The sequence below is a fragment of the Phoenix dactylifera genome, chromosome 13 (genome assembly GCF_051530095.1).
Source record: "Phoenix dactylifera cultivar Ajwa chromosome 13, Ajwa_hap1_PhDact_Kaust_v1.1, whole genome shotgun sequence".
Lineage (NCBI taxonomy): Eukaryota > Viridiplantae > Streptophyta > Magnoliopsida > Arecales > Arecaceae > Phoenix > Phoenix dactylifera.
The window spans coordinates 10,622,987-10,695,075 of NC_143202.1; the positions used below are offsets into that span (position 1 = coordinate 10,622,987).

At 43.6% G+C, this 72,089-nt stretch overlaps 2 protein-coding genes and 1 non-coding gene across 3 annotated transcripts; all 3 read left to right on the forward strand.

The window, feature by feature from the left end:
- The first annotated feature begins 13,602 nt into the window (after positions 1 to 13,602).
- Positions 13,603 to 13,675, forward strand: TRNAK-UUU (transfer RNA lysine (anticodon UUU)). Its single transcript has one exon. It is a non-coding gene; the product is annotated as a tRNA-Lys (tRNA).
- A 92-nt stretch (positions 13,676 to 13,767) lies between these two features.
- Positions 13,768 to 45,100, forward strand: LOC103698055 (protein PEP-RELATED DEVELOPMENT ARRESTED 1 homolog, chloroplastic-like). The gene is made up of 9 exons (XM_088709698.2): positions 13,768 to 14,121; positions 14,214 to 14,369; positions 34,139 to 34,207; positions 34,322 to 34,492; positions 36,813 to 36,956; positions 43,583 to 43,744; positions 44,093 to 44,158; positions 44,350 to 44,409; positions 44,508 to 45,100. The coding sequence occupies exons 1-9, from the start codon at positions 13,798 to 13,800 to the stop codon at positions 44,550 to 44,552; spliced, it is 1,197 nt and encodes a 398-aa protein (XP_088565824.1). The 5' UTR covers positions 13,768 to 13,797; the 3' UTR covers positions 44,553 to 45,100.
- Positions 45,101 to 58,080: 12,980 nt separating this feature from the next.
- Positions 58,081 to 64,529, forward strand: LOC149751439 (uncharacterized). The gene is made up of 2 exons (XM_089926985.1): positions 58,081 to 61,580; positions 64,086 to 64,529. Exons 1-2 carry the CDS (start codon positions 58,354 to 58,356, stop codon positions 64,225 to 64,227), a joined length of 3,369 nt encoding a protein of 1,122 aa, XP_089783111.1. The 5' UTR covers positions 58,081 to 58,353; the 3' UTR covers positions 64,228 to 64,529.
- The last annotated feature ends 7,560 nt before the right edge of the window (positions 64,530 to 72,089 follow it).

Consider the following 72,089-nt stretch of genomic DNA (forward strand, 5'->3'; position numbering starts at 1 on the left):
TGTTTTACGAGCTCACAACGAACTCGGTCGGTTTTTCCAGGCTCACCGACTAGAACCACCCCGATTGTTTTTCCGGGATCACAATCAAACACATACACACGTTGGTTTTAATAACTAGGCTCACCAACTAACCTCTATACCCTTGATTCAATCCTCCGATTGAATCAAGCAAATACAAGTTGTAAATAGAATAGACAAACAGAAAAACAAGCTTCTCAAAAGCAGATGAAAGACAATATAATCTAAAAGGAGTTTAGAAACCCTCAAACGCTTTTAAGTTGGAGAAGAGGAATGGCTTCTTAAACTTCGGTCTCCTCTTGAATGTGTAGTCGACTTGAATGCAGGAGGAGCTTCTTTAATTGCTGGGAAGATGTAGGTAGATGCAGTAAATGCAGATCTTCCCTTTTTCTCGTTGAAGAACAAGTTGCAGAGTTGAATGCTTGAATGCTTGGAGTGGAATGGTTGTTCTCTGCCTTGCTACAGTCCTCTGTGGCTATTTAAACCAACCCCCACGGAAACTAGCCGTTAGAGAGCTTTTTCTGCCCGTTCTGCACACTCTGTACAGTCTGACAATGTGTCCGTTGGTGGGTTGCAGTCGACTCGTCTATAGCGGGAGTCGACTCATACTTTTCCGGAGTCGACTCTGCAACTGTTCCAGATTTGAATTAAAGTTGCCTTCGCGACTGGGAGTCGACTCGTCTTGACCCAGAGTCGACTCGCCAACTTCTGGAGCTGACTTGGCTTTCTCGGAGTCGGCTCATCCCATGAAGTCCGTGGACGTATTTTTGAATTTGGTCCACTCGAGTCGACTCGACTGTCCTGGGAGTCGACTCGGCGCTCAGAGCCCGAACTCCCTATCTTCTGTCTTTTGGCTCGTCCAGTCTTGGAGTCGACTCGAGCTTCCTCGGAGTCGACTCGGCTCTCAGTTTTCGAAACTTGGTCTCTGCCCTTTTGATGTGAAGCTGCCTTGGAGTCGACTCTAGCTGTCTGGGAGTCGACTCGAATCTCAGAGGCAGTAACTTGGTCTTCTGTCTTCTTTGTGGTCGCGGAGTCTCGGAGTCGACTCGCGTAATGCGGGAGTCGACTCGAATCTCAGAGTCCAGAATCTACCCTCTGACTTTTTCTTTGTGTACTACTGAGAGTCGACTCTTGCTGTCTTTGGAGTCGACCTGCCAACCATCGGAGTCGACTCGCGTTCCACTGGAGTCGACTCGAATCTCAGACCCGAAAACTGCTCTCTGACTTTTTCTTTGTATTCCTCTTGGAGTCGACTCTTACTACCCTGGAGTCGACTCGGTGAACATCGGAGTCGACTCGCACACTTCGGGAGTCGACTCGTTGACAGGTTCTGAGTTGAAGCTTTCTGTTCGTCTGTCTGTTCTCAGTCGGAGTCGACTCGTACTGATCCGGAGTCGACTCGAGCTCGTGCCAGTGAACTTGATACGCTTGGAGTCGACTCGTGATACTCTGGAGTCGACTCGAGTCTCAGACTTTGGTTCAAGCTGACTTCTTAACTTATCCAAAAATTATGAACCAAGTCTTGAGACACTTAGACAAGATTTTCACTGAAACACTTAATTGAATTCATTAGTAGACAAGAAATATACTCAAATGCTTTGAGCTCATCAAAATCAAATAGGGTTTTAATCAATCACTCCACAATCTCCCCCTTTTTGATGATGACAAAACATTGAGTATATGTAAGGTGAATTGCACAATAAACAATCAAATAAAATCTATAAATGAATTCGAATGTCTGGTAATTCAATTTATCCAAGCTTGAAAGGAGTGAAACAATAAATTTCGGAGTTAAAGCTCCCCCTTTCATTTGGAATTATATAAGCCTTCATATCATGCATTCAATTGTTTGACTTATATATAATTAATGATTTAGCTTTCTTAAAATTTCAGATTCTCCCCCTCAACATATGCATTCTACTTTGTTTTGATTCTTTGAATTTCTTTTTAATGCTTTGAAGTTTTTGAACTGAAATTTTGGTTTTTAGAGGAAAAATCTGTCAATTTGTTCTTGAGTAGGATTCAGCTAATCTCCGAATATCCCTTGAATAGATTCTGGAGATTACTCCATTAGGAGCCCCAAAAGAGAGATAATGAGCCTCAAGGTACCAAATCCACTTAGAACAAATTTTTGTGTGTTTTAAAAGTTTTTTTTTATTGATTTTCATTGATTCCTTTTACATATTTTATACATATTTCTCCCCCTTTTTGTCATCGTATCAAAAAGGAGGTAAACAGAACACACAATCAAACATAGATCAAAAGGCACATTATTGAAGAAAAATGCGGCTACTCATTGTATTAATTTGTATGTAAGTACATTTCAGAATACAATAAGTAACGTAAAGCAATACATGTCAAAGCAAAATACAAAAAGTAGCTACGGTCTCCTCGAGGATGTAGGTCCTCCTCTCGAGGATGTATCTCCTCCTCTCGAGGATGTGACTCCTCCTCTCGAGGATGTGGCTCCTCCTCTCGAGGATGTATCTCTTCGAGGCATGCGCTCCACGAGTGATTGGACCGCATTGGTCACGTTCTCTAGCTGGCGAATGATGGCCTGGATGGCCCTGCTCTGTGTCGTATCCAGCTCGAGTACTGACTTCTGCAGTCCGTCCAGCTTGTCGATGAGCACATTCGACAAGCGCTCGGCCCCTGCGGTGGTGGTGGACATGTCACGGCCGATGTCATCCCGCATCCGTCGAGTGGTGCTCGTGACCTCACTCATGCTGTGGAACTGGGCCTGTATCAAGGTCCTCATGTTGTATATCTCTTGCCGCACCTCAGCCGTCATGTCTGTCACGGCTGTCAGGGAAGGGACCAATGCGGAAGATGTGGGCGCAGGAGAGGGAGTAGGCACCGAACCTCGGAGCTCCCGAAGCAACTCATCCCTCAGATCTCGGACTATCTCCTGCCGCAGCTCCCGGAGCTGCTCAGAATCAATGCGGACCTCCATGGATGGTGGAGCCGAGGAGGAAGGTCCAGCGGAGGTGGTAGGAGCAGGAGTGGATGGAAGATCTGGTAAGTCTGGAAAGTCAGAGTCTGGCTCAGGACTGGGGGAAGGTCTGGTGGTCTGTGTGGTGAGGGAAGACTTCCTAACCCAGATCCCCTCTCTCTTCCGAAATCCCATCCTGTGTAGGGTCCCTGCACGCGTGCGATCAGTCCATCGCAATGCGCGAAAGGGTTCCCCCTCAGGAATGGGAATCTCGTACTCCCTAAACAGAAGAGTGAATATCATGCCGTATGGGAGGGTGAGCCTAGGTCTATCTAGGGGCTCACACAGATACCTATAGATGAGTTTGGGGAAGTTGATTGGAGTGTCCTGAAGAATATAAAACATCAGAGCTAGGTCTCTCTCATTTACAAAATCAAATCTCCCTGTCTTAGGGAAGATGGACCTAGACAATATACTCAAGAGGATCCGCACCTCAATCGGTAGTGAGCTAGCGGATACCTCGTCTAGAGGTGACTGGGGTGGATGCCCTAGAACGGCCGTAAGGGCCTCAACCCTGTCCTCAGGGTGTGTGGGAGCCACCCCTACTTGTGGAAGGTGGAGGATGTGGGCAATGAGATCCTCCGTAACGAACAGAGGGACACCGGCTACTGTGCCCTCGATACCCCCATCTTCCCGATGGACGGTACCGTAAAACTCTCTAACAAGGCCAGGGTAAGTGGGGAGGTCTAATGTAAGGAAAAACTCTAAGCCCTGGACCCTAAGCCTATCACCTATGGTGAACCCTTCCCGGGAGAGATAGTCGAAGTCGACATATCTCCCGGTGGTGACGGCCTTCCCGGCCAATGGCCTCACGGGAACCGCCCTAGGCGGGGAATGAGCCGGAGGTGGTGGCCTCGCGGGATCGTGCCGCGCCTTGGAGCGCCGCTCGGGACCGGCCTCGGGTCGGGACCTCTTCCGGACTACGGTCTTACGCGGCATAATGATCTAGACGGGATAAAAAAAAAAACTAAAGGACGGAGAAAGGTCGACGGAGAAGGCTTGGGACCGACCGGGGACGACCTAGGAAGGGATGAAAACCCAAAGACCGGTGAAGAATCGATTGGAAAAAGCCTTGGGAAGGATTGGGGACGACCTAGGAGTCGGCTCTAGGGCTTGTGAACAGTGGCGGCTTGAGAAAGAAGTGTTTTCGAAACGACAAATCTAGGGTTAAAAAGTCGGATCCCGACTGCGAGTCGACTCCACTGAGTCGCGAGTCGACTCGACCTCGAGTCGACTCCAGAATATGCGCGAGTCGACTCTCCTTATGCGCCTGTAGACCTCGAGTCGACTTCCGACTATATGTGAGTCGACTCCCCCTTAGGAGCCGACTCTGAAACTTACTCGAGTCGTCTCTAACTTTGGCACGCACCTAAAAATCATGCTTCGTTTGTGCCAAACGAGGGAAAATCACTAAATTAAGATCTGATTTGATGATCATTGAAGAGAAACTCTATTTTAACCACAAACTAATCATCAAAATCAATGAATCTAGTGGAAACTACCACTAGGATGGATCAATCACTCCTAATCCCCTCCTAAGCACACTAAACCTCTCTTCACTTAGGGGTTTTGTAAAAATATCTGCTAATTGATCATCAGTACAAACAAATTGGAGTGTCACATCACCATTCAATACATGATCTCTTATGAAGTGATGTCGTATCTCAATATGTTTAGTTCTTGAATGCTGAATTGGATTTTTAGTTAGATTAATGGCACTTGTATTATCACAATTAATGGGAATTTTATCTTGTTTAATGCCATAATCTTCTAGTTGTTGTTTAATCCACAAGATTTGAGCACAACAACTCCCGGCTGCAACATATTCAGCTTCAGCAGTAGATAATGCAACCGAGTTTTGTTTCTTGCTAAACCATGAGATAAGGTTTTCTCCTAGAAATTGACACGACCCACTGGTACTTTTTCTATCAAGCTTACATCCAGCGAAGTCTGAATCTGTGTATCCTATTAAGTTTAGGCTAGATTCTTTAGAGTACCATAGCCCTATATTCTTAGTTCCTATTAAATATTTAAAAATTCTCTTAACTGCAACTAGATGTGATTCTTTAGGATTAGCCTGATATCTAGCACACATGCAAACACTAAACATAATATCAGGTCTACTTGCAGTAAGATACAATAAGGATCCTATCATACCTCGATACAGTTTCTGATCTACAGATTTACCTGATTCATCTTGGTCTAATTTGCATGATGAACTCATGGGGGTGCTGATTGATTTGTTTCCCTCCATATCAAACTTCTTGAGCATCTCCTTGATATATTTGGCTTGATTGATGAAGATGCCTCCTTCAGATTGTTTGATTTGGAGTCCAAGAAAGTAAGTCAGCTCTCCCATCATGCTCATCTCAAATTCACTCTGCATCAAGTTAGCAAATTCTTCGCAGAGACGATTGTTAGTAGCACCGAAAATAATATCATCAACATAAATCTGTACTAACAGCATATCTTGGTTTTTCTTTTTCAGAAATAGAGTTGTATCTACATTACCCCTAGAGAACTCATGTTCTAATAGAAATTTGCTAAGTCTCTCATACCATGCTCTAGGTGCTTGTTTCAAACCATAAAGTGCTTTGTTCAATTTATAAACATGATTAGGGTATTGATGATTTTCAAAACCAGGAGGTTGTTCTACATATACCTCCTCATTAATATACCCATTTAAAAATGCACTTTTTACATCCATTTGAAATAGTTTGAAGTCCTTAGAGCATGCATATGCTAATAATAGTCTAATAGCCTCAAGTCTAGCTACAGGAGCAAAGATTTCATCAAAATCTATACCTTCTTCTTGATTATAACCCTTTGCTACTAGTCTAGCCTTATTCCTTATAACAGTTCCATTTTCATCAAGTTTATTTTTATAAATCCATTTAGTACCTATAATTGGATATTCAGAAGGTCTCTCAACTAGATTCCACACTTTGTTTCTAGTAAATTGGTTTAGTTCTTCTTGCATTGCATTTATCCAATTTACATCATTTTCGGCTTCTTCTATATGTTTGGGCTCAAAGTGTGAGACAAAAGCTAGATGGTTATTCAAATTCCTAAGGGATGCTCTAGTCCTAACCGGTTGAGATGGATCATCTAGAATTAGTTCCTTAGGATGCCCGTGAGCATACCTCCAAGCTTTAGTTAGCCCATGATCCACAATAGCCTCTTGGCTTGATGATGCTCCTTCACTCAACTTTTGATTATCATCTTGTAATGCCATCTCATCTATCTTTTCTTCAAGAATTTCAACATCATCATCAAAATTATCTTTCTTACTAGAGGAGATGTCACTAGAATCATCAAATACAACATGTATAGATTCTTCTATAACTAAGGTTCTTTTGTTAAACACTCTATAGGCTTTGCTAGTTGTAGAGTAGCCTAAGAAAATTCCCTCATCAGATTTAGAGTCAAATTTACCTAGATTATCTTTTCCATTATTATGAACAAAACACCTACATCCAAAAGCATGAAAGTAATTAACTTTTGGTTTTCTGTTTTTCCAAAGTTCATAAGGTGTTTTCTTTATGATGGGTCTCAATAGAACTCTATTTAATATATGACAAGAAGTATTAATGGCTTCTCCCCAAAAGTACTTAGGGAGGTTACTTTCACATAACATAGTTCTAGCCATTTCCTCTAGAGTTCTATTTTTCCTCTCCACAACTCCATTTTGTTGTGGTATCCTAGGTGCAGAAAAATTATGGGTTATCCCCTTTTTACTACAAAATTCCTCAAATGACTGATTTTCGAATTCGGTACCATAGTCACTTCTAATAGCTATTACTGAGGTATCTCTAGCATTGGTTACTTCTTTATGGAATTTCTTAAAAACAGAAAATGCTTGATCCTTATGTGCTAGGAACATGACCCATGTGTACCTAGAATAATCATCTACAATAACTAGACCATATTTATTTCCACCTAGGCTTGTTGTTCTAGTTGGTCCGAATAGGTCCATGTGTAATAATTCTAGAGGCCTAGAGGTAGAGACACATTTTATGGATTTAAATGAGTTCCTAGATTGTTTGCCAAATTGACATGCTTCACATATTTTGTTCTTTTCAAATTTTAATTTTGGCAAACCTATCACGTAATCTCTTTTAACTAGTTTAGTTATTGTGTCCATGCTTGCATGACCTAACTTACGGTGCCACAACCAACTAGCATCATTATCCTTAGTTTCATTAACAACTAGACATTAGTTATGTTTTGCAAGATCTTCAAGGTCTACAACATATACATTTCCTCGTCTAATTCCTTTAAAAACTAAACTATTATCATTAGGGTTTGTTATAATGCATAGTGATGGTTTAAACATAACATCATACCCTTTATCACATAATTGACTAATGCTTAATAAGTTATGCTTAAGACCATCAACATATCTAACATTATCAATATAAGTAGAAGGGGTGATTTGAACTTTACCAATACCAATGATGTGACCTTGGTTGTTGTCTTCAAAAGTCACAGCACCTCCCTTCTTAGCTTCAAGGGTGAAAAATTGATTCTTGTCACCCGTCATGTGTCTTGAGCAGCCACTGTCCAAGTACCAGCAGTTTTTGTTGACCTTGGCTGCAAGACACTCCTACACAAGTAGATCATATAATCTTAGGTACCCAAGTTTTCTTGGGTCCTTCATGGTTAGTCAAGTTGGTTCCTTTTGGAACCCATACCCTTTTAATTTTTTTTTTGTTTTACTTTTCCTATAGTCACATACATTTGCCTTATGTCCTATAGTCCCACAACAAAAGCAGGTTATTTTCTTAGTTTTAGTTTTCCCAGCTTTAACAAAGAAGTTACTAAGAAGTTTTTGTTTATTTCTTGGTTTATACCCTAAACCCGCTTTATTAAATACTGCTCGTTGACTATTGAGTATCATATTTAACTTTTCAGAGCTATATGTAAATTTTTCAACTAAGGGTTTGTATTTGTTAAGTTCTTTAGTTAGTGTTTGATTTTCTGCTTTTAGATCATTAAGTTCTTTTGTGAGATCCTTATTTAAGATTTGTTTATATTTTTTAAGTTCTGAAAATTCCTTAGTTAGTTTTTCATTATCTTTAGTTAAGGTATTAGTCTTTTGAGTTAAAAGTTGGTTGCTTGTCTTAAGTTCTATATTTTCTTTGGTGATTAAATCCTTATCCTTAACTAATTTATCGTATTTATGTAGGTATGATTGATAAGCTATTTTTAGTTCTTTATTCTTAAGATTTATTGCCTTATATTCTATCATTAATTCATTAAATGCATCATGAAGTTCATCAAAAGAAAAATCAAGATGCGTGTCGGAAGTTACCTCATTTTCATTGGCCATGAAGCAGAAATTGGCCTTCTCTTCTTGTTCATCATCCGATGAAGAGGATGATGAATCGGAGTCGGATAGTATTGTGACAAGAGCCTTCTTCTTCTTGTACTTGCTCCCCTTTTTCAGTAAAGGACACTCAGCTCTTATGTGACCCGGCTTCTTGCACTCGTAACACCCAATCTCCTCATTTTCCCTTTCCTTACCTTTGTCCTTGCGGTAGGAATTAGAGGGGCCTCTCCTTTGATGATAGGACTTCTTGTGGTTGATGAATTTTCTGAATTTGCGCACAAAAAGTGCCTCACCATCATCTTCCTCATGTTCTTCTTCTTCACTGCTGCTACTGCAAGATAAGTCCTTGTTAGATGAAGTAGATTTTAGAGCTATTACCTTTTTCTTATGGGAGGACTCTTCCTCGTTGTGTTGTTTCATGGTTAGCTCGTGCGTCATTAGGGATCCAAGAAGCTCCTCAAGTGGTAATTTGTTCAGGTCCTTGGCTTCTTGAATTGCGGTCACTTTAGCTTCCCATGACCTTGGTAGACACCGAAGGATTTTCCTGACAAGCTCACTGTTAGTATAGTTCTTGCCAAGGCTTTTTAGGCCATTGACAATGTCAGTAAACCTAGTAAACATGCATGTAATTGTTTCATTAGAATCCATTTTAAATAGTTCATATTTATGAACCAAAATATTTATTTTGGATTCTTTGACTTGATTCGTGCCCTCATGGGTCACTTCAAGTCTGTCCCAAATCTCTTTTGCAGAATTGCAAGTAGAGACCCTATTGAATTCATTTCTATCTAAGGCACAATAAAGCACATTCATAGCTTTAGAGTTTAGTTGTGCCTTTCTCATGTCATGTTCATCCCAATCCTTTTCTAGTTTGGGTACCGTGACACCCTCTACATATATGGATGGGATGTATGGCCCATTTACTACAATGGTCCACATCTCATAGTCTTGGGCTTGGATGAATATCCTCATCCTAGCCTTCCAATATGAGTAGTCGGATCCATTAAAGAATGGGGGTCTTTGGGTGGACTGACCCTCAATGTGGGAAGATCCAAATGGGGTTGTCATTTTGATCTTTTACTCTTGGGTGGAAGAGTTTAGGCTCTGATACCACTTGTTGCCCAGATAGACAACCCAAGAGGGGGGGTGAATTGGGTTTTAAAATAATTTAGATATTTAAAACGTTGTGGATGACTAATTAAAACTATTGCAAGTTGTTTAATTAAATGCTATGTGCTGTGAGTGATAAGAGAGGAAGAAGAAGAGAGACAATCAAACACAAACACCAAGTTTTATAGTGGTTCGGAGCTAACCCTTGCTCCTACGTCCACTCCCCAAGTCTCACTTGGGAATTCACTATAACCCCCTTGGATTACAGCCGGTTGTTTTCCAAGCTCACAACCAAACTTGTTGTTTTACGAGCTCACAACGAACTCGGTCGGTTTTCCCAGGCTCACCGACTAGAACCACCCCGATTGTTTTCCCGGGATCACAATCAAACCCTTACACACGTTGGTTTCAATAACTAGGCTCACCAACTAACCTCTATACCCTTGATTCAATCCCCCGATTGAATCAAGCAAATACAAGTTGTAAATAGAATAGACAAACAGAAAAACAAGCTTCTCAAAAGCAGATGAAAGACAATATAATCTAAAAGGAGTTTAGAAGCCCTCAAACGCTTTTAAGTTGGAGAAGAGGAATGGCTTCTTAAACTTCGGTCTCCTCTTGAATGTGTAGTCGACTTGAATGCAGGAGGAGCTTCTTTAATTGCTGGGAAGATGTAGGTGGATGCAGTAAATGCAGATCTTCCCTTTTTCTCGTTGAAGAACAAGTTGCAGAGTTGAATGCTTGAATGCTTGGAGTGGAATGGTTGTTCTCTGCCTTGCTACAGTCCTCTGTGGCTATTTAAACCAACCCCCATGGAAACTAGCCGTTAGAGAGCTTTTTCTGCCCGTTCTGCACACTCTGTACAGTCTGACAATGTGTCCGTTGGTGGGTTGGAGTCGACTCGCGCGATCAGGAGTCGACTCGTCTGTAGCGGGAGTCGACTCATACTTTTCCGGAGTCGACTCTGCAACTGTTCCAGATTTGAATTAAAGTTGCCTTCGCGACTGGGAGTCGACTCGTCTTGACCCAGAGTCGACTCGCCAACTTCTGGAGCTGACTTGGCTTTCTCGGAGTCGGCTCATCCCATGAAGTCCGTGGACGTATTTTTGAATTTGGTCCACTCGAGTCGACTCGACTGTCCTGGGAGTCGACTCGGCGCTCAGAGCCCGAACTCCCTATCTTCTGTCTTTTGGCTCGTCCAGTCTTGGAGTCGACTCGAGCTTCCTCGGAGTCGACTCGGCTCTCAGTTTCTGAAACTTGGTCTTCTGCCCTTTTGATGTGAAGCTGCCTTGGAGTCGACTCTAGCTGTCTGGGAGTCGACTCGAATCTCAGAGGCAGTAACTTGGTCTTCTGTCTTCTTTGTGGTCGCGGAGTCTCGGAGTCGACTCGCGTAATGCGGGAGTCGACTCGAATCTCAGAGTCCAGAATCTGCCCTCTGACTTTTTCTTTGTGTACTGCTGAGAGTCGACTCTTGCTGTCTTTGGAGTCGACCTGCCAACCATCGGAGTCGACTCGCGTTCCACTGGAGTCGACTCGAATCTCAGACCCGAAAATTGCTCTCTAACTTTTTCTTTGTATTCCTCTTGGAGTGACTCTTACTACCCTGGAGTCGACTCGGTGAACATCGGAGTCGACTCGCACACTTCGGGAGTCGACTCGTTGACAGGTTCTGAGTTGAAGCTTTCTGTTCGTCTGTCTGTTCTCAGTCGGAGTCGACTCGTACTGATTCGGAGTCGACTCGAGCTCGTGCCAGTGAACTTGATACGCTTGGAGTCGACTCGTGATACTCTGGAGTCGACTCGAGTCTCAGACTTTGGTTCAAGCTGACTTCTTAACTTATCCAAAAATTATGAACCAAGTCTTGAGACACTTAGACAAGATTTTCACTGAAACACTTAATTGAATTCATTAGTAAACAAGAAATATACTCAAATGCTTTGAGCTCATCAAAATCAAATAGGGTTTTAATCAATCACTCCACACTCATTAAAGTTAAGATTAGATCTTAAATATGGTTGCTGAAATTTCAGGATTGCTGAAATTTCAGAATTGTATGTTGGACATACAATCATTGTTTCATGCTTTAAATAAATATTTAAATCATGGTTCTTATTTTTATTGTAGAGATCTGATCTCTAGCATGCATGAAATTAAATAGTTTAATTTTTAAATGCTTCCGCCGTAATTTTTGAAAATAAATGCATGCAGCCCGCAAAGGTTTCTTTCACGATAAACCCTGTTTGTACTTGAAATCTTAATTTCCTTTCTAGATGGGGCCTACGAGTTAGCTACTACGCAAAGCTAGACTCCACAAAAATGAAGCTTCTATATAGTGGAAGTGCTATAGAGTTCCCACCCCAACTTCATCTGCCACATACTTTTCTCATCACCTCTCTCAAAAGGTATATATGTTTAGCATACATGAAATACAAGCATATGCATGATGCATCAAAAAGTATGCACATGAAGCCCCGAGATTTTCATCCAACAAACACTCTAACAAGATGCTTCCTCCCAAAACTCTCTCTTTTCCTCTCTCCATGTTTTCAAAGACAAGTAGATGAATCAACAAGAAAAATATATTTATTATTTGACATAAAAAAAGGGATAAAATATAATCCTAGGCATTTCATGATCTATTCAGATCATTATCATCCATCAAAAATATCCAATTATCGATTCAATTACTTGTTCTCACATGCCCAATTAAAATGAGATCATTTAAAATATAACATCCTTAAAATATTTTTTTATTACTTACATAGCTATTTAGAAAATAATATTTTTATTAATTTATTTGATATTTATTTTATTAACAAATATTTTTATTATTTTTAGTAAATATAATTTTACTAATTTTTGAATATATGATTAAACATTATTAATTTTTAAAATATTTTTAGTAAAAAATTATTATTATTTTTACTAAAATATTTTTTATTAAAAATATTATTAGCATTATTTTCAACTAAGGATAAAAAAACCATATTAATGTTCATCCTTTTTACGTGCATGAACTTGGTCACCATCCTTGGTATGTGATTATAATCCTGTTCATGCATGCATGCATGCCTTGCTAGCTAATCGAGATCTAATGGCAGTCAAATTTTATAGAAAAATAAAATAAATATAAAAGAATTAAAAAGTTTCTATGCAGCATCAAACTCCGTCACCACGGAGCCTTACATGAATCCTACCCACCATTTGCACGGGTCATTTGAAATACTGTTGAAATAAACAACTTGTAAATATATAAAAGTAAAAATAATATTAAAGTAAAAAGGATACGTTAAATGACCTAGCCATTGGGCACATTTTCAGATTATTACTTTAAAAACATTGAAAAGGACATGAACATAAATATAGAGTAACGGCACGGATATAAATGATTAAAAGTAATAAATGATGTTAAAGTAGCATAAAAAATCATGCATATAATCAAGTTTAGTCATGCATATACACACATGCCAATGTTAATAATGTTGAAGTAGCACAAAAAATCATGGATGCCTTGAAATTTGTTATTTATATTAGAGCAGTAACAATAATCTAATTAAAGTCAAACTTTTATATTTTAATCTAAAATATGAGCACAATGTACAAATTCACAGCATATGCATTTGGTATATAATGGCACAATTAGGGAAGGCACTTTCCAAGAAAATATTATATATAGAATATATGAAATATAACAATAATAATACTACACTTGATTTCGATTGATCGAGAATTTTTTTCCTTTTTGTTAGTTAAATTGGATGAAGTTTTAATGCAGTTTAAATTTACAAAAAGCTATTCGAAGAAAGGGGATAGAAGATAGAATAAATGATAAATTCTATAACAATGCATTTGGTATATGATGGCAAAATTAAGGAAGGCACTTTCCAAAAAAATATTATATATAGAATATATGAAATATAACAGTGATAATACTATACTTGATTTTGAATGTTCGAGAATTTTTTTTGTTTTTATTAGTTACATTGGATGAAGTTTTAATGAAGTTTATATTTATGAAAAAGCTATTGGAAGCAAGGGGATGGGGGATGGAATGAAATGATGGATTTTATAATGATGGTTTTTTACTTTAGGGAAGTAGGCTTCTAGCTTAGAAACGGTATAATAAAATATTATTCCCACGCCTTATTAAGCCGTCTTAGCTCAGCTGGTAGAGCGCATGGCTTTTAACCATGTGGTCGTGGGTTCGATTCCCACAGACGGCGTTAATTTTATCAACCAAGTGTCGTTTTAATTTTTATTTTTTCCTCCGTCAACTAATTAATAAAGTTCCAAGCACCATTATTTTTTTTAACCAAAATCATCGAACACCTTCAGAACATAAAAAATGGTGGCAGCTCTCTTCTTCTCTCCCTCCACTTTTCCTTCAACTTTATCATCCCTTCGCTCACCCAACTCCACCACCCTCTCCTCCACTCTCCTCCGACTCCACTGCCCGACCCCGCTCTCCTTCTGCCCAAAAACACACAACTCCACCAACACCTCCTTCCTCGGCTTCAGCCACCGGCCAGAGGCCGAAGCTCCATTCCGCACCTCAGATTTTCCTCCTTTATACCCAGAAAACGACGACAAATGGGACTCCTCCAAGTACGAAGCCCTCCTCAAAGGCGGCGAGCAGGTCACCTCTGTACTCCAGGACATGGTCAAACTGGTAACCAGGAGCTCACTTAGTTCATACTCTTCTTCTCTTTCGAATATATTTGTTTTTGTTTTCATTTCTTTCTTTGATTGTTGGTGGCGTAGTTGGAGGACATGGAGCTGGACGCGGAGTCGGAGAGGGTGGCGGTGGAGATAGCGGCGCAGGGGGTTATCGGGAAGAGGGTCGACGAGATGGAGTCTGGCTTCATGATGGCCATCGATTACATGATACAGATTGCCGACAAGGATAATGACGATAAGGTTCCTGATAGAATGCATAACTCAGTTCCACTTCATTATGTGTTAATCACTTGCCTGTGGAGCATTTTTTTATTTTTTTTAAAGTTATAGTTACATATTTCCCCTGCCTCACTGTTTATTTAACTCAGACGATTGCGTATGTAGAATAAAATTATCTTTGTTGCTGAGGAGTCTCTCATAAGCATATTTAAGTTATCTAAGCTCAACATTTTTCCTCCACTTATAGTTATGCAGTTTGAATATCAGGCATGATTCATAGAAACTTTAGAATTTATTGAGTGTTAGGTTTTGGACTGATTTAATGGTTGGTGGCTTAGAAGCTTGTCTAGCCAACAAAAGGGAAAAGAAAAAAAGAATCCAGTATGGGTGGCAAACGTAATATTTCATTAAACAAACACAATAGTTAGAAGCATTAGTATGCCAGGTAACGTGGTCGTTACTTAGTACTGTCTTACTAGTTGAGTTTTTCTTAAACCCTTGTACTACCACATAAATTGTAATTCTTCTTCTTCTTCTTCTTCTTCTTTGAAAAATCTAGTTATTATTACTAGATTCCATGTATCAAGAACCATTGTGTGGGGAAAATGTTCAGGAAAGAAGGGTTGGCAGAAAGATAGATGGACATACGACTAATTATATTGATGCAAGTACAAAGATGGAAAGAATGAGATCATTTAGAAATGTAAACTCTGTTACAGATTGTATGAATAACTTCTTTTAATGCTGGTTGTTGGATTTAGTTTCCTATATAAACTATGCAGAATAATTTGAAATTTAATAATGTACATGTCAATATATTATTTGCTAATATTTAGTCGTAGAGGTTTTTGTGTTTTAATATATATCAAGAATCTCTTGCAGTAACTTAGTTGTGGATGCTAAAATTTTCTGGTTAATATATAATTTGAAGTATATTTGTCTTGTATCTGAATATCTATAGAAGTTTTTTTTTTTTTTTATATATATTAAAAGTTAGCAACTAGGTAGTAATGCTAATTGCTGGATTTGAATACATGATTGGGTTTAGGTTTTCTTGAAATAAGGTGAGAGCACCCCATGGGTATTTGGGTTTTTCAATAGAACAGATATGACAAGATAAAGCATTAGCTATGTTATCTATATTCCATCGAGTGGAGTATAAGATGCTCTTGGTGAAACTTTTTGATTATAACCTCTCTACAATACTTTCCCTGTAACACTTTGTGAAAAGAAAATTCTCGTATATAATGTAGTTTGACAAAGAAAAGTTCAATTTCTATATTATCTTTAACTTAATATATATTGACATATTACCCTATACATTTTGTTAATAACTTAAGAAATTTATTTTCATAATTTCTTTTATGCATATGCAAGGCTGCAGTTTTTTTTCTTTCCAATGCAGCCATACCATTCTGTTTGTTTCTTTCATTCATTTAACCATAAAATATTTTATTATATAATATTCTCATCTACAACATTACAATATAAAAATTTGTTATCTTTAAAGTTCGTAAAGCTAATTACCATCAACACATGTTAAATAACTTACTATGTTTAAGATCTATCATACTGCTACATAAGGAAGATTAACAATGTGCCAAATTGGAAAAATCCAGTCTAGAAGCCACTCTTCGCATGTCTGGAGACCAATCTTACCATAATCAAATCAAACTTTAGCAATTAAGCCTTCTTCCAACTATTTGGGTTTGGCCTTATGTCATATGTCTAAGATGAAGTCTAAACAAATTAATAGCCATGGAACCAAACAAGAGCTTTTTAATGTAATGTGAGACAATCCCAACTTTTATATTCGAACTTCTAATGGAGATGGCTTAACCATCCCTGAAAGTCCAGACTGTGACAAATCACTCCAAGCTGTTATTTTCCATATATTAGATGTTTGTAATCTGGATAGATCCTAGTAGTTGCATGAATATGCCTAAAGAATATGAATGGCTTGCCCTAAATCATTGTTGAAGACAAACAAGAGGATGTAAATAATTTTAGTTTGAGAAGGTAATGAAGTTTTCATTAAGAAGGAACTTAGATTTAATTTCTAGTTAGTAATGAAGGTAAGATTTAATGTCCTGCCAACAGTTGACTGCCATGTCTGGTAAATCTGTTCTGGGTCATTATGTGCCTGTTTCTCATGATGCTAGGATGAACAACATTTTGCGGGAGGAATGTTTTTTTAAAATTTTCACCAGATCAGTTAGGTAAGTTTGCTGCCTTATGTACAGTTCTGAAGTGCAGTTAGAAATGATCGTTATGCTGATTCTGTATTGCTTCTTTCTGAAAGAGGAAAGTCCATTAATTGGACTTACCAACCAATTTATGACGAGGTTATTATTCTTGAAGATTTTAGGAAGAGGAGATGAAAGTCATTAAAGAGTTTAAATCACTGCTTGCTGAAAATTCAGTAATTCCAGGACTTTGTTATGGCTATTGATGAATTTCAACACCAAGAAACATGGAAACTAAAGAATAATGAGCTGTGTGTATACTCTGCAGCTTGCTTAGTGTGTTTGTGAGAATGCTGCTTGAAGAGAGACCATATTAAGGAGGTTAACGTGTGCACAAAATTGAAGAGTCCTTGTGTGAAGTCATTGATATTACCCACTACGTTGTGGAGGTCTTTCATCACATTGCATCCAAGAAAGATGCAAAGTGCTTTGATGTGGGCCAGCTAGGAGTGGCAACATGTCAAATATGTTTGGCTCAATATGAAACAATATGCACAAAATATTGACCTGTCAATGTATGAAAAGTTGCCTGGTCTTTTCAGGTAAGGTCTGTTAGAATTCTTCAGCCCATACCCAGCCATCAGTCAACTCCTGCAACCCAACCAAGCTGATCATTACTATAGATGGTTCAATCTTGACATGATTGGTCCTGGTCCATGCCAATTCAACCTAATTCTAAATTACCATGCAAAGAAGGAAGGAATCTCTATTTCAACTGATTAAAAGTGACTAATCACTCTCAAAAAATGTACCACTTGGTCATGACGTGACCTGACCCCACCCAGATAAATCTCTACTCTCGTTACTTGAGTCTGAGTCAAAGCTCTAATCCACACCTGAACTTTAAAATCCAGTGAAGAAATTTGACCCATATCTGATATGAACTGGAGAACCCCTAAGACAACCTGGCCCACACAGGGTTAGGTTAATTCTTACCACCCCTGGGGCCAACACCTTAAATTGATAGTTGCAAAGCAAGTGGTGTCTGTCGTACAGACATCCATATTTTGGAAATAAGGTTTTCTTTCTTTTCCTCTGAGGAGAGAGTGGTGTAGCAAACATCCATCTCCATCCATGCCAGTACTCCATTATGTGGGAGGTCCAACTGGTTGATGGTTTGGTCTCAAGTAGGTTGATGGTTTGGTCTCAAGTAGGCTGAGTAGAGTAACTATTGTAGATATATTTGCTTGTCTTGGTTTGAAAAGTGATACAGTCAAGCACTAAATTGATGTTGCACATTTAGCTGCATGTGTGCTTAGGGGTTTTTATTGTTAGCATCCCTCATATGCCATGAAAATTTCGAAATAATTTTCAGATTGCAGCGGAAAAACATATGCGGGATCCGTTCATCGCATAAACGTATTTTAAAACCTTTCGTTTGTAGATAGATTAGAATTAAATTATTTTAAACTATTTTAAAATCATTAAGAAGATCAGATCTTCACCTTGTGCGGGTAGATGGTCTCCGCAAATCTGATTTACGTGGTATTTGATCAAGGCTCAGTGGAAGCCGCACACGCGTCCGGCCTCTACGGGTATCCACACGAAGTAATGAGTCGATCGAAGCCTTTGGATCTCTCCGGGGTGCTAGCTCCCTTGCAGAGATGGCTATTGATGGTTGAAGTCCTCTCCTTTGAATCAACCTTTGATTGCCTTGAGAGGAGGAAGAAGAAGGAAGTGCCAAGGAAGAAGAAACGAAGGCTCTTCACAACCTTTTACTTTCCTTTGCGCTAGAACCAAAAGAAGAAGAAGAAAGAGATCAATTCACCCTTGGTTTCTTCCCTTGTTCTTGTGGCTGAAGAAGGGAATGAGAGGAGGGTGCTTGCTGCCATGAATGACCAAGAAAAACCCATAAATGCTGGCCGAAATTAAGAGGTCTTTTAATGCCTTAAGGGATAAAGATGAGTTCCTATTTTTAAGGAACTCATCATTATCCCATTTTTTTGAACAAATAGGAGGGGCGTAGGCCCTTCCTTCTTTCCCCACGCACACCTCAAAGGGAGGGGCGTGGGCCCCTCCCTCAAATCTATTTAAATCTGCCATTTAAATAAATTAAAGGGTGGTTTTAATTTGGGCCTATTGCATGAATCCAATCCTAGTCAAAATAGGATTTATATGCACCCATTTCAATTTCCTCCAAATCCTAATCTAATTAAGATTTAATTAAACCATGACTCAATTGAACTCTTCAATTCTAATCCAATTAGAAGTCTTTTAATTAATTAGATTAAAATTTAAAATTAATTAGGACTTAAGAAAATCCTAATCTAATCAGGACTTGTTCAAATTTCAGTCCTAAGATAATTAGGACTTTAGAAATCCTATTCCAAGTAGGACTCTAATTTAATTTGAAATCCTAATCCAATTAGGACTTCATGAATCCCACTCCAAGTAGTATTCATAATCAAGTCTAATTAATTAAATCCAATTAATTAAATTAAATTGCAATCCGATTGCAATTATTCCTTCTTCTAACCACTAACTCTTAGCGGGTTTTTATTTATCAATCTAATTGATTATTTGTGATTCCTAATCACATTCAACCATCGGATCGGTCATTACCTCTAATGTGTGTGACCCCATAGGTTCTATTCTGACTGGTAGTGAGAAATATTGCAATCTCTATCACAATATCATTGAAAACTCCTTTTAATGGGTTGAAACAATTCCAACTCAACTCACCAGGGATTATCGACCATCGAGATGATCCTTGTGAGTCTCACCATCCACCAGTGACACCTAGCAGTATGTAGTGGCTACACAGCAGAATAGAATGATGAACCTCTAGGTGCAGTTATCGTATGATACAGTCCTTCTATCGTGGATCCCTACAGACCGGAGGTCATGGATAACTCGTCAAACCCCGTCGTCTGTCATATGTCTAGATTTATTCGACTTGAGTTCGATAGTGGAAAACTCTTTCTCCACTGTATATTATTGCCCTGGCCAAGGTCTTAGAACTCTGTCTAATAAATCATATAGGATCACTCCTCTTCTATCAAGGTCGATAGATTCCATGTAAGTGCATACCCTACTCCTACAGTGAACCTACTGCAGCCAATCTACACAACAAGGACCCATATGACTAGAGACCATGTATATGTACAGTCAAACTACAATAACCTCACTGTGAGTAGCCGAAGCACCGCAGGTCAAAGGACCAGTCACACTACTGCAACATCAAGTAAGTCACTGACGAGTGGATAGACATCCAAGTGACTTCTTGTTTTGGTCACGCTCAGTACCCTTGTTCTCTAACAAGCACCTGCACTTTCACTTCAGTGTCCCTACACTGTGGACTCGAGTCTCGTCCATCCATAAGGAAAGCGATCTGTGCACTGATCGGATCGATCACCGTCCTTGTGATGATCCATTGATCAGGAGCATTTAGAAATTAATCACCAATGATACATGGCTCAAATTCTCAACTCTTGAGAATATGTATCATCATCTTATTAATTTCTTGGACGATTCATAGACACATAAACAATATGAATGAAAAGATGCCCATTTATTATTCAATAATAATAAAGTCAAGTACAAATTATGTCCCAGAATAAATAATGTGTCTGCCAGATTGGCTTCTAGGGCATACATCTAACAATCTTCCACTTGCACTAAAGCCAATCAGTCATATATCTAAGTCCCATCTTCTCAAGATGGGCTTCAGTCTTCTGCTGATTTAACTGCTTAGTGAGCGGGTCTGCCACATTGTCCGCGGAGTCTACTCTCTGCACCTCGACATATTTCTTCTCGAGGTATTCGCGTATGAGGTGAAAGCGCCGCTCTATGTGCTTGGACTTCTGATGAGACCTTGGCTCCTTAGCAAGAGCTATGGCGCCATTATTATCGCAGTAGAGTGTGATGGCATCTGATGGCATTACATCTAACTCTGCAATGAATTTCTTGAACCAGAAAGCTTCCTTTGCAGCTTCAGAGGCGGCGATATACTCAGCTTCCATGGTAGAATCAGCAATGATCGATTGTTTGGAACTCTTCCAATTTACCGTACCACCATTGCACAAGAACACAAATCCAGATGTAGACTTTCTATCATCAATATCAGTCATGAAATCTGAATCTGTGTATCCTTCTACCTTTAACTCTGATGATCCTCCAAAAACCAAGAACAAATCTTTAGTTCTTCTTAAGTACTTAAGAATGTTCTTCACAGCTGTCCAGTGCTCTTCACCTGGATTCGACTGATATCTGCTAGTGACACTCACAGCAAGGGCTATATCAGGTCGTGTACACAGCATGGCATACATGAGGCTCCCTATTGCCGAAGCATAAGGGATCTTGCTCATGCGTTGTATCTCTTCAGATGTGTTGGGGCACATCTTCTTGGAGAGATGAATCCCATGCCTTAGGGGTAATAGACCCCTCTTGGAGTTTTCCATACTGAACCTCTTCAGTACCTCCTCTATGTACATTTTCTGTGATAGGCCAAGCAACCTCTTAGATCTATCTCTGTAGACCTTAATCCCCAAAATATAGGATGCTTTCCCAAGATCTTTCATAGAGAACCCTTTTGACAACCAGACCTTGACCGAGGTTAGCATGGGAACATCATTCCCAATCAAGAGGATGTCATCCACGTACAGTACGAGGAACACGACAGCACTCCCACTAACCTTCTTGTAAACACATGGTTCCTCTTCGTTTTTGGTGAAATCAAACGATTTGATCGCATCATTGAAACGAGTGTTCCAACTCCGAGATGCTTGCTTTAGTCCATAGATGGACCTTTGCAGCTTGCAGACCTTGTGATCTTCATCACTGGAAGTAAAACCCAAAGGCTGCTCCATATAGATATTTTCATCAAGATATCCATTCAGGAAAGCAGTTTTCACATCCATCTGCCATATTTCATAATCATGAAATGCTGCAATGGCAAGCAATGTTCGAATGGATTTTAGCATGGCTACAGGTGAAAAGGTCTCCTGATAGTCAATGCCTTCGCGCTGACTATACCCTTTCGCCACTAGCCTTGCCTTATAGGTCTCTACCTTTCCATCCGAACCTATCTTTCTTTTGTAGATCCATTTACATCCAATAGGTACTATACCTTCTGGTGGATCTACTAAGGTACAGACTTGGTTGGAATACATGGAGTCTATCTCTGACTTCATGGCTTCCAGCCATTTCTCGAAATCGATATCAGATATCGTCTCGTTGTAGGTATTGGGATCCTGTACATGTTCCCTATCTCCTATGAGGAACATTTTCTCGGTGTCCTCTACTAGTATACCTAAGTATCTATCGGGAGGATGGGAGATCCTACTAGATCTACGAGGTGGAAGAGGTACTACGTGTACTGGCTCTGTGTGAATAGGTTCTATAGGATCCATGACTCGTTGCTTTTCAGAGACTCTCTCTTCAAGCTCAATTTTCCTCCCACTGCCTCTATCAAGGATAAACTGTTTTTCCAAGAAGACGGGATGTCGGCTCACAAACACATTGTGATCCTCTGAGATGTAAAAATTATATCCTAATGACTCTTTAGGATATCCTATGAAACGAGCACTTATGTTCCTAGGCTCTAACTTGTCCGCCTGTAGTCGCTTGACGTGGGCCGGACATCTCCAAATCTTGAGATGACCAAGACTCGGCTTCTTACCATGCCATATCTCATACGGTGTGGTAGGAACGGATTTAGAGGGAACTCTATTCAATAAGTAAATTGCGGATAATAAGACATTTTCCCAAAGAAACATAGGTAGATCAGTGAAGCTCATCATGGATCGGACCATATCAAATAGAGTCCGATTCCTCCTTTCTGATACCCCGTTGAGTTGAGGTGTACCCGGAGGCATCCATTGTGAGACTATGCCATTCTCCTTGAGATAGTTCCGGAATTCCCCACTAAGGTATTCTCCTCCTCGATCCGATCGAAGAACCTTAAGGGTTTTTCCAGTCTGTTTTTCTACTTCATTTCTGAACTCTTTGAACTTTTCAAAAGATTCAGATTTGTATCTCATAAGATACACATACCCATATCGTGAATAGTCATCGGTAAAGGTAATGAAGTACGAATAAGGCTGACGCATCAAATGGGCCACACAGATCAATATGTACCGGGGTAAGTATTTCAGTGGTCCTCTCTCCATGTCCTACAAAAGGTAGTCTAGCCATTTTTCCTTGAAGACATGACTCACAAACTGGATATGACTCAGAAGTCAATGGGCCGAGAAGCCCATCTTTCTCCATTTTGTTCATTCTGTCCTCTCCAATATGGCCAAGCCTGAGGTGCCACAAATACTTCTGGTTTATCTCATCTCTGGATCTTTTAGATCCTATGACACTCACTACTTGCTCAGACATATTCACAGATACATCAACATGCAAGGGATAGAGACTGTCAATCATGAAACCACGCGTAACTAATTTATTTCTGAAATAAATAGAACAATAGTCTTTGTCAAAGGTCAAAACATGACCATCCTGTGCTAAATACGAAACAGAAATCAAATTCCTGCTAGCAGCAGGGACATAATAACAGTCTCTTAGTAATAAACTAAATCCAGACGGTAATCGCAAAGGGTAGGTGCCCACAGCTACAGCAGCAACTCTTGCTCCGTTGCCAACCCGAAGGGTTACTGCACCTTCCGCCAGCCTCCTACTTTCCTTTAGACCCTGCATAGTAGTGCACAAATGAGCACTAGAACCAGAATCTATAACCCAACTGGAAGTAGAAGAAACCGTAAGGTTAGTTTCAATTACGAGCAAGTCTAACATACCTTCAGAAGGTGTGTCCTTTTAGTTCTTCAAGCTCTCGAGGTATGAAGGGCAGTTCTTTTTCCAATGGCCGTCGACATTGCAGTGGAAACATTTTCCCTTGTCATTAGCCCTTTTCTTCTGAACTTCCTTCTTTGGCTTCTTGTCTTTATTCTGCTTCTTAGCAGGCTTCTTTTTCTTCCAAGTAGACTTTCTCTTGGAACCAGAAGTCAGCTCAGCAGCTAGAACAGAGCTCCTTGAACCTTTCAAGGCTCCCTCAGCAGTTACCAACATGTTCAACAGTTCAGTCTTCGTGCATTCAATTTTATTCATATGGTAGTTTACTATAAACTGACCAAATGAATCAGAAAGGGATTGCAGGATCAGATCTATCTGCAGTTCCTTATGCATGGACATACCGAGCTTCTCAAGCTCCTCGAGGTCCTTGATCATAGTCAAACAGTGATCGTGGACAGACTGCTCCTCGCGCATCTTTGCCTTGAAGAGCCTCTTGGACACTTCAAAGCGTGCAGTGCGGCTCTGCTCACCATACAACTCTTGCAGATGAGCCAGTATTTCCCTAGCAGTCTTCATGTTCTCATGCTGGCATTGAAGTTCATTAGTCATGGATGCCATGATGTAGCACTTGACCCTAATGTCGTCATCTGTCCACTTTTGATGCGTCTCACGCTGATCATCAGTAGGACGTGCTGGTAATCTGGGGATATCGTTCTCGAGCACATATCCTAGTTTCTCACAATTTAGAACAATTTTAAGGTTTCTAAGCCAGTCTTTATAGTTGGTTCCGGTCAGTCGGTTGGTTTTAAGAATACGGGTCAAAGGGTTTGAAGCTAACATTGTGATCTGTAGAGAGTAAAGATTCTAGTTAGACTTTGTACTTGAACTCTATTTGTTTTAGGGACTTTAAAAACAAATATGCTCCCACTATTTTCTCGAATCCCTCATACTTCCCTGATGGAGAAACGAAAATCCTACGCGACTAGGATTTTTAGTGGGTACTGCGGTCTCACCGATTTACATGCCGCCTCACCTAACAGTTATTGGTGACATATAAATAGATGAGTGTACAACTCTTGTACAATGCTTCTTAAGCAAATTGCAGTGGTACTTGGTCTCTAAGTCATGAAGACCTCACCTAACAGTTATTGGCCCCATTACTTAGTTAAGTCAGACCCACCGTATAACCGCAGAAATAAAGTTGTCATTGGATCCTCACCTAACAGTTATTGGTGCCCAACCCTACCTTTAACCCACAACATCTCATGTCTAATAGAGAGGTCCAGCCCCCCGATGCAACTTGCCCACTGTGTCAGCCGAGACAAATCAACACCGAAAAGACCTTAGCAGCTCTACTACGGTGGAAGACCTATGGACTTAATATTGCATAATCAAGTCTTAGTGTTTGCAACTTGAGTTTTTCATAAGAGGTAATTGAACAATTGGCCAGGTAAGCAGGTGGGAGGCTCCCCTTACTCAGAGAGTAAGGTCCTAATTAAGTAACCACCTTATAGGCTTGCCTAGACACCAATTAGATCAATTAATCAAATATGACTAACTCATGTTGGTTCACCCTCGACTGATTAGGGAGGTTTCGATTTAGGTCTCACTCGATCGCGTATTCACATCTCATGCAAATACAAATCTACCCGCATAAACATAAGCATTAAACATCCAGGCATTTATCAAAAATAAAATTAAATGGTGATGATCATGGATCCAGGATGGGGTCATTTTACAAGCACATGCACGTCAATTGGTTTGATCGTCTTCAACTCTTGACTCGATCTTGATCCTCTAGGTCCAATTGTGATCAACTCCTTGATCCATCTTCAATCAATCCTTGATCTCGATCCACGCATGTTGAGCTTGTTGATGTACATATCGATCAACCATCGACGTGCAACACACATCACAGATTACATCCCAGATTGCTTTAAAAATTAAATAAAAATAAAAATAAAATTACAACCCTTTTCATGAGACACGCAGGTCTCTAATACATGAATTTAAGATGTACGCAGGCATCTGAAAATTAAAATTACATGCATCATAGAACATCGCAGAACATTTCAGCACATTCAAAGGGTCCATCCATAATCATCACCATACGCATCACATGCATAAAAATTATTTTCAGATCTGTAATATAATTGATTATTCCATCTCATGACCTGCTGATCATGCTAGATTTGACTCTAAACATTTGTAATCACATTATCAAAGCATTAGAATCATTAATCTAAGCATCTAAATATTAGTATACAGAAAAATCAGCAAGCTGAAAATTCTGCATACATAAATTTCAGCAAGCATAATCCCTTAAATTTTAGATCTAAAATGCCTTGAAAAATTTAATTCTAATCTTCATCTACATAACCATGGCTCTGATACCACTGTTAGCATCCCTCATATGCCATGAAAATTTCGAAATAATTTTCAGATTGCAGCGGAAAAACATATGCGGGATCCATTCATCGCATGAACGTATTTTAAAACCTTTCGTTTGTAGATAGATTAGAATTAAATTATTTTAAACCATTTTAAAATCATTAAGAAGATCAGATCTTCATCTTGTGCGGGTAGATGGTCTCCGCAAATCTGATTTACGTGGTATTTGATCAAGGCTCAGTGGAAGCCGCACACGCGTCCGGCCTCTATGGGTATCCACACGAAGTAATGAGTCGATCGAAGCCTTTGGATCTCCCCGGGGTGCTAGCTCCCTTGCAGAGATGGCTATTGATGGTTGAAGTCCTCTCCTTTGAATCAACCTTTGATTGCCTTGAGAGGAGGAAGAAGAAGGAAGTGCCAAGGAAGAAGAAATGAAGGCTCTTCACAGCCTTTTACTTTCCCTTGCGCTAGAACCAAAAGAAGAAGAAGAAAGAGATCAATTCACCCTTGGTTTCTTCCCTTGTTCTTGTGGCTGAAGAAGGGAATGAGAGGAGGGTGCTTGCTGCCGTGAATGACCAAGAAAAACCCATAAATGCTGGCCGAAATTAAGAGGTCTTTTAATGCCTTAAGGGATAAAGATGAGTTCCTATTTTTAAGGAACTCATCATTATCCCATTTTTTTGAACAAATAGGAGGGGCGTAGGCCCTTCCTTCTTTCCCCACGCACACCTCAAAGGGGGGGGGGGGGGCGTGAGCCCCTCCCTCAAATCTATTTAAATCTGCCATTTAAATAAATTAAAGGGTGGTTTTAATTTGGGCCTATTGCATGAGTTCAATCCTAGTCAAAATAGGATTTATATGCACCCATTTCAATTTCCTCCAAATCCTAATCTAATTAGGATTTAATTAAACCATGACTCAATTGAACTCTTCAATCCTAATCCAATTAGGAGTCTTTTAATTAATTAGATTAAAATTTAAAATTAATTAGGACTTAAGAAAATCCTAATCTAATCAGGACTTGTTCAAATTTCAGCCCTAAGATAATTAGGACTTTAGAAATCCTATTCCAAGTAGGACTCTAATTTAATTTGAAATCCTAATCCAATTAGGACTTCATGAATCCCACTCCAAGTAGTATTCATAATCAAGTCTAATTAATTAAATCCAATTAATTAAATTAAATTGCAATCCGATTGCAATTATTCCTTCTTCTAACCACTAACTCTTAGCGGCTTTTTATTTATCAATCTAATTGATTATTTGTGATTCCTAATCACATTCAACCATCGGATCGGTCATTACCTCTAATGTGTATGACCCCGTAGGTTCTATTCTGACTGGTAGTGAGAAATATTGCAATCTCTATCACAATATCATTGAAAACTCCTTTCAATGGGTTGAAACAATTCCAACTCAACTCACCAGGGATTATGACCATCGAGATGATCCCTGTGAGTCTCACCATCCACCAGTGACACCTAGCAGTATGTAGTGACTACTCAGCAGAATAGAATGATGAACCTCTAGGTGCAGTTATCGTATGATACAGTCCTTCTATCGTGGATCCCTACAGACCGGAGGTCATGGATAACTCGTCAAACCTCGTCGTCTGTCATATGTCTAGATTTATTCGACTTGAGTTCGATAGTGGAAAACTCTTTCTCCATTGTATATTATTGCCCTGGCCAAGGTCTTAGAACTCTGTCTAATAAATCACATAGGATCACTCCTCTTCTATCAAGTTCGATAGATTCCATGTAAGTGCATACCCTACTCCTACAGTGAACCTACTGCAGCCAATCTATACAACAAGGACCCATATGACTAGAGACCATGTATATGTGCAGTCAAACTACAATAACCTCACTGTGAATAGCCGAAGCACCGCAGGTCAAAGGACCAGTCACACTACTGCAACATCAAGTAAGTCACTGACGAGTGGATAGACATCCAAGTGACTTTTTGTCTTGGTCACGCTCAGTACCCTTGTTCTCTAACAAGCACCTGCACTTTTACTTCAGTGTCCCTACACTGTGGACTCGAGTCTCGTCCATCCATAAGGAAAGCGATCTGTGCACTGATCGGATCGATCACCGTCCTCGTGATGATCCATTGATCAGGAGCATTTAGAAATTAATCACCAATGATACATGGCTCAAATTCTCAACTCTTGAGAATATGTATCATCATCTTATTAATTTTTTGGACGATTCATAGACACATAAACAATATGAATGAAAAGATGCCCATTTATTATTCAATAATAATAAAGTCAAGTACAAATTTATGTTCCAGAATAAATAATGTGTCTGCCAGATTGGCTTCTAGGGCATACATCTAACATTTATGTAGTATCATGTGGATCTTTAACTCCTTGATATATGATATTTAGCCAAAGGGATAAAGCATCATATGGGCCTTTACACTCCTGTTATAGCAAGTATGACTTTTTTTGGGAAAAATATTGGACACCTTGACCTCGGGTCAGACCTTTTTTGACCTCGGACATGAACCAAGGCCAACGACTCCAGTCCTAGCCGAGCAGCCAATCAACCAAGGTGAGTGACTTCGGCCCCGATTGAGGAGCCGATCAGCCGAGAAGCTATCAGTTGAGCAGAACAATCAATATGTATCGATAAGGACTGACAGTCCTAACAACCAACAGTCCTGACGGCCCACAGTTGTGGTAGCACTGTGGCTTGCGCCCCATCGACGCTACCTGCTGCCACACGGATTGGCATCCATGCCTTGGCTGTATTATCGGCCGTTATCTGGCATCATTGTACTCTACTTCAAGCTAGATGACGACAAAATGGGCTCTCCTATATAAAAAGGCAGTCCGAGGAACTTAGGGTACGCATGCTATATTACTTATAAAGACCATACTCTATTGAAATTCTCTTCCTTCTACATTGTTGCCTCATTATTCTAATTTAGGCATTGGATGGTCTCTCATCAGAAACTCTCGGCAAGTTGATTTTTTGCAGACCATCTCCGAAGGAGATCCATCCCCCGCACCTTGGCCGACATGCTCAGCTCGTTTTTAGCCGACCTCATGGTCATCCGAGCTGCTCTCCGACCTCAACCTAGATTCTGCGGCAACAGATTGGCACTAGAGGAAGGGTCCCAACCCTCAACAACATTGACATCTATCGAAGAGAGGGACAACTATCATGAAGTCACGAGGAACCTGTGGCGCGTTGCGTGCTTCACAACGCCACGCTCTGACCTCCTGAGGATCATTGCAGAACTCGAAACTTGCTCTACTGGAACAACCTGCCGCACTTGTGGGTAATGAGCAGTTCGACTAGCTCGTTCAACAGGTGCAGACGCTGGCCGCGATGGTCTAGAGCCTGCAGCAGGCAGCGGCATGACCGAAGATGATCTAGCCGGAATCCAGCTAGCCCAACCACCACTCTCTGTTGCTAGCACACGACATGCTTCTAGTCAGCCATTACTCCTAACGCCAAGATTCGGAGCGGTCTCACCAAAGTCAGTGTACCTTGCGCAGCAATTCCGACTGGAATGAAAAACTGCACACTTGAAGCCTCCATTCCGGTGAGGACTTTGTCCAGAGCCTCTCGCTTGTTTGTCTTCTGAAGCCTCCGGTCCGGCGAGATGCCAACTTCGATAAGAGAATCGAAAAAATGGGTCGGCAGATTCAGGCCCTCAGAGAACAGGCTCCGAGGGCGAACAATGATTTTAACTTCTCCTCGGAGCTCCTCTTCTCCCGACATATTATGAAGGAACTGTTTTCATCTCGATTTAAGATTCTTCAAGTGGAGTTGTACGACGGCCCACCGATCCTCTGGATCATCTGGAGAGCTTCAAGGCTCTCATGATGCTGCACGGAGCCACCGACGCACCGATGTCGTGCTGTGCAAGGCGTTCCTTGCGATCCTTCGCAAGGTGGCTCGGTTCTGGTTTTTTGGGCTTCAGTTCGAATCTGTTTATTCTTTTGAGCAGCTTGTCCATCTCTTCGTGGCACACTTCGCCTCCATCTCGGGGTTGAGCTTTACAATCTCCCCCTGAGGTACATGCACCTCGGGGGAACTCCATGAATCAAGGTCTCGGCATTGACCTCGATGGTGGTCTCGGCAGTGCGGGCCGAGGAGGATTGCTCCCTCGACTTTTTTCTCTAAGAGGCCTCACCTTTGGCGGCTGCGATCGATTTCTTCTTCATTTTATTCCTCTCGTAAATTAGTGCGAGATCAGTTTTCATGGCAGAAAGTGCTGCAAAACCAAGGACAAAGTCAGTCCATAACATTGAGGTGAGAAGAGGGGGAAAATCCAGAAAAAACTTACATTGGGGGTCGGTCAGGCTCAGACCGATATTAATTAACGTCTCCTCGGAGAGTAACCCCTACAAGGCAGGATTCTTGGATCGGGATTTCAAGAGCTTGCCCAAGGCTCCTTGGTCGTCACGCCACAACCTCGAGGGCCGATTCAAATTTTTTTGAGGTGTCCTTCATTCGGTGTCGAACCCTCATGGTTGCTCGGAGGAAATGAAGAAAAATCTCTCTTTCTAGCCATGGATGGAGGAGAGAGTAACTCAGATCAATTGGCGGTCTTTTCCAGAGGAAAAGTACCATCAATTGCTATCTCAAGGATGCCTCTTCAGCGTAAAGCACCATCGAAAAGGAAAAATCGAAGCCCGAATGTCCCAAAGAAAGCAAAAAGAAAGAAAGTCGATGAGGACCTGCCAAGAGTTCGGGGCCAGTTGGGTCTGGACAAAGCTATAGGCCCTCATTAGACGAACAGAAAAATGGGTGGATAGGTAGTCTCAACTCGAACCTCAGAGTCTCTTCGTACAAGCCCAATCGAGAAAGGGAGGGATTGGTCACCCGAACATTGAGACCAAAGAGCTCAAGGATGAACTCAGGGAGAATGAAATGCTGAGCTTGGATGAGGCCCAATTCCTTCCGAGTACGGATAGATACCTCATGATCCGGACCCAATTGGACCTCGAACTTAGCCTCACTCGAAGGCAACGACTGCCAAGCTCGAGAAGAGTGGTCTGGCAATCGATTCTCCTCTGAGGCGTTAGCCTCACCGTCGCTGATGGTGATGGAGAAAAAGATGAGGGAGAAGATAGGAAAGTGGCCGAACAGCCAAAGAACGGATACCTACCAGAAATGGAGGAGCATAGAGGATGCCAGAGCTAGATACGAAGGACCTCTTTGGAGCACCACCCGAGAAACTGGATGCTTGAGCACTCAGACGGAGGAGCAGATGAAACAAGAAGCATAAACTAAGGAGAGGGGCCACCCTTATATAGAGGCACGGATTGTCTTGATTAAGGCGCCGATTCGGCTTCCCGGGTAGATGAAGCCATGTGTTAGCCCCAGATTTGGCGCGACGATTCACCAGGATCGCTACAGTAAATGCCCCTTGAAGGATACCTTGCAATGATGACATCTCGAGACACCCCAGATATGGTGATGCTTCGAGAAGACTAATCGACACATTTAATACCCCCAATAAGGGTGCTGTCCTCAATCGAGTTGACGACATGACTTCTGTCGTTGAGATGCAGCTCTGCCTCGAAAGTAGGAGGTAAGTGTTGGAGAAAATATTGGACACCTCGACCTCGAGCCAGACCTTCCTTCTTGATCTCGGACATGAACCAAGGCTAATAACTCTGGCCCTAGCTGAGTAGCCAATCAATCAAGGTGAGTGACTTCGGTCCCGACCGAGGAGCCATCAGCCGAGGAGAACAATCAACACGTGTCGACAAGGATTAACAGTCCTAACAACCGATATTCCTGACGGCCCGCAGTCTTGGCAATATTCCAGCTTGTGCTCCATCCATGTGGACTAACATCCACACCTCTACCATATTACCGACTGTTATCTGGCATAATTGCATGCCACATCAGGCTAGATAACGACAAAATAGGCTCTCCTATTTAAAGGGCAGCCCGGGGGGCCTCAGGTACACACGCTCTATTACTCACAGAGATTACACTCTGCTGAAATTCTCTCTTCTGTACTATTGTCTCGTTATTCTGACTCAGGCATTGGAGGGTCCCTTGCTGGAAATTCTCCGGTAAGCGGACTTTTTACAGGCCATCTTCGGAAGAGATTTACCCTCTGTACCTCGGCCGGCTTGCTCAGCTTGTCTCCAATCGACCTCAGGGTCATGCGAGCTGCTCTTCGACCTCTGCCCAGATTCGGCGGCAACAACTTTATCTCTTGAGTTACTGTATCAGTTTACTGATGTGACTACTTATATGGTGGTGTACTAATTCTCCAAGAAGGCTTACTTGATGAGTCAAAAAATATCTGCTTTGTTAGATCACTATTTAAAAGAGGGATGTCTAGTTTGTAGGTTAATTGGGTGAACGCAGGAACTAATAAAGTGCTAAACCTCAGTTAGTAGTCCACAGTGCATGGCAAATGGATGATTAGATTGAAGTGTTGAATACCATGTCTCTTCTTGGGATTCTATGGTTAATTTTGTCTACAATGCTAGTGAGTCCATGATTAGTCCTCCTTTCAAAGTTGTATTGGACGTGATTTACATTATTTGATCAATTGGTTTGCAACCTGAAGGGTCATTGTTGAGGCAATCTCTTCTACTTGTATCTTGCAAGATATTCATGAAGAGATGAGCAAAAGATGGCCTTTGGAAAAGAAAGTTAAAAAGCATGCATTGATGTTTGTTGAAGGTTCGTTGGTTTTGGTTAGGAGATGTGGTCATGGTTTACTTTTGGTAAAAAGGATCTCTCAAGTGCAAATATCAATAGTTTCATTCTCATAGTGCTTGTTTATTTAACCTATCTGAAGAAACTGTTTGCTAATGCCCATATTTTTGGAATTGTTTAGTCTAATGTTAGAATTACATTTGACATTCAAGATTTGGCCATCTATTGTGGCCAACCATGTAGATGAGAACAAAAAACGAGCAAGGAAAGTGCCTTCCTTTCCAAAGTTTTCAAATTAGAGAGTTGAAGCATCGCAATAGGCGATTCTATAACATCCTTTCTCTTCTGGCACATGATTTTGGATGAGGATGTCCGATGCCAAGAGTTGGGTCCTTTTGATTCATTGGAGCCAAGTTTTCTCAAGTCAAGGCACTAAACCTCCTTATATTTCATTCCGGAATCCCTTTTTTTGGAGAGAATAAAGTTCAATTAACTTGAGAGGTTTCTATTTACTTGAATACTAGTTTGAGAGACAAGGGTTTGTTCATTCTCATCCTAATCTCTCTAAAACATAGGATAATAAACCTTAGCCTCTAGCCTAACTTCCTACCAAAGTACCTCTTCTTTGGATGGTCCTCCACAATTCAATCATAAGCCAAATTTGAATCCATAACAAAATTACAATACACCTATCGTCCATTAAAAAAACCTACCAATAACCCAGTCTTATTCCTGTCCTCAGCCACCATTGTAATTATGGGAAGTTATCATCCTATTCCATCTTAACTCAAATATAGATTAGCTTTTGGCTATTAGTAACCATTAGTTTCAGATTTTACTGCCCTGATTCCCCATTAAACTCCAGAAAAATTTTCCTTATCCTATCTTACATTGCCATGTTAGCCCCAGCTGATAAGCCCAACCTCTTGAACAATCTGTCTTCTGTTCTTTTTCCCTCATTTGCTCTGCCTCTGCATTTCAACTTTATTAAAGGAAGTCATTAATCTTGTGTCGCTCAACAAGTCCAGAAGTCTTACAATGAAATCACTTGGAAAGTCTTAATGTTAGATTAGTTGAATTACTAAATGAGCGGTTTGGAGAATGAAATGCGATCATCACTGTACCCTGAGCAGGTAGTGATGTAACTATATAATATAAACTTGTTGATAAAATGGAAATAAGTGTTGGCGATTTTATCTGGTTTTTCTTTGACAAATTTTTTTTTAGTTCTCCTATTCTTCTGCCTGACTAGAACCTGTGGTTACTGCCCTATACCTGGAAAAAATTGTTTAGGTAAGATCTTCTTTCATTATGAATTCTGACTGCTATCGGCCATGGCACTCACTATTGATTAGTTGCATGTATCTGTTCTGCACCAATATTCCCAATTGCCTGCATCAGAAATCCATGTTAAAGAATTTTGATGTTCATGGTGAAGTTGCGACAATCTAATCCTACCATCACATTGAAATGTTAGTAAATTCATGTTAGAGATTGGTTTTGAAGAAAGCATATACTGGCACCAGTTTTATAAACTTCTCCTTTAAACTATTAACCAATTGGAAAAAAATGGCTTTTCCATGTTGAGTTGCACATCTTAATAGCAAGTTTCCCTTGCAAGTTGTTAGTTGTTAAAAGCAAAATATTTTCGTTTGGGCCTTGCATTCTGCTCTCCATATGTTTGTTTAACTAATTAATTCTTTCTTCTATAGTCTTCAAAATTTGTTGATTTCTATTTGCCCACATTGTCATTGTCTTGTGTGTTCAGCGCAAGGTGCTTCTGGAAGTGATCAAGAACACAGTGTTAGACCATCTCACCAAAAAGTGTCCTCCACATGTGAGCTTCTCAATACATTGAAAAATTTGCTGATTATAGTTCTGAAAGATAAGGAGAACTTCTAACAAGCCTTGTATTGAACTTCCCTGTGCTACCATCTGGTTTTTGAAACAGGTTCAAGTGATTGGCCTTCTTTGTCGGACACCACAAAAGAAAAGCAGGCATGAATTACTACGCCGAGTTGCTGCAGGTGGTGGTGTGTTTAAAAGTGACAACAATATTAAAGTTCAACTTCCAGGGGCAAATCTTAATGATATTGCTAACCAGGCTGATGATTTATTAGAGGTAAGGCTTGACAACATAAGAAGAGGATGGGCATTGTTTGTTATTTATGAATTGGGTTTGGTAGGAAACATCAATTTTCCTCCCAGCTATCTTAGAATATTAATATGTGATAGTTGCACATCAACTATAAATTTTGCTTGCAACTTCTGACTCAACATCCTACGACCCAACTTCTGACCATGGATGTGTATTAGAATATTCTTAGAGTTTTCTTGCTGCAACAATCAAAATGATAAGCTTCCTGATAAGTAAGTTATATGAGTATAGTATGGATCTATACATCCTATGGACCATGGGGTGATTTGCTGCATAGATATATGTGCTAGTATTACATGGTTGCGCTAACGATTACAAAAATATGGAAGTCACAAAAAGATTGCTAAACACCTATAAAGCATGGACATGGATACAAAATATGTATATGACGTGATGTGGATACACATATGACAAATCTTGAAATATAAGATAGACTCAATCAAGACATCATAATCACACTTGAGCAAATCATGTTTGACCTGACCCACTTGGTCAATTTTAGGTGAGCTTAGGAAGGAGTTCCTGGCCGGTTGGCTTAGGCTAGGACTAGAAATTGAGGCTTGATTAAACCCTTGTTAGGCTTCAAGGGAGGTATCCTCACCTTAAAGGTAATGACATATTGTCTGAATACTTAATACCACACACCACGGTCCGTTGTGCCGGTACTGGGCACCGTACCGGTTGCCCAGCGGCACAAGTTGGTACGAGATGCTAGTAGTGGTCGGTACAATGTTCTTTACGGGATGTCTCTCATATTTGAGCATCTTATGCTCATAAATTTGCAATTAATGTTTGAAACCCAATGAATAGAGGGTTCGTCGATAGGAGGGGCTGTAGAAACCAACATTTGATGTCTTGAGGGCCGTGGATTATGATATACACATGCACAAAGGTATTTCTTCATGGGATCTTTTTCTTGACCTTTACATAGAGAGGACCAAATTGAGGCCAGATGTTGACCACGTGAGGATGACTTTGGTCAACTGGACCCGGCACAACTGAACTGATTTTGAACCCTAACCTGGCAGGACCTGTATTAGAATTTAGCCTCCTCCTAGAGGGGTTGGGAATGGAAAAAGGGGATCTGGTTGGCTGGGAGGAAAAAGAACTAACTGTCCCAATGACTGGTGCTGACAATGTGAACCCAACTGACCATTGACCAGTGCATCTTGTTGAGCTGACAAGCCAACTCAATATTTATAATATTAGACACTCGGATGCTTGGTAGGATTTATGAGTATCAGATATAAATTTTAGAGGTTGCAGAAAAAGAACATTGAACCAAGCTTGTCACACTGATGAAGGATCCCAGCGCTGACAAGCCAACTTTCTAGTATACACCCTACCTAAGGAATATCCATCAATAATATTATATGCATCCAAGATGGCATTAGTTGGACATAACCAAGGAATGCCGTACCGGTCCGTACCGGTCCGGTCCCTGACCGGTACCGGACACAGATGAAAACCGGTATTTCCGGTTTTCTTCTGTGAACCGGCCGGTACGGAGACCGTACCGGCCGGTACCGGCCGGTACCGCTTGGTACCGGCCTCATACCGGTGCGAACCAGCCGGTTCGCACCGGTACGGTGTTTTTTTTTGGGGGGGGGGGAACCACAGCGCCTCGCTGTGGTTTTTTTTTTTTTTGATGGGAAAGAAAGTGGTCCGGACCGGTACGGTACCAGTCCGGACCGGTACCGTACCGGTCCGGCCGGCCACCGGTACGCCGATCCAGACCGGTACGGCGGACCTTGGACATAACATTATATGCATCTGGGATAGGTAGGGATCCAGCCAAAACGCAGCATTCATTCTTGGATGGTTTTCTGAATGAAAAAACATCCTGCGATCAATTGAATTGTAAGGATCTTGTCAAGTATTAGCTTTTTGAAACTACATTAATGTCACGCCATAACCATAAACATCAAGCATCATCCTAACAGTTGTGAAAGGCAATGTTTCCCTCAAGTGTTTAATCAACTTGATTTCGTGTTTATGATGCTTGAAGATTTTCCTTAAAACTTCTAGTGCTTGAATTTTAAATTCTATGGGTGTTCTGAGTATGGTCAACTCTGAAATTAATTATTATCTGGTAACTGGTAGATTTATTTGTATTTATTCTCTTTTCCTTTTGTTATCAAAGCAGTATCCAAAGAAAGGAAGCTCTGTTTTTGAGAAAAATTGAGTTAAACTGCACAATAATAATTTCCATTTTTCTAATGGTCTAACGGTTTTTCTGTGGGAAGATTTTCTGCAAGTTTTCTGATTGCTTCTGTCTTTGTAGACAATGGAATCTAGGCCTGCTGTTCCTGATCGGAAACTGCTTGCAAGACTTGTTTTGATCAGAGAGGAAGCTCGGAATATGATGGGTGGTGGAATATTGGATGAAAGAAACAACCGTGGTCTTAGTACACTGCCAGAAGCAGAGGTCCGCTTCTATTCCCTCTTATCTTCTCCTACTAAACTAACAAAATTTATGAGTTGGTCTTTTGCTTACAAACAAGCAATCTTCCAATTGAAGAAATAAACTGGCTTAAATGGTCTCAAATACTAAGTTTTAGCATGAAATCACATCTTATAACATATCTTTAATAATTTCACAGATTACATGTCAAAGCTGCTCATGCAGCTATATTACTTACCAATATTTTATTCTTGCTACCCTCTTCCTGTTGTTGTGCAAAGAAAATTTAAATGTCAACGAAGATATTCTCATCCTTTCATATATATGAAGAATGTTCCGGAGACTTCGCTATAATTGCTGTGTTTTGAAACAAATAAAATCACTCAGCCTTTTCCTTTTGTAACTAAAATGAAGAATTAGGGCTAAACCTCGGGATTATATGCAAGTGGATCTTTTCTTAATATTTATTTTCCTTTTTTTTTCTGAGTAAAATTACAATGTTATATATTCATTCCTTGATCAGCTCTTCTTGGTTTCATTTGTAGCATCTTCTATCTAGTTTTTTGATAATCTCAGTTGCATCTTCTCTATAAAAAATTAGTCCTAGGTCACTGACTTTCTGTTGGAATTTCTATCTTTCCACATCCTTCACTTTTAAAATGTCTGGGTCCCACCATAATGCCTCCATTCTCTCCGAGTTCTTCTTCCTCCAAGTTGTTCACACAGACTTCACAGTAACAAACACAAGGAAATCTTGCAACTCATACATGCGGTCTCTCGCATGCTCAAAAATGAAAGATACAATTAATATACTCTGGGGTGCAAGAACAAGGCACCAACCCAGATAGCCAGCCACAATTGAAGGTGCTGGACATGACTAGAGATGTTTCAACACACATCAAGCGCAAACCATGATATTACATTGAAAGTTATTAACTATCCTGGGAACTTCTCTGCTGAAAACTGAAACGATTGTTCTAAACCCCTTTTGGCAAGAGAGACTTAGTCATTGTTTTTTATAATATCTTTATAATATATATGCCCAAAAATCTTCCATCAGAAAGAAGTCTTCACTCCATTTTGCAGGGAATAGGAAATTCTTGCCCCCTGTATTGAGGCCCTCCATAATCCTACCATTTGCATGCTTTCACTAACCAAACAATATCCCTCCATATCCTGATTTGTAACCTATTTATGATAAATCTACAAACAAGTGAAAACGAATTTGTAGTAGTTAAGAACATTGTTGAGGGCCATTTAGTTAGAGTTTTTCTTCCATCTAGAGACATTACCTTTTGTTCTAATGAACTCTACATCCAAGGTATTAATGTTTAGTTGAAACTGGTCCAAAACTAATGAAAATTTTACTTTTGGCTGTTTTCGATCAGTTTCAGCTGAAACCGAGCAAAATTGTCATTTCTTTTCTTTTTCCCCCTCTCTAAAGATCCTGCTAATCTGTCTATAAGTAGAGTCAGAAAGAATCTGTCCACTCCCCACTCCCACAAAAAAAAAAAGAAAAAATAATAATTCTTTGCATATATTAAAATCTTACAGCCATCTGTTTTGATCTAATCAATGAGTCTGCTGTCTCATGTCTACTAAGGAGATAATATATGTTGCTGTCCTAAGTTTCAGTTATCGGTCTCTAAGACAACTAGAAATTTAATATATTTGAATAAATTATTGACATAACTTTTACTATGAAGTGCTTGGAATACCCTATTGAAGCATGGTCAGAGTTTTACATTGCAATGGAGTTTGTTAGTGAATGAAATTGTTTATTTAAGACAGACGCAAAGGAGAGATCAAATCACTTTCGTTTTTGTGACTCATCAATCATGTTCTAAGTAGCATGGTTCTATCAATGCTAGTGCTCAAGAATGAACAAAATTCTTAATTACTATTCGAGAAGCCTCTAGTTTTTCATTGTCTCCTCCAAATATTCAAAATAAAAGTTTTGTGCAGTTCTCTTGTTTTATTTATAATTCTACGAAAATTTTATGCGTATGTCTTAAGTATGAAACCATTGTACATGTTGCCCAGCTATGCAGCCCAACAGAGAGAATGAATTGGACTTTTCAAAACTTTAGCAGCAAACTAATAAGCAAATATGCTGAAGATAAATGCAAGTAAAGCAATCAATGCAAACACAAAAAATTTATAGTGGTTCGGTGTCAACCCTACACCTATGTCCACTCTCCTAGATTTCTTGTAAATTTCACTATAATCTATAATTCAGGTTACAACATAGTTGTTTTTCAGGCTCATAACCAAACCCACTTGATTTTTTTAGACAATCAATCAAAACTTTCAACCGATTGTTTTACATAGGCTCACAATCAACCCAATTGATTTTTCGAGAAAATCATCCAAAATCTATACCGATTGTTTTACTTGGGCTCACAATTAACTCAATTGATTTTTTCAGAAAATCAACCAAAATCTTAACAATCCAATTTAAGGTTTGGATAGACCTTTTTCCCAAGTTTCAATCCCTGAAACTTGTTACAACAAAGAATAGAAAGAATTAAGTGCCGATATAATTAATACAACTCTAAGACAATAAATACAAAACAATAAATGGAGCTAGACTCTGTTGGTTTGCTTTGATTTCTCTTGAAGGCACTTCACTAACTCTTTGATGTTGAAGATATGATCTTTCAGCTCGCAATCAAAGCTCTTAAATGATACTCTTTGAAGCTCTCTCTTTCTGGTTTCTTTTTCTTGCTCTAGTGGATTTGTCTTTGTAATGCTTGAGCTCTCTTTTTTTTTTGGTATTCTAATGCATTTATATTCTTTGGAGATGGTTGGAACACTTTTCTAGCCGTTAGACCAGTAGTAGAGCCGTTGTGAGATGAAAATCGCTGTTCTGATTAACAGAAAAACTAGCTGTTACTGTTGTCAGGCGCAAAGGGGTCGACTCGAGATTTTGACAAGTTGTCTCGAACTTATTGTAGCTTTTGCTGCGCTATCTGTTTTCTGTGGTCATTGTGGAGTTGGCTTTCTTAGTTTAGGGGTCGACTCGTCAGATGACTGGGGTCGACTCTTTAACAAACTAAGTTTTACTGCTTTTTGTCTTCTTACTGTGGCCGTTTAGGACTTGAGTTGTTTATTTTTGGGGTCGACTCTTGTTTGTCTGGAGTCGGCTCATGATTTTCATGGGTCGACTTGCCAATGCGATGAATTTTTCAACTCTATCTTTTCTCTATGGTCATTCCGGGGTCGACTCTTGTTTATTTAGAGTTGGCTCGTGATTTTCTTTGTCGACTCATCAATGTGATAAATTTTTTAGCTGTGTCTGTCTTTTGAGATTGTTTTGGGGTCGACTCATGATTTGCTGGAGTTGGCTCGTGAAGGCATTTTAGTCAATGATAGTGTGCTGGAGTCAACTCATTAAGTTTGGGGTTTTTTCTTGAGGTAGCTCAGAATAAAATTCTCAGCCTTGTATGTGAGCTTCTAAAGAATGTTTTCATGGCCTTTTTGAAGTTCAGCTTTTTGATGTGGAGCTTTAGATAGATGATCTTCTTTTAAGAGTAGCTGAAGACTTTCTTTTTGCTTTCTGAAATTAATCAATTTAAACTCAAAGCAATGGGTTAGTCAACTTATGACTCAACTGTTTTGCGTCATCAAAATCAACCCTTTAGGGTCAACAATCTTCCTCTCTTTGCTGATGACAAAACCCTTGAGTTCTAAAAAATGATGTAAACAATAATAGCATCTTTTAGAACAGTGCATATATTTGTAAAATTTAGATAGAAGAAATAAGCATGCATAACATCTGAATTTATGTTTGCAAAATTTAGAAAGTGAAAATTGTGTTTATATTTGCTTGATACCATTCACTTTTAATGCTTAATTGAAATTACTTTAAACACCAAGTTGTCTATAAAAGTAATTCTCCTCCTTTTTGATGTAATAACAGACTATTTAAGAAGGATTTCAGATTACTATTTGCAAAAATTTTAAATTAATCATTCTCTTTTGACTTTGCTTTGAACTTTTCTCCCTTTTTGCATTTCTTAAACTTTTCTTTTGAACTTTTATCTTGAACCTTTACCATTTTTCTTTGTCATTTTTCTTTATCTTGAACTTTTACCATTTTTCTTTCTCCCCCATTTTGTCATTATTAATAAGGAGGGCACTTAAGCTAAGAAATCTTTCACATTAAGTATGATAAACGTTGAGAAATACTTAAACATCCAAACTGAATTATTCATCCATTAAACAGAATAGCAAACTTAAAGCATATAGAAACATAGTGCAACGCATGTCACAGAAAACAGATAAGGAAGCACAAATCATAAAAACATAAACTGAGATATTCATTAAAGAAAATTGCTAAACATATGTCGCTTGAATTCAAACCGTAGATTTTCATTAAGATAAAGAGTTTAAGTACAAGATAGGGTAGGGGCAAGTTACAGAGATAGAACAAGAAAGCACATGATAAGAAGATTTACATATTGATCAAAGAAAATTGTGATGTCTAGTCTTCGTCTGAAGAAGAAGAGACTTCCAATTGAGTTGGCATGCTTGAGGATGCACCAGCTCGGCGACTCCTAGTTCTACTAGAAGGTCCAGCACGGTGAAGAATTGAGAAGGTCTAGTTGAAGAGGAAGGTCGACTGGGTTGCGTAGGGGTCTAGCATAGGTGCTCTAGGGATAGAGGAAGTGTTCTCAAGCTGCCCAATTAATCTTCCTATGGCCTAAAGAAGAGACATTACCCCGGAGGAAACAACAATAGAGGTGCCTTGAATTTCTTCTCCCAATTGTTGGATTTCATACTCAATTCTTCCTCTGAGTCTTTTAGCTTCCAAGGCAAGTTCAAAAATCTGCACAGTGTCTTCATTTGAACTTTGACCCATTCTGCTATGATCAATCTTTCTCTCCAATGAAGCAATCCTTTCACTCAGGTTGATGACAAAGTTCTAAATTGATGATAGGTTTGTACTCTGCTCTATCAACTACTAAACCAAATCAGTTATAGCTGCGGCTTAAGGATTCCTTGAGCTATCTTCCAATTCAGAAATCCTAGCTGCCAGAAGGGTTGCAGTTACTTGTTCAGAGATAATTTTAAGATCATCTTTATTCAGCCAAATATAGACATATTGATATCTGCTTGCTGATGGAATGTTAGAGTTTTGTTCTTCTGCAATAGGATGCTTTTGAGCTTCTCTTCTTACTAAGGAGGGTTGTGCAGTGATTTCTTCTCTATTTTCTTCTTCCTCAATTCTAGCTTCTCTTTTAGTTCTCACGCAACGACCATCTTTCTTGTTGTATCCCATACGATGTAGAAAATGTTCGTTGCAGGTATCAGAAAAGATTAGCTCACTGGTTTCTTTGCCCACCAAATTTATATTGAAGTTCTTGAAAATTTCTATGAGCATTAAATTGTAGGGCAGTGGAGCCTTTCTTCTTGAAACAACTTCATGCATGTTTTGAATTATTAGAGTTGGAAGGTTAATGGGGATTTCCTTGATGTAGAACATGATGCACAACTCCTGTTTTGACACAATTTCAAACCTCCCAGACTTCGGATAAAATATCATGCTGATTATGTGATGTAGCAGCCTCATTTCCGCACTAAGTTGGCTTCCTTCGATCTTTAGCATTTTTATTCCCTGTTTTTTTTTTCTAGAATGCACTACAAGGCACTTCGCCTATCCTCAACATTGTCTACTGGATTACCCTAGTTGGGCATCTGAAAAACTCGTCTGAGAATATAGTCATTTAATTCTATAGCCACATTTCTTACAACAAAGGAGATGTTGCCCAATCCAAACATGAGATTTTGGTAGAACTCTTGAACAAGGTCTGGGTAGATGGGTCCCTTTGAGTCTGCAGAGGTACTCCCATCCTTGGCTTCTGATAAGTTCTCCTATAGTGAAACCCTCGTTTTCCAAAAATTGAAAGTCTATGTTCCTTCTACAAGCAATCTTTCGAGAAGAGAGGGGTACCGTGCTCGGAATCCTGGCTGACACGGGAAGAACAGGAGGGCGATCCTCTAATAAATCTTTCTTAAGAAGAGTTCATGAAATAAGGAGAAGCAATCTGGGGTTTGGTAGGGTTTCTGCTTCTAATACCAACAAACCTTTCTTTTCATGTCAGAAGGAATTGTCCAGAACTGCTGACACCCCGATCCTGACACTGGAGATGATCAGCAACATCCAAGTCTCAGATCTTTCTTCATTTCAGACCTACTTGGTTGTATGATATCAAACCTCTTCAAGTCAGAGAACATGGATTTCATGGTCGTTAAAGAAAATAGGGATTTATGGAATGACCCTGCAATTATTTCCCCTATTCTTTCTCTTTAGTTTGGTAAGAGAGAGGAAGGTTGTAGAGACATCAATGATTCTTGTAAGATTTTATCTTCTATTTAACAAAATATGGTATTTGCTTTTATCAGTCTACTCAATTGGAATTAGTGATATCTGTCAATAACATGTTTGTGACCTAAGATTTTAACTTCTTCCAAATTATTTTATTACCAGAATATCTAAATGTTTTCTGATAGGTGTCTGAACCCAATAGATATTTATCTCGAAAGGTTCTTTCTTCATGTTCTATTTTCTTTTCCTGTTCATGTCGTTTTATATTATGAAGCTATGTAATGAATATTTTGCATAATTCCATCTAATGGAAGTTCAGGTGAACTTCTTAAGCAAGCTAGTTGCTTTGAGACCTGGAAAAACTGTCGAAAATATGATACGTGATGTGATGCATGGGAAAGATGAAGATGCAGACAACTTGGACATTGGAGATGAAGATCCTAACAATAGACAAAAGACACTAAGTGGAATAGCTGGAAGGGTGAGTTCTTATTTGCTTAATGATTCCTGGTGCTTTTGGTTTTTAAGAATAGTTATATGACACACCAATAGATTCCCCTAAAAGCCAGAATTCAGGTTCGTTGGTGAAAAGCTGAGGGAATAATTGGAATTTAGGCCTGAACTTAACCCCTAGCAGCCCATTAATTGGATATTCTCCTTCAGTTTTCAAATCTTCTTTTTTTTTTATTCTCGGGGAAAGGGGGGGGTGGTGTGGGGGTGGAGGGATGGTGGGGTTTCTATTAGGTAAGCATAGCAATTTGAGAAAGTTCATATTGATATGATAGCTAACAAAATATTCTTGCATATTAACAATCATTGGTTTACTCAGGGTAGTGTTACAGGCCGTAAGCCACTTCCTGTTCGTCCTGGAATGTTCCTTGAGACTGTTTCCAAGGTATTTATTCATCATCATATTCATGATCTTAAACTAAATTGTGTCTTGTGGCATCTGGTAGATTTAAAGTGACAAATTAATTGAACGTTTTTCAGTTAAACTTTACATGTGAGCATACTTTAAATATTGATACCCAGAACATGAGTGTAGAAACTGGCAGTCTTATTTCTTTTCTTTTGTGGGAATGTTAGGTCTTGGGTGGAATTTATGCAGGGAATGTATCTGGCATTACAGCTCAACATTTAGAATGGGTAATTGCTCTTCCTTATTTACTGTTACAATATGGTACACATGTGAAGGGTTTTTGTCTTTTGGAATATAATTGAGGGAATTTACCTCTCCTTCTCAGGTTCATCAGAAGACCCTTGAAATTCTTCAAGAGATGGCCTTTTAATTTTGTGAGCAGATTCTGATCACGTCTTTGCTCTTTGATTCAGCCAAAGTTGGAAGCAGGTGCACAGAGTATTATCCTTCACAGTGTGCAACTTCAGATATCACCAAAACTAGCATTGTTAGGTCATGAGCTTTCCGATGATCAAAAAGGTGTGACCACCAAGAGAAAGGAAGTGTGGCATTGCCCAGCTGAGGCATGGTCAAATTTGTATGGCAGCAACCTCTGGCTAATGCATTGACATTAGAGTCAGAATGAGTCTGCAGAGCCTTTGAGTTGTATGAAAGGTCACTTACTGCTTGATGAAGCATCTTCTTATGAAGTTTTCTTTGCAGTCTGCGGGTCAATAAATTGCCGTCTAGAATCCCTAAATCACTACGCCTAGACACTACTACAAATTTTAACAGTCCTCTAGCTTCTTGCTCTTCAACTTGCAATTTTTTTTTACCTATGACCTGAATTGGCTTCATCTGGATGTTAAATTTCTGTTGTGTTTCGTTTATGCTCCAACATTTCAACAGTATAAATGCTTCCCGTTCGAATTCAGCAAACCACTGGTGATTTGATTGAAGGCTGCTGAACACCGCCAAATGAAGACTGGAAGAGGGATGTTCAGTGTTTGTATTGGAGGGCATCTAGCAGGAGCTTCTTGTGACTGGATTGAGGTTTAACGAGCTAAAGGCTAGCTGACTTTAGAAGCATTAGTTTTTCCATATAACTCATTGATGAATACCTGGTAAGGGTCATTAGGTTTGTAGTTTGGCCGATTGGTGTAAATGAGCCGAGTAGCCCGTGAGCTACTCAAGCTTGACTCGGGTGGTTATCGACTAGTAAAATGCTAGGTTCAAAAGTCTGCAAGCCTAGTTGAATATAGTATAATACTATATTTTTTTATAATATATTATTAATTTAATATTTTAAATATGATATTATGTTATTTTTTTTTAATTGCTTGATTGATATTGGAGCTGAGTTGATCTTGAGTATTATTTTTTTTGTTGATTGAGTTAATTTCAAGTTCAGATATTAAAGTTTGATCAATCTTGAATGAGTTTTGTGTCTGAGTTCTTTGAATTGAGTCAAGCTTAAGTTTCTAGCTATTTGACTTGGCTTGGAATTGGGTTGAGCAAGGCATAGGCTGCCTAGTTTTTTTTTTGAATCATGGTTGTAGGCAATGTTTTTCTTTGCACTGAACAAATACCAGCTGGTTTCTACAGTACAAGAGGGAACCTGTACTCGGTAAATCGTCCATATCGAGTGCCCTTATAAATTAACACATCGTACCATCAATTGGTGTGGGGGTGCACTGACTGGTAACCGTGGCCTGAGAATCTGAACAAAAATCTTCCGGGGCGCGCTAGAGAACATTATCACCCGTCCTACGGAGTCTTTTAGTCCCATGACTTAAAAAAATAAATAAAAAAGAAAAGAAAATTGCGCGCATGTTTTCCTACGTTCTCTCTTCTATCTTGTAGTGCTTTTATCCTCATTTCTGAGTTTTTTCTCCTACAAATTTTCTTCTTCTTAAAGGCATCCAAAACACTGTAATCACTACACAATACATGGCTAGATGATATACACCTAGCAAAATATTCATCCAGTGTTCTAATACACACGTCTAGATAAATTTTATAATATCATGTTCACATATACACTACATGATCAGGCAATACACACTTAGGATAATAGTCATCCAGTGTTCTAATATACACTTTTAGATAAATCGATACACAGATTTTAGAACATAGTGTTACCAGTACATACTATATGATCATGCGATACACATCTAGAAAATAGTCATTCGGCATTCAAGTACGCACCTCTATGTAAATCTAACACTTTTTAGAACATGGTGTTGGCTAGTACACAATACATGGCTAGAGGATACACATTCATCGACTTCCTAATGCCAATTGTAACTTGTAAGCTTCTATGAAACATATCTAGCAACGTTCCAATATACACTTTTACAAAAATTGATACATAATTTTCAAAAAAAAGTATTTACTAGTATATAGTCCATGTTTAGATGATCTATGACTAATAAAATAGTTATCCAACATCTCAATGCATACCTTCAAGTAAATCGATACATCATTTTCAGAACATCATGTTTGCTAGTACACACTACATGGATAGGTGATACACACCTAGTAAAATAGTCATCCAGCATTCTAACATACACTTCTAGATAAATCCATATACTCTTTTCAAAACATGGTGTTCACCAGTACATAGTAAATAGTTAGGTGATGTGCACTCGTTGAACTTTTTGATATATGCTGCAAACTTCTTTGATCCTGAAAAAGAGGGAGAGATTTGGAGAAGGGAGAAGGAAGACATCATGGATTAGAGAGATGGCTTGATAAGAAAAAGGATGGATAGAGAAAGGCTTGATGAGGAAGAAGAAAAAATGTAGACGGGTGGCCTCTCTTTACATGTACGATTTCTTTTCCTTTTTTTAATTTTTTTTCCAAGTCACAGGATTGATAGACTCCATTAATTGGAGTCTCATCTTGATTTGATTTTTGGGTTTCCTCTTTAAGATGGGTGCTAGAGGAAACATAACAGACTAGGAAGTCCGTTCCACATATATTTTCTGATGCGCACACAAGCTTGTTCGTTATTTCTATCCTCTTCGTTCGAGAGGAAGCGCGGGTTTTGTCATCAGAGATTCGAATGCCAGGGTGGTGGCTGCAGCAAGCTGTCGGCTATTTGACATCTCGGTTTTCGGTGTGGAGCTGAGAGCTGTCTGGGCGGGCTTTCGACATGCTCGGCGAGAGTTACGAGCCAGCTTAGTTATCCTGGAGGGTGACTCGGCTACGGTCATTAGTTGGATCCAGAGGGATCCAAGAGATGCTGGCCGCGACCACCTATTACTCTGAGATATCTAGGCAATGATGAGAGATGAAGGAGCTTTTCGGGCCAAGTATGTATTTCGAGAAGCTAATGGGGCAGTGGACTGGGTGGCCGCTTATGCGGCCAGCCATACTGATAGTACCTTGTGGGCTGAGGATGGGGAGCTATCAAAGTGGACTCATGGGGATGAATTTGGTTCATATGGAGCATTCAAATATTGGGCTTGGGGTCTTTGGATGCAAACTGGTGACGAGCTGACCTAACCAAATCTAATTCTATCCCGTGGAGCGGATAGCTCGTATCTTGTGGGCGGATGAAGTCAGATATCATCTTTACCACTTGAGATGATGTTATGTTGAGGTGACGAAGACTCTTATCTTGTCGGTAGTGTTTCCAAGAACACGGTAGAACGAGAGAAACTTGAGAGGTCTTCCATGGTTACTCTAGGAAGCTATAAAGCCCTTCGCTTTGATAAGAGGTACGTTTTCCTAAGTGATTGCATACCTAAATGTGAAATTTAGCGGCTCAACCTGGACATTTGCGCAAGCTATGACCCATGTAATCTTTAATCTCCATATCACGATTGAGATTGATATCAGAGCTTTGGATTGATGACCCATGCAATCTTTAATCTCCATATCACCATTGAGATTGATATCAGAGCTTTGGGTTGATTCCTTGCTTAATTAGATCGGTCTAGAATTGCTTGTTGTAGCTCCCTACATCTGTAATCATAGCCTTTTCTTTACTTGATATTTTGTTGTATTTTGCATGTTATCTTATATGAGGAGTGATACTACTTTCCACCTCCCACCACTGATGCGTGAAGGAATGGGCTGTACGGTCATTTGGTGTGGGTTGCACCGCTTGGGTAACGGTGCAGGTACCAAGATGCATGGTTTATAAAATCTTTATTACCCATGCCTAACCCATTTCGAGGCTCCAAAGAATTTTAAAGAAAGAGATAGGGTGGATTGAGGGGGGATGGGTCTATATCTGGTTTTTGGTGGCATTTGGATGTGGCGGCGACGCGATGGCAACCGAGCTCAAGAGAAAAAACTGAAGAGATTTCTAGCGAAGAGCTCTGATTAGGGTTGGATCCTTGGTGAGATGGAAGAGAGGATGGGGAGGAGTTCTAAATAGAGATCAACCACGACCAGAATCTGACTTGGAGTCGGGTTCCATCCGACCATCTTGGGGAGGAAGAAGACTCCCATCGGAGTCAAATGGATTAAGCCCAGATAGTGGGTATCATACATAGTATATAGGGAATATTTATAGGCTTTAGTGTCCCTTACAATGATAGGGATGAGTGGACTCTCTTGAATCTTGACTAAAACTTGAAAAACATGTGCTAAACTTACTAAAAGAAGTACTCTCAACATACGCACACTTCTACAAGAATGTTGCATCCGAACCTAGTGTTGTCAGATGGGTTCAAATGTTAACAGTTTGTTATCAAAATGGATCTCATGATCACTAGGTTGCCATCAAGTCCTCTAGGCTCCTTGTTTGGCTTGGACTCAGCTTCTAAAACTTCGGACAATGAAATAGGCATTGTTATACGGATTGTCATTGGAGTGATTTTAGGTTGGACTCTAATAGGGCTGCTTATAGAACTTTCAAAAGGATTTCTAAAAGGTTCTGGGTTGTCAAAATCTTTTGATGGTGAAGTTCTTTTTGATGGCAATCCTTGTACTGTTGAATGCTTTCTAATGATGTTGACCCAAAAGGTTTAATTTTGATAATGCAAAATATTTGAGTAAAAAATTTACTAATTAGTTGCTTGAAGTATACTTGAGTGTTTGCAGAAAGCCAAGAAGAAATCTTTCAGTAACTCTCAACATGGAGAAATGAAGTCTTCTACCTAAACCTCTTCACAAAGAGATTCGACCCTAAAAATATCTTGAAGTGTCCCTTGAATGCTCACATGCAATAACATCGAATTTTAACTTAGGCTATCTCAAGAGTCAACCCCTGGATTACTACGAGTTGACCCCAACACACTGATGGAAACTTATATGCATTCCCGAGCCGACTTTAGAAGAACAAGAGTGGACCCTTGAATGGCCACAAACAATAGACAGAGAGCTATAAAATTCATCATATTGGCGAGTCGACTCATGAGGAATACGAGCCAACTCTAGTCATACAAGAGTCGACCCCAGAAGCAAACGAGTCTTTCCTTGAATGACCATAGACAAAAGATAGAGAGAAGTAAAATTCAGTTTGTTGGAGAGTCGACCCATGAAGATAATGAGTCAATCCTTATTAATGGATGAGTCTGTTAGATGTATGCCCTAGAAGCCAATTTTTGGCTGACACATTATTAATTCTGGGACATAATTTGTATTTGACTTTATTATTGAATAAATAAAAGGCATCTTTTTCATTCATATTGTTTATGTGTCTATGAATCGTCCAAGAATTAATAAGATGATGATGCATACTCTTAAGAGTTAAGAATTTGAGCCATGCATCATTGGTGATTAATTTCTGAATGCTCCTGATCGATGGATCATCACGAGGGCGGTGATCGATCCGATGAGATCAGTGCACACATTACTTTCTTTATGGATGGACGAGACTCGAGTCCACAGTGTGGCGACACTGAAGTAATAGTGCAGGTGCTTGTTAAGAACAAGGGTACTGAGCGTGACCAATACAAGAAGTCACTTGGATGTCTATCCACTCGTCAGTGACTTGCTTGATGTTGCAGTAGTGTGACTGGTCCTTTGGCCTACGGTGCTTCGGCCACTCACAGTGAGGTTATTGTAGTTTGACTGCACACATACATGGTCTTTAGCCATATGGGTCCATGCAGTGTAGATTGGCTGCAGTAGGTTCACTGTAGGAGTAGGGTATGCACCTATAAGGAATCTATCGATCTTGATAGATAAGGAGAGATCCTATGTGATTTATAAGACTGAGTTCGTAAGACCTCGGCCGGGGCAGATTGCACAGTGGAGAAAGAGTTCTCCGCTCTCGAACTTAAGTCGAATAAATCTTGACATATGATAGACGATGGGGTTTGACGAGTTGTCCATGACCTCCGTCCTGTAGGGATCCACGATAGAAGGACTATATCACATAATAACTGCACCTAGAGGTTCACCATTCTATTCTGCTGGGTAGCCACTACATGCTGCTAGGTGTCACTGGTGGATGGTGGGACTCATAGGGATTGTCTCGATGATCGATAAACCCTAATGAGTTGAGTTGGAATCGTTCCAACCCATTGAAAGAAGTTTTCAATGATATTGTGATAGAGATCGCAATATATCTCACAATCAGAATAGAACCTATGGGGTCACACACACTAGAAGTATTGACCGATCCGATGGTTGAAAAGTGATTATGAATCACGAGTAATCAATTCGATTGATAAGAAGTTGAAGAAGGAATGGGAATTGATTAATTGGACTTAAAACATAAATCCTACTTAGAATAGGATTCCTAGAGTCCTAATTGGATTAGGACTGGAAATCCTATTTGGAGTAGGACTGGGATTCTTACTTGAAGTAGGATTCCTACAATCCTAATTAGATTAGAATTTTGAATTCATCTTTGGATTCCTACTTAGAATAGGATTCCTAGAAATCCTAATTGGATTAGGACTTCGGATTCAATTAGAGTCCTAATTGGATTAGGACTAAGAATTAAAAATGTCCTAATTTGGATTAGGGTTTCTTAAGTCACAATTAATTATTAATCTAATGAATCAATAAGACTCCTAATTGGATTAGGATTGAAGAGTTCAATTGAGTCAAAATTGATTTAAGTTCTAATTAGATTAGGACTTACCTAGATTGGATCCAAATTGGTTCACCCTTGGGCTAAGCCTAATTGGATTAGGGCTTGACCATATTAGGGCATTCCAAACCCTACTTAATGTGGATTAGGGTTTACCAAGAGGGAGGGGCGCAAGCCCCTCCTCTTTTGCTTCCTTGGTGCGGCATGAAGAGAGGGGGCCGGCGCCCCCTCTTAGGAAACTAGTCTAGGGCTCCTAAATTGTAGGAGCCTTTGATGGGTTTAAAAGAGGAGCAAGGGCCGGTGCCCTAGAAGCATTGAATCCCTCTTCCTCCAAGTCGTGCCACCCCTCTCCCCTTCCTTGGTTCAGCTGCAAGCAAGAAGAGGAAGAAAAAGAAGCTTGGCGGCCTCCTCCCTCCTCCTTTGCTTCATCCAACGCAAGGGATTGAAAAGAGGTTCAAAGGTGCTTTGATTCTTCTTCAATCTTCATCCTTCTTCCTCCTCCTCCCAAGCACAATCAAGGGTTGATTGAAAGGGAGAAAATCAGCCAACAAAAGTTATCTCTGCAAGGGAGCTAGCACCCCGGAAAGATAGAGAGCTTGGATCGGTTCCTGCTTCGTGTGGATACCCGTAGAGGCCGGACACTTGAACGGCTTCAAGCGAACCCTCTTCCTAAAACCACGAACTCAGATTTGCGGTGATCATCTACCCGTACAAGGTGAAGATCTGATCTTCTAATTAGATTAAAAGTTTTTAATCCTTATCTATCTATGAACGATTTTTGAAACACGTTCATGCGATGAACGTTGATCCCGCTTATGCCGATTCCGCTGCCATCTGATTTTGTTTTTGAAATATCAGCGGCATGGGCGGGTTCTAACAGTGGTATCAGAGCCTAGGCATCGTAGATTAAGATAAGGATTAATTATTAATAGGCTTATTAGATCTGAAAATTGAATGATCATGCATGCTGAAAATTTTCTGCATGCAGATTTTTTCTAGGGTGCTGATTTTTGCATGCTGATTTTTATGTGATAAAAAGATGATTCTAATTGCATTGTTAATGGGATTACAAAGTTTAGAATCATGATTAGCATGATCAGCAACCTATGTCATAAGATAATCAATTAGTTTTCAGATCTGAAAAGTATAATTGTTGCATGCGGTGATGATCATAGGATTCAAACCCTTTGGTATTAAATGTAAAGACCTGCGATGTGATCTGCAATGTCATGTAATTTTTCAGATGCTTGCATGCATCTTATTTAATGTTTTGAGAGGCCTGCGTGCCTCCTAAAAGGGAGATGTAATTTATTTTTATTTTTATTTTATATCTGGTTGTATTTCTGTGAAGTGATGTACGTCAACGATCAAGTCGAAGATGATGCATGAGATGAGTAGGGGTCTAAGCGGTTGATGGCGATTGGATCAAGAGTTGGTCAAGGATCGAGTCAAGGAGGCTTGGAACCAATTCAAGAGTTGAAGACAAGTTGATCGATTGATGTGCATGTGCTTGTAATATGACCTAATTAGAATCCATGATCATCACCTATTTAAAGTTTAGCTTTAATTATTGCTGCGATTATAACTGCCTGCAATGTGCCGTTTGCATGTGATGTGAATGAGAGTCAGGTAGATAGGTTTACATGTGATGTAGCAAACCCAATGAGACCTAAACTAAAATCTCCTCAATCAAGTCGAGAGTAAACCGACATGAACAAGTCATATTAGATTAATTGATCTAATTGGTGTCTAGGAAAGTATGAAAGGTGGTTACTTAATTAGGACCTTACTCTCTGAGTAAGGGGAGCCTCCCACCTGCTTACCTGGCCAATTGTTCGATTACCTCTTATGAAGAGCTCAAGTTGCAAACACTAAGACCTGATTAACCAATATTAAGTCAATAGGTCTTCCACTGTAGTAGAGCTGCTAAGGTCTTTCTGATATTGATTTGTCTCGGCTGGACACAGTGGGCAAGTTGCATCGGAGGGCTGGACCTCTCTATAGACATGAGATGTTGTAGGTAAAGATAGGGTTGGGCACCAATAACTGTTAGGTGAGGACCCAATGACGACTTTATTCCTACGGTTATATGGTGGGTCTGACTTAACTAAGAAATGGGACCAATAACTGTTAGGTGAGGTCTTCATGGCTTAGAGACCAAGAAGCACTGCAACATGCTTGAGAAGCATTGTACAAGAGTTGTACATTCATCAATTTATGTGTCATCAATAACTGTTAGGTGAGGTGGCATGTAAATCGGTGGAACCGCAGTACCCACTAGAAACCCTAGTCGTGTAGGATTTCCGTTTTCCTACCAGAGGAGTGTGAGAAATTCGAGAAAATAGTGGGAGGTACATTCGTTCTAAAAGTCCTTAGAACAGATTAAGGATCAATTTACTGTTCATCTGTGCCATTTTTGCAGAAGTGTGCCAAATGCTTTCTTGATGTGCCGGGGTCGACTCAATCATCCTTTGGGTCGACTCAATCCACACTTTGCTGCAACTCAAGGTTAGATTCATCCAAGTAAACAATGAAATGCATCTTTAACTTATTATTCAAATTTAGAGAGAGTAACAGACTTATAAATGAAGTATCAATTTAACTTATAACATACTCTCGATTATTGCTTGTTAATCATCAAAATAACACTATCATCCTCACCCTTCAATCCTAATCTAATTAGGAGTCATCTTGATTCATTAGATCAATAATTAATTGGGACTTAAGAAGTCCTAATCCCATTAGGATTTATTTAATTTTAGCCCTAATCCAATTAGGACTCTAATTTGAATCTGAAGTCTAGGAATCCTATTCTAAGTAAGAATCCAAAAATAGATTCAAAATCCTAATCTTATTAGGATTGTGGGATGTTAGAAGTATGCCCTAGAAGCCAATCTGGCTAACATATTATTAATTTTGGGACATAATTTTGTATTTGACTTTATTATTATTGATTAATAAATGGGCATTCTTTTCATTCATATTGTTTATGTGTCTATGAATTGAGGATGATAGTGTTATTTTGATGATTAACAAGTAATTATCTAGAGTATATTATAAGTTAAATTGATACTTCATTTATAAGTTCATTACTCTCAGTATATCTGTATGAATTGATATAGATACATGTCTTTGTTCATTTGAATGAATTTAACCTTGAGATGCAGCAAAGTGTAGATTGAGTCGACCCAAAGGTTGATTGGGTTGACCTCGGCACATCAAGAAGTCATTTGGCACATTTCTGCAAAATTGGCACAGATGAACAGTGAGTTGGGTCGACCCAAGGTAAGCATGAGTCAACCCAAACTTCAAGAACCTCAAAACATGAAAGAAATATGTTCTCTGGATTTACTGAGAGGGTCGACCCAAACAGTGGTTGAGTCGACCCAAGCTTGAGTCGACCCAAACCCTGAGAGGGTCGACCCAAAGGCAAGACAGAAAGACAGACAGAAAATGGTTCTCTGAAATTACTGAGAGGGTTGACCCAAGAAGAAGTTGAGTCGACCCAAGTGAACTTTGAGTCGACCCAAAGAATGGTTGGGTCGACCCAAGTGAAGGAAGTCTGAAATTCAAGTTTCTGTGTTCTCTGAGAGGGTCGACCCAAAGAATGTTTGAGTCGACCCAAGGCAAAGTTGGGTCGACCCAAGGACAGGTTGAGCCGACCCAAACACGGGCTGAACAGTAACGGCTAGTTTTGCAGATGTACTTTTTGTCCTTCCCAAGGTCAGTAACGGCTAGTTTTTGAATTCTAACCATTGGGGCTTGACCAAAGGATGTGGGAAGCTATTTAAAGGGCCACTATTCATCAGATAAAATAACTTTTGAAAGGAATATCAAAGAGTACACAAGAAAACAAAAGTGCCCTAATCTTCTTCATCAAGAGCTTCATTCAAGAATCAAAGAAAGGGATTGAGCAGATTCAAAGAGTCATCAAGAGCTCCATCCTCCCTTGAAGAGTGAAGCATCCTTGACAAAGAAGAGCAAAGCCACTTCAAAGCGATAAATACTTTCTAACTCTTCTTTGTAGTTAATATTGTTTCATATGCTCATTTAGGAGTTTGAATCTTTCCTTTTGTTTGTCGAACAAATTTGTAAAGGTTCGTTGGTGAACCCGTAAAACCAACAAAGGTTTTTTGTGAACCCGAAAAACCAAAGTGTAAAAGTTCGTTGGTGAGCCCGCAAAACCAACAAAGGTTTTTGGTGAACCCGGAAAACCAAAGTGTATAGGTTCGTTGGTGAGCCCGTAAAACCAACAAAGGTTTTTGGATTGTGAGCCCGAAAAATAATCCAACTGTAATCCGCGGGATTATAGTGAATTCCCAAGGGGTCGCTTGGGGAGTGGACGTAGGTGCTAAGGAGAGCACCGAACCACTATACTTCTTGTTGTTTGCATTGTGATTTGTTTAAGTTCACTAACTCATCATTTAACACAAGTAAGATAGTTAAAATTCAAAAGAAACCAATTCACCCTCTCCTCTTGGCTTGTCACCTTGGGCAACAAGTGGTATCAGAGCAAGGTGCTCCAATAGTACTCATTGATCTCACAATCAAGAGTTAAAGATCATGACAACCCAAGTGGGATGTATTATGAGTGAGGGGCAATCCGCAAATAGACCACCTCTATTTAATAGCACAAACTACACATATTGGAAAGTTAGGATGAGGATATTCATTCAAGCTTTAGATTATGAATTATGGTACATCATTACTAGAGGGCCTCACACACCCACACTTAATATAGAGGGCACTATCATACCCAAACCAGAAATGGATTGGAATGAAAGTGATATAAGATTGGCACAATTAAATGCAAAAGCTATAAATGTACTTTATTGCTCTTTAGATATAAATGAATTTAACAGAATATCTACTTGCATCTCTGCTAAAGAAATTTGGGACAAACTTGAGGTCACTCATGAAGGGACCAATCAAGTCAAGGAGTCAAAAATAAACATATTAGTACACAAGTATGAATTGTTTAAAATGGAGTCTACTGAGTCCATAACTGATATGTTTACTCGTTTTACTCAAATTATAAATGGGCTTAAGAGTTTAGGAAAATCTTACACTAACTCTGAATTGGTGCAAAAAATTCTCAGGTCTCTACCAAGAATTTGGGAGGCCAAGGTAACCGCAATTCAGGAAGCTAAGGACCTCAACACACTGCAATTAGAGGAACTTCTAGGATCACTCATGACCCATGAGTTGACAATGAGGGAAAATTCGGAAGAAGAGGTCAAGAGAAGAAAGCCCATTGCCCTAAAGACTACCACCTCTAAACAACAAACTGAATCAGAAGATTCAGATAATGATGATGAATTTGATGAAGAAGGGATGGCTGTGCTTGGAAGAAAATTCAGAAAATTTATGAGAGGTAAGAATAGATTTTATAAAAAGAAATCCTTCCTCAAAGGTAGCTCAAGCAAAGAAAAGGGTAAGGACAAAGAAAAAGAAAAAGAAACTCCTATTTGCTATGAGTGTAACAAACCCGGGCATTATAAGATAGATTGTCCAGATTTGAAATGGATGGCAAGAAAACTGAAAAAGAAGAATTTCATGGCTGAATGGAGTGAAAGTGAGGAGTCAAGTTCGGAAGAGGAAGATCATCAAGAGACGGCCCAAATGTGTCATATGGCCAATGACGATGAGGTAGATTCTGAACTTGAATGTGATTTTACTGTTGACGAATTACATAATGCATTCTTAGAACTCATGGAAGAACATAAGAAGCTTATTGTTACGGGGGAACTAAGCCGCCATGCTCCACGTGACCGGCACGCGCGCCCATGAAGACTACGACTGTCCTTTGATCCAGCAATCCGACCCCGAGTCGGACATCTTCGGCTCCACAGCCCGACCTCGAGTCGGCTGCCCTTCGATCCAGCAGTCCGGCCCCGAGTCGGACATCTTCGGCTTCGCAGCCCGACCCCGAGTCGGCTGCCCCTTAACCTCAGCACCGCAGCCCGACCCCGAGTCGGCTGCCCCCTGATCCAGCACTCCGACCCCGAGTCGGAGATCTCTTGATAACGACAGGCTGCTTCCCAGAGGCACGCCGAGGCCTCCTGCTCCACTACTCCCTGCAACGGCTGTATCCGATGCTGTTCCACGATCTCCTGTATCAGCCGTACAAAGCGGAACTCCACTACGCCCTGTCATGGCCGTACCCAGCGCTGCTCCACGACGCCCTGTAACGGCCATGTCAGTGGCCACTCCATCGCGCCCCACGATGACAAACCCCCCTGAGAGACCCCCCAGCCAGGTATATATGCGGCTGGGGGGAGAAGGGGGGGTAAGCAATATCTTCCAGAGCACTCTCTTGCTTGCTATTATTATCTCTCCTTCTCCTCCAATCTCCTCTGACTTGATCGTCGGAGGGCCCCCACTACCCCAGTGGTGGTGCGAGGCTTGCTCGCAGGTTTTCCGGTGGAAGGTGGAGCGTAACCAACACCAACCAAGACAACTCAGACGGAACCCCGTTCACACCGCTGTGTCAATCGTTCTCGGTTTGGACCACCAGCAACAGTTGGCGCTAGAGGAAGGGACTGATCTCAGAGCGATCGTAATGGCACGGCGAGGTGGTCGTGGAGCTTCCAATGCCTCCGGTCGCGGGGCCTCTCGCGCCTCCGGCCGGGAAGCCGCTGCGTCTCCAACACATTCTCAGCAACACTCCACCATTCCACCCCCCATTCAGATGGTCGAAGCCGCTCAGTTCGACCAGTTAGCCCAGCAGGTTCGCACCCTCGCGGAGGCAGTGCAGAACCTGCAGGGTGTGATGTCTCGAGCGCCACAGCGGGCCCAGGAGCCGCTGCCCCCCGAGCGCTCACCTGTCTTCCTCAACCCGCGCTCCTTCCTCTCCCATGGGGAGGAGCGCCGGCGCGAGGAAGGTTCTCGAGCACGGTCCATTCTGCCATGACCTTCTCATCGAAGCTGCGCGGGGTACGAGAGGCGGACCCGGGCGCGTTCTCAGACCCCCCAGTCCTCGAGGGGCCCGCACTCCAGTCGGTCCCCCTCGCGCCGCTCCTTGTCTCCCACCCACCGGTCGCGCTCCCTGGACCGGCGGGTGGACGATCTCCACAGACAACTCCAGGTCCTGAAGGGCCACTCCAAAGATTTCTTCGCCGACTTGGAGATCTCCTCCCAACCGGCGCTTGCCTCGAGGATCCTGCGGACCCCAAATCCGCCGGGATTCAAAATGCCGGCGATCGAGCCCTATGACGGGGCGGCGGACCCGCGGGATCACGTGGAGAGTTTCAGGACTCTTATGCTCCTCCATGGAGCATCAGATCCCCTCCTCTGCAAGGCCTTCCCGGCGACCCTCCGTGGCCCAGCCAGGGCGTGGTTCGCCGGCCTGGAGGCTGACTCTATCCAGTCCTTTGACCAGTTCACTCGCCTCTTCATCAGCCATTTCGCCGTCAGTAGCCGGCGGCGATTGGTTTCCGACTCCCTCTTTGATGTCCGGCAAAACGAGGGAGAAAGCCTGCGGGATTACCTTACCCGCTTCAACAAGGCTACATTGGAGGTCCGGAACCTGAGCCAGGAGGTGGCTCTCTCAGCCCTGAAGCGTGGCTTCCGGAAGGGCAGACTCACCTTCTCCCTGGACAAACGCCTGCCGCGGAGCTTCCCGGAGCTGTTGTCTCGGGCGAACCAGTATGCAGACGCCGAGGAGGCAGCCGCCCACCGGAACAAGGAGGCCGCCGAGGCCCCTCTAAAGTTCGGGAAGAAAAGGCGAAAAGAGGCACCCCAGAGGAGGAGCCCGACGCCTCAACATCGGCGCAGAAGCCCGTCACCGGCGAGGAACCACGGCGCCCCACGCCCTCGTTCTCCGCACCGACGCTTCAACCGGTACACCCCACTCCTGGCCCCCCGGGCCCAGATCCTTATGGAGGTCAAGGGGCGGGAGAACCTCCCGGTCCCGAGGCAGATGAAGAAAATCCCTGGGAGGAGGCCCTCTCGGGCGTACTGTGAGTACCACCGAGACCACGGCCACGACACCGAAGACTGCTTCCAGCTTCGGGACGAGATCGAGGCTCTCATCCGCCGAGGGCGTCTCGGTCGATATGTAAACGACCGACGTCCCCCCGCAGACCCGCGTCCGGCCGACCCGGCCCCTCAGGAGCCTCGGGAGCAGAATCGACCCGTCGCGGGCGTGATCCACACCATCACTGGGGGCTGCTCTCGGCCCGTGAGGAACGCAGGGGGCTCGGTGGAAGCATCAGGGGTGGCCGTCGCGAAGAGGCAGCGGGTCGGAAATGTAATCACTTTTTGTGATGAGGATGTAAAGGGGGTTCAGACCCCCCATGATGATGCCATGGTGATCTCCCTCACTATGGCGAACTATGATGTAAGGCGTGTTCTTGTGGATAGTGGAAGCTCAGCTGATATTTTGTTTTACGAGGCCTTCCAAAAGATGAGCTTGTCCCGACAAGTGTTGCACAAAACATCCACCCCCCTCATAGGATTCACTGGAGACGCTATCTCGGCCGAAGGTGTCGTTGAGCTGCCTGTGACTGCGGGCGTTGCACCCGCAGAGGCCACGGTGCGGCTCGGGTTCTTGGTCGTCCGTGTTCCCTCGGCCTACAACGCTATCCTCGGACGACCCGGACTGAACGCCCTTCGCGCGGTGGTCTCAACGTACCACTTGCTCATGCGGTTCCCCACGGCGGCCGGGATTGGAGAGGTCCGAGGTGACCAACCGACCGCAAGGCAATGTTTCTTAGCAACTCTCAAAGGGAAGAAGCCCGTAGAAGCCTTAAGCGTCGAGTCCCTCGACGCCAGAGACGAGGTGGCCTTGCGGCACGGGGAGCCGGCCGAAGGTGTGATCGAAGTTCCCCTCGAGGAAGGTCGCCCGGACCGGACGGTCCGGGTCGGCACCAATCTCGACCCGGGAGCTCGGGCTCGGTTGGTGGAATTCCTCCGAGCCAACGCCGATGTATTTGCCTGGTCGGCGGCCGATGTACCTGGGATCGACCCGGAGGTCATTTCTCACGCCCTCAACGTCGACCCAACCCACCGACCAGTAAAGCAGAAGAAGAGACACTGTGCCCCGGATCGGATCCGAGTGGTCGACCAGGAGGTAGACAAGCTCTTGGAGGCAGGATTCATAAGGGAGGTCAGCTACCCCGAATGGCTGGCAAATGTCGTACTTGTCCGGAAGGCGAGCGGAAAGTGGAGGATGTGCGTCGACTACACCGACCTGAACAAGGCATGCCCCAAGGATAGCTTTCCGCTTCCGCGGATAGACCAACTGGTCGACGCGACTTTCGGATATCAGCTGCTGTCTTTCATGGACGCCTTCTCCGGCTACAACCAGATAATGATGGCTCTACAGGACGAGGAGAAAACTGCCTTTATAACAGACCGGGGGCTGTACTGTTACAAGGTAATGCCCTTCGGTCTGAAGAATGCTGGCGCCACTTACCAGCGCCTCGTCAACAAAATCTTCAAAGGGCAAATCGGCCGGAACATGGAGGTGTACGTGGACGATATGCTGGTGAAGAGCCGCCATGCAGACCAGCACATCGCGGATCTGGAGGAGACTTTTGCCACCCTGCGGAAGTTTCGCATGAAGCTGAACCCAGCGAAGTGCGCCTTTGGCGCTTCGGCCGGGAGGTTCCTCGGTTTCATTGTCAACCAGCGGGGGATCGAAGCCAACCCTGACAAAATCAAGGCTATCCAAGATATGTCCCCTCCGACCAAAGTGAAGGAGGTTCAGGAGCTCGCTGGGAGGGTCGCCGCGCTCGGACGATTTGTGGCAAAGTCGGCCGAACGCTGCCAACCTTTCTTCAAGGTATTGAAACGCCCGAAAGACTTCCTCTGGACGACCGAATGTCAAGCAGCATTCGACCAGCTCAAGGAATACTTGGCGTCTCCTCCCCTGCTGTCCAAGCCGCAAGAAGGGGAGATGCTCTACCTTTATCTGGCGGTCTCCCCAACCGCAGTCAGTGCGGTACTGGTTCGGAAAGAGGCAAAGTTCCAGAAGCCTGTGTACTACATCAGCCGGGTCCTACGGGATGCCGAGACGCGGTATACAAAGGCGGAAAAGATCGCCTTCGCGCTGCTCACCGCGGCCAGGAGGCTTCGCCCCTATTTCCAGGCTCATCCTGTCACCCTCTTGACCGATCAACCACTGCGGCAGATCCTCAGCAATCCTGAGAATGCGGGACGGCTGGTGAAGTGGGCAGTAGAACTTGGTGAGTTCGACATCCGCTACCAGCCCCGACCCGCTATCAAGGCCCAGGTGCTCGCGGACTTCCTCGCTGAGTGCACTGTGCAGGAGGCGGAACCTAGGCCGCCGGAAACACCCAGCCTCGACCTCCCAATCTGGACGCTTCACATTGATGGGTCGTCGAACCCCGAAGGTGGAGGGGCCGGGCTGGTCCTTACCAGTCCCGATGGAGTGATAGCCGAGTATGCCTTGAGGTTCGGATTTTCAGTGACCAACAACGAGGCGGAGTATGAGGCCCTAGTCACGGGACTCAAACTCACCAAGGAGCTCGGCATCCGGCGCCTGAAGGTCTTCACCGACTCCCAGCTGGTGGTCGGGCAGGTCCGTGGGGAGTTCGAAGCCCGGAACCCGACCATGCAGAATTACGTCCGGAAGGTGCAAGCACTCATTCCCGACCTCGGCAGTGTCGACATCCAGCAGGTCCCAAGAAGTGAAAATGCCAGGGCCGACAGGCTATCCCGCTTAGTGAGCGCAGACGCGCACAACTTGTCGAGGGCGATCTACCTGGAGACCCTGGATGCCCCGAGCATCGGCGAGGCTGGAGCGGTGATGGCGATTGACCCGGAGCCGTCTTGGATGGACCCGCTTGTCGCCTACCTCGCCGAAGGGATCCTCCCTGAAGACGAGGATCAAGCTCGGTGACTTGTTATGAAGTCCGCCCACTACGTACTCAACGAAGGGAGGCTATATCGGACCTCGTTCACCGCCCCCCTCTTAAAGTGCCTCCGCCCCTCGGAAGCGGCCTACGTCCTCGGCGAAGTCCACGAAGGCGTCTGCGGATCCCACTTGGGGGCTAGGTCCTTGGCGCACAAGATCATGAGGCAAGGCTATTATTGGCCTACCTTGTTGGAGGACTCAAAGGATCATGTACGGAAATGCGACGCCTGCCAGCGCCACGCCAACGTCCAGAGAGTCCCTTCTGTCCCCTTGGCACCAATCACTGCACCCTGGCCCTTCGCCCAGTGGGGAATGGATATCCTCGGACCACTCCCCGTCGCTTCAGCTCAGCGGAAATTTTTGATTGTTGCAATCGACTACTTCACCAAGTGGGTGGAGGCAGAGCCGCTGGCCACTATCACGGAGGTGCAAGTCCGGAAGTTCGTGAAGAAGAACATCATTGTCCGATTTGGGGTACCTCGGGTCCTCATCTCGGATAATGGGCGACAGTTCGACAACAAGCATTTCCGTGACTTCTGCGAGGAGTTCGGGATCGAGCATCGGTTCACATCTGTGTCGCATCCCCAAACCAACGGCGAGGCCGAGGTCACAAATCGGACAATCCTCCAAGGAATCAAAGCGCGAATCGGTCGGACGGGGCAAGCTTGGGTCGAAGAACTCGAGAATGTCCTTTGGGCGTATCGGACCACGCATCGGACCCCTACCGGGGAGACGCCTTTCAGCCTAACCTATGGCACGGAAGCCGTTGTCCCCGTGGAGCTCGGACTTCCCTCACCTCGGGTGGCCGCGCACCGACCCGAGGCCAATTCGGAACAACTCCGAGGGAACCTGGATCTCTTGGAAGAAGCGAGGGAAATGGCGCAGGTTCGGATGGCGATGTATCAGCGGAGGGTGGCCCGATATTACAACTCCAAGGTCCGACCGAAGCTTTTCAGAATCGGAGATCTGGTGCTAAGGCGAGCTAAAGCATCTCGACCTGCGGAAGGTGGGAAGCTAGCGCCAAATTGGGAAGGCCCATATAAGGTTCGCTGGGTAAACCGACCTGGCTCCTACCAGCTGGAGGCCCTAGATGGTCGAGAAATTCTAAGGAGCTGGAATTCCGCTAACCTGCGGATGTATTACCAGTAGAACGACGATGCCAGAAAGACAGTTCAAAAATGTATAACACTTTGCATTTCAATAATTTCTGATTACAACGGCGTGCTCGTGTGATTACAAGGAATTCCCAGGGGGGAATTAGGGTGTAAAGAAAGTAAAGAAGAGGTGGAGACTCCGAGGAGCTGAAGATCTGGGATCCCGAAACCTCCATCTGAAGCGGTTGCAATCCCGTCGGAAGTGGGTGCTTCCAACCGGAGGCGCCATCGGCGTCTCACGAAAGAGACGAAGAGCCGGCGCGGATGAAGAAGAAGTGGACGAAGGAGAAGTCCACATTGCCTCCAACCAGAGGCGCCATCCACGCCCCACGAAGAGGATGAGGAGCCGCCGCCGACGAAGCTCCCGCTGCCTCCAGAGGAACGCCACCTCCAAGGGATATTCCGGTCCTCCCCAGTGTTAGGGGAGAGAAGGAATACAAGGGGGAAGAGCATATGGAGGCGCGGTCCCGGATCAGGCGTCTGGTGCAGAGCTCAATCGGGAGGCTGAACTTCAAGGAGGGGAGATGTGATCCCGGATGAAACGCCTAGAGCGGAGTTCCGCCGGGGAGACCCTCCTTGCTGATCCCAGATGAAACGGCTAGTTGGCTGAAGTCGCGAGGGAAGCGCCTCCCGTTCCTTCGGCAGGAGTCTCTCAGCCATGCGCCAGAGAGAAGGTCCACGATCCATGGCAACTTGAACAGCTCCGGCTTGGCAAACTCCATCGCACCTGCACCTGTATTTATAGCCAAACTGCAGCCCCCCGGTCGTTCCGATGCGGGTGGCTCCCATAAATGCGGACGCATTGAATCCGGAGCCGTTCTGGCTCTCGAGGCGTATCTTTCCGCGATTTCCTAAGCGTCATTCTCCTTAATCGCATTCTTTGTGCAGGACACTCCGGGTGGCACGTACCCCTAGGTCCACATATCTCCGCTCGCGCCCAGGCCGCATCCGCCTCGAAGAACGCGCGCATCGCGGCCGCTTAACTGACACTCCTCGCAAGCAGCAACTGGCGATCCGATTTCCCAGGTAACGCATCAATTAGCGTTTAATGCCCTTCTGGTGTTCCCCAGGCAATGCTTGGAGAAGAGGAGAAACACGATCGCAGCTGGCCACGGAGAAACCCCGTCGGGCTGCAAGCGACAGGCGCATGGCCAACGAGCGGAATTTTCCGAGGCACGGCCCTCGGATGCCAGGCTAACCCGATGATCATCCCGGGAGCAGACTAGCCTGAAGCCCCGACCGGTCGCCTCGGCTTGCGCCAGCCTTGGCCGACCAACGAGCGGAATTTCCCGAGGCACGGCCCTCGGATGCCAGGCTAACCCGATGATCATCCCGGGAGCAGACTAGCCTGAAGCCCCGACCGGTCGCCTCGGCTTGCGCCAGCCTTGGCCGACCAACGAGCGGAATTTCCCGAAGCACGGCCCTCGGATGCCAGGCTAACCCGATGATCATCCCGGGAGCAGACTAGCCTGAAGCCCCGACCGGTCGCCTTGGCTTGCGCCAGCCTTGGCCGACCAACGAGCGGAATCTCCCGAGGCCCGGCCCTCGGATGCCAGGCTAACCCGATGATCATCCCGGGAGCAGACTAGCCTGAAGCCCCGACCGGTCGCCTCGGCTTGCGCCAGCCTTGGCCGACCAAGGAGCGGAATTTCCCGAGGCACGGCCCTCGGATGCCAGGCTAACCCGATGATCATCCCGGGAGCAGACTAGCCTGAAGCCCCGACCGGTCACCTTGGCTTGCGCCAGCCTTGGCCGACCAACGAGCGGAATCTCCCGAGGCCCGGCCCTCGGATGCCAGGCTAACCCGATGATCATCCCGGGAGCAGACTAGCCTGAAGCCCCGACCGGTCGCCTTGGCTTGCGCCAGCCTTGGCCGACCAACGAGCGGAATCTCCCGAGGCCCGGCCCTCGGATGCCAGGCTAACCCGATGATCATCCCGGGAGCAGACTAGCCTGAAGCCCCGACCGGTCGCCTTGGCTTGCGCCAGCCTTGGCCGACCAACGAGCGGAATCTCCCGAGGCCCGGCCCTCGGATGCCAGGCTAACCCGATGATCATCCCGGGAGCAGACTAGCCTGAAGCCCCGACCGGTCGCCTTGGCTTGCGCCAGCCTTGGCCGACCAACGAGCGGAATCTTCCGAGGCTCGGCCCTCGGATGCCAGGCTAACCCGATGACCATCCCGGGAGCAGACTAGCCTGAAGCCCCGACCGGTCGCCTCGGCTTGCGCCAGCCTTGGCCGACCAACGAGCGGAATTTCCTGAGGCCTAACCCTCGGATGCCTGGCTTAGTGCCGGAAGAATTTTCTGAGGCCTAACCCTCGGATGCCTGGCTTAGTGCCGGAAGAATTTCCTGAGGCCTAACCCTCGGATGCCTGGCTTAGTGCCGGAAGAATTTCCTGAGGCCTAACCCTCGGATGCCTGGCTTAGTGCCGGAAGAATTTCCTGAGGCCTAACCCTCGGATGCCTGGCTTAGTGCCGGAAGAATTTTCTGAGGCCTAACCCTCGGATGCCTGGCTTAGCGCCGGAAGAATTTCCTGAGGCCTAACCCTCGGATGCCTGGCTTAGTGCCGGAAGAATTTCCTGAGGCCTAACCCTCGGATGCCTGGCTTAGCGCCGGAAGAATTTCCTGAGGCCTAACCCTCGGATGTCTGGCTTAGGGCCGGAAGAACTTCGAGAGTCAGGAGTCGGCAAGACGCTGCCAAGAGTTAAAAAGAAAAAAAAGAGGAGGACGAAAGCGAGATGAAGAAACATTCGACTTGTATTAATTTTCATTGTTTCAGGGCCAAGGCCCATACAATTTGGCAAAACGCCGACATACAAAAAAAAGAGGACAACGAAAGGTACAAGAGGTCAGCTTGGAGGAACCCCCGGGTCGGGAGCGTCGGGCTCGTCCGCAGGGGGTAGGGAGGCGGTAGGAGAATCAGCAGGCGATGGCGCCGGAGAGGAGTCGAGAAGGGAAATCCCACTCAGGTCAACTTCGGGGTACTTAGCCGACACCCTTGCCAGGCCCTCCTCGAAGCCTAAGATGAAGGATTCGGACCCCGCGTCCGACGCGTCACGGACGAACTCGTCAGACTGACGATAGGCCCGTACCGCCTCCGACATATCACGGGTGAACTCGGCGGACTGACGATAAGCCTGTACCGCCTGGCGCCCGATCTCCGCACTCTTCTCGGCCAGCGCCGCCTCTGCTCGCTCCGTAATCTGAGCCTTAGCCTCCAAGACCTTCGCCACAATCCGGTCTTCAGCCTCGGAGGAGACCCTCAGCAGATTAGCCTGAGCCTCCTTATGCTTCGCCTCGGCAGCAGTGCGAGCGGCCTCAGCTTCCTCCAGGCGCGAACGGAGCTCTTGGTCGTTCGCGCGGGACCTCTCCAAGGCTGACTCCAATTCGCCCAGTTTGGCTTCAAGAGACCGGGTTCGGTTGCGGGCGCTGTCGGCAGACCGCTGAGCCTTCTCCCACCTCTCTCGATAGTCCGCGACCTTCCGGGACTGCTTTTCAGCTCGTTCCTCCGCCTTCTTAACCCTGCTTTCGAGGCCCGAGGCGACTTTGAGTTGCTCCCGAGCTTCCAACAGTTGCTTCTCGAGGGCGGCGAAGCCGAGTGCCCGCTCTTCGGCCTCCCGGAGCCTCGCCTCGAGGTCCCCGGTCGTCCTGCCCGCCACAGCCTGGCCTCCCTCTTCCACTGCTTTCAGTCAGTCCTCGGCCTTCGCTAGAAGCCCCGCCTGTTCCTTGTAGCACTCCTCTAGACGGATCATGTACTGGGCGAGCTAAGAGATAGAAAAAGTGAGGGCGTCAGGCGGAGAACAACAGAGCTAATAAATGGTGAAAAGCAGCCAAAAGAACACTCACCGACATGAGACAGACACAGCTGGCAGCCCCGACGTCAGAGACCCCCAACTCCCGGACCCGCCGACGGTCCTTCTCCAGCAGCACTGTTTCGATGAGGTTTCGGGCGCCATCGGTAGTGAAGGCCGACCCCGATTTCTCCCCGGAGCCGGATGGTGGTTCTGCAGCCTTACCCTTATCCATCGCCTGGGGAAGAGTCCTGCTGATTGTGCTCGGGGCGGGGGTCACTCCAGGAATTGATAGGGCCCCGCTCGGCCGGGGCCTCGGCGCGTCCCTCCTCGAATCATCAGGAGCCGGCTGGGTCGAAGGCCGGGCCGGGGACCGATCACGTCCGACCCGTCCGTCTCGAGCGGGCTCGGATGATACCTCCGGAATAGCGGCAGTCTCACCACCGGAGGGCTGATACAGCGTCAGCTGCCGGTCCGTGCCCACGGCGTCTCCCTGATCGGTGGGCCCGGACTCGTCGGTCGGCATCAGAGGCACCTCCTTGCGGGACTTCTTCGCCGGCGGGGCCCCGCTCGGAGGAGCTCGTTTCCTCCTCCGGACCGCTTCCAGTAGGGACGATCTACCAACAGCCGGTCCCTTGTCCGACCGCATGACGTCGTCAATCTCTGCAACAAGAACGAGATGGTCGAGGGCTGAGAAACCGAAGGAAAGAACGAGACGAAAGAGGAGAAAAGAGTCAAAAAAGAAATGGTGGCGGGCTCACGGTCGGTGGGGACCGAGCTCAGACCGACATTCACCAAGGTATCCTCGGAAATAAGGCGGGCCACCGGGGGGAGCTGGCCCTCGGCAACCAACCCCTTCAAGGCGGCCAAGCCATCGGATTCCTCCCTCGACAGTCTCGATAGGCCGATCGGGGACTTCATCGGCGTCTCCCAGGTCGCCCTGATTTCCCAAGAGGGATCTACATCGATGAAGAAGAAACGCTCCTTCCAGCCGTGAATGGAGGAAGGAGCCTCTTTGACGAGGCCGCACCCTCGCCGCGCCGCAAAGCACCACCACCCTTTGTCCTGGGGGTGGCCACTCAGGCTGTAGAACTCCCAAAAAACATTCAGAGTGGCGGGAATCTCGTGCATGCGGCAGAGAACCTGGAAGACCGTCAGGGCACGCCACGAGTTCGGCACCAGTTGCGTCGGCGCAACTCTTAAACCCCGGAGTACCTGCACGACTAAGTCCGAAGGGGGAAAGCGGAACCCGGCCTGGAGAATGCCCTCATTAATGGCGATCTTCCCTGGAGGAGGATGGGACATCCTCTCCTCAGGCCCTGGGAGCGTAACGTTGCAGGCCTCGGGAAGGTGGTACCGAGCCACGAGTTTGTCTAAGTCTTCGGCGACCAGCTCCGACTTAATGTGGTCTGCTCTCACTTCGCCCATTCCTAATGGCCAATAAACCTACGGTCAGGACGGGGACAAGAAGGGGGGAAAGACCGGGACGACTGGGGTACACTAGTACAAAAGGAGAAAGTATGGAGAGCCCTAAGTAGAAGAATGGGGTAACTCACCGGAAGAGAAGGAAGAACGGCTCCGAGAGCGTCAAAAGAGAAGCAAGCGAACAGTCCGACGGCAACAACGGCAGCGCAAAGGGGAAACTCGAAAATGTCTGTAAAGAGGAAGACGGACGGGGGAGGGCCCCCGGTTAAATAGGCGGAAAGGCGGGTGATGCCTCGATGACGCCAGAGGACGCCTGGCCGCCGAAGGGTCGCTCGCGCCCCAAAGGCGAATCGACACCATTAAGGAAGGATGTCCGCCGAAATTCTCAGACTGCCAGGTCAGCAACAACCGCCATACGCCATAAAGAAGGCGGGAAGCTCGAAGCGCGCGCGCCTCTCCGAGGGATGGCGGCAATCTCGAAGCATCACTCCCTTCACCCGTTCCCCTTCTGGTTCCAGGCTCGGAAGTGGGGGGCTACTGTTACGGGGGAACTAAGCCGCCATGCTCCACGTGACCGGCACGCGCGCCCATAAAGACTACGACTGTCCTTTGATCCAGCAATCCGACCCCGAGTCGGACATCTTCGGCTCCACAGCCCGACCTCGAGTCGGCTGCCCTTCGATCCAGCAGTCCGGCCCCGAGTCGGACATCTTCGGCTTCGCAGCCCGACCCCGAGTCGGCTGCCCCTTAACCTCAGCACCGCAGCCCGACCCCGAGTCAGCTGCCCCCTGATCCAGCACTCCGACCCCGAGTCGGAGATCTCTTGATAACGACAGGCTGCTTCCCAGAGGCACGCCGAGGCCTCCTGCTCCACTACTCCCTGCAACGGCTGTATCCGATGCTGTTCCACGATCTCCTGTATCAGCCGTACAAAGCGGAACTCCACTACGCCCTGTCATGGCCGTACCCAGCGCTGCTCCACGACGCCCTGTAACGGCCATGTCAGTGGCCACTCCATCGCGCCCCACGATGACAAACCCCCCTGAGAGACCCCCCAGCCAGGTATATATGCGTCTGGGGGGAGAAGGGGGGGGTAAGCAATATCTTCCAGAGCACTCTCTTGCTTGCTATTATTATCTCTCCTTCTCCTCCAATCTCCTCTGACTTGATCGTCGGAGGGCCCCCACTACCCCAGTGGTGGTGCGAGGCTTGCTCGCAGGTTTTCCGGTGGAAGGTGGAGCGTAACCAACACCAACCAAGACAACTCAGACGGAACCCCGTTCACACCGCTGTGTCAATCGTTCTCGGTTTGGACCACCAGCAACACTTATCATTAAAAATAAAGTTCTAAAAGAAGAAAATCAATCTCTTATCAAAGATAAGTTAAAACTGTCTCATAACTATAAAACATTAAGTAGGAAACTTACAAATGAAACCAAGACTCTAATTGCTGAAAACATCAAGTTAAAAGAAGATGCTGAAAAATATAAATCCTTGGTAGATAAATTTACACTTAGCTCTACCAAATTAAATATGATTCTTGATAGTCAAAAAGCTGTATATGATAAGGCTGGATTAGGATATAAAATAAATAGGAAACAAAAATTCTTAAAGAACATTTTTGTAAAAGCTAAAAATGAAAATATTACTTGTCATTGCTGCAACAAATTAGGACATAAAGCATATGAATGTAACTATAGAAAGTCCAGTCAAAACAAATTAAGTATTAATCAAAAGATTAAATTCAAGAAAGTGTGGGTTCCAAAAGGAACATCAAGTACTAACCCTAAAGGACCCAACATAGCTTGGGTACCTAAAGCTCTTTCTTGATCTTGATTGCAGGGGTGTCTTGCAACTGATAAAGTGGAAAAACGATGGTATCTAGATAGCGGCTGTTCAAGACACATGACCGGTGACGTAGACCAATTTGTCACCTTGGAATTAAAGAAGGGTGGAGTAGTAACCTATGGAGACAATGGTAAAGGACATATCATTGGAAAGGGTAAAATTTTCATTACTCCATCCATTTTTATAGAAAATGTCTTATTAGTTAAGGGATTGAAGCATAATCTGCTTAGCATAAGTCAATTTTGTGATAAAGGGTTTAAAGTCACATTTGAAGCATCTGTATGCATAATCACAAATCCTAAAGATAATAGCATTGTACTTGTAGGACAAAGGCAAAGAAATATTTACTTGGTAGATCTTCACGATGTAGGCAAGAAAAATGGATTATGCTTAATTACTAATGAAGAAAAGAAAAATAAAATAAGTTGGCTTTGGCATCGTAGACTAGGACATGCTAGTATGGAATTAATCTCAAAACTAGTCAAGAAGGAATTAATAAAGGATGTGCCAAAATTGATTTTTGAAAAGGATAAAATCTGTGGACCATGTACTTTGGGAAAACAAACTAGATCATCTTTCAAATCAAAGAATATAGTATCAACAACTAGGCCTTTTGAACTTATACACATGGATTTATTTGGACCCACTAGAACTGCGAGTCTAGGAGGGAAGAAGTATGGACTAGTTATTGTTGATGATTTTTCAAGATATACATGGGTTTCATTTTTGGCACATAAGAATGAAGCATTTTCAGCATTCTTGAAACTATACAATTGTTGCTGGGGGTCCAAACCGAGAACGATTGGCACAGCGGTGTGAACGGGGTTCCCTTTGAGTTGCTTTGGTTGCGCTCCGCTCTCCGCCGTGAAACCTGCAAGCAAGCCTCGCACCACCACCAGGGTAGTGGGGGCCCTCCGACGATCAAGTCAGGGGAGATCGAAGGAGAAGGAGAAGGAGAGGTAGCAGGTAAGATGATACTCTGGAAAATCTTTCTTACCCTCCCCCTTCCCCCCCCAGCCCCATATATATCAGGCTGGGGGATTTTTCTGGGGATTGGTCATCATGTGGCACGATGGGGTTGCCACTGACGTGGCCGTTACAGGGCGTCGTGGGGCAGCGCTGGGTACGGCCATGGCAGGGCGTAGTGGAGCTCCGCTTTGTACGGCTGTTACAGGGGATCGTGGGGCAGCGCCGGATTCGGCCGTTGCAGGGAGTAGTGGAGCAGGGGGCCGCGGCGTGCCTCAGGGGAACAGTCTGTTGTTGTCAAGAGATTGCCGACCCGAGGTCGAGTTGCTGGATCAAGGGGCAACCGACTCGGGGTCGGACTGTGGAGCCGAAGATATCCGACCCGAGGTCGGATTGCTGGATCAAGGGGCAGTCGACTCGGGGTCGGGCTGCGGAGCCGAAGATATCCGACCCGAGGTCGGATTGCTGGATCAAGGGGCAGCCGACTCGGGGTCGGGCTGCGGAGCCGAAGATATCCGACCCGAGGTCGGATTGCTGGATCAAGGGGCAGCCGTAGTCTTCCTGGGCGGGCGTGCCGGTCACGTGGGGCATGGTGGCTAAGTTCCCCCGTAACAGTAGCCCCCCACTTCCGAGCCTGGAACCAGGAGAGGAACGGGTGAAGGGAGTGACGCTTCGAGATTGCCGCCATCCCTCGGAAAGGCGCGCGCGCTCCGAGCTCCCCGCCTTCTTTATGGCGTATGGCGGTTGTCGCTGATCTGGCAGTCTGCGGATTTCGGCGGACATCCTTCCTTAATGGCGTCGATTCGCCTTTGGGGCGCGAACGATCCTTCGGCAGCCAGGCGTCCTCTGGCGTCACCGAGGC

Bases quoted from the DNA above. Each gene is read 5' to 3' on its own strand.
- LOC103698055 (XM_088709698.2), top strand. From the start codon at position 13,798: ATGGTGGCAGCTCTCTTCTTCTCTCCCTCCACTTTTCCTTCAACTTTA. The intron at 34,208-34,321 runs GTGAGCTTCTCA...TTTTTGAAACAG, and splicing joins CCAAAAAGTGTCCTCCACAT to GTTCAAGTGATTGGCCTTCT. The intron at 36,957-43,582 runs GTCCGCTTCTAT...ATGGAAGTTCAG, and splicing joins GTACACTGCCAGAAGCAGAG to GTGAACTTCTTAAGCAAGCT.
- LOC149751439 (XM_089926985.1), top strand. From the start codon at position 58,354: ATGCCGGCGATCGAGCCCTATGACGGGGCGGCGGACCCGCGGGATCAC. The intron at 61,581-64,085 runs GTTCGGATTTTC...TTCTTTGTGCAG, and splicing joins ATAGCCGAGTATGCCTTGAG to GACACTCCGGGTGGCACGTA.